This window comes from Mirounga leonina, unplaced genomic scaffold, assembly GCF_011800145.1.
Source record: "Mirounga leonina isolate KUSES-001 unplaced genomic scaffold, KU_Mleo_1.0 Mir_154, whole genome shotgun sequence".
NCBI lineage: Eukaryota > Metazoa > Chordata > Mammalia > Carnivora > Phocidae > Mirounga > Mirounga leonina.
Window position 1 is genome coordinate 53177342 of NW_023270389.1, and position 72089 is coordinate 53249430.

Here is a 72089-nt window from a genome sequence, read left to right on the forward strand (position 1 = left end):
AGGCTTTTTCTTCTAAATCCAACCAGCAGCTTTCAAAGGAGACTGAAAGCATGATAGAGCAGAACTTCTTGCCCTTCTTTCTGTTTGTTTATTTCAGTCCTCTACTTTCTCTCTTGATGAGCTACTGTGTCAGGGTTGGCCTCAAAAGCACGAGTGGTCTAAATAATTAAAAAGTGAGGAACCATGTCAAATCATTCTACTTTCCCATGTTCCCTCCATCCAATGAATCATTCATTCATTCATTCATTCATTCATTGATCAACAAATATATAAAGTGCTCCTACTATGTACCGGGCACCATTCTAGGCTTTAGAGATAAATCCATGAACAAAACAGACCTACTTCTCTGTCCTGTGTAACTTCAAGTGAAGAAAGACTGACTTTAAATAATGAACACTCAGGTAAGAAAAATATAAAATAGGTTAGAAAACAAGTTCTATGGAGAAAAAAATATAGCAAGGAATGAGGGATTGAGAATGCAGGGGTTGATAGGAAGGAGGAGGTAAGAACTGCAATTCAAAAAAATGGTGGTCAGGGAGGCATTTAGAGATGGCATTTTTGTGCCTTGAAGGAGGGGCCCACCTTACAGCAAAGTGCTTCTATTTCTACTCAAGGGAGTTCTGTAGTCAGTGCTATTCTCAACTTTGGCAGGCATTCAGAGAGTGCTCTTTGCCATGGAAGTTCCTTTCATTAAAAAGGCCAGCAGCTGGTCCAAATCAAGCCCTTCACCTTGACCCAAAAACACTCTTGTTGCTTTTAAATATTCTCTGTACCTCCTGCTATGAAGAATCTACACAGCAATCCTAGGAATATCATTCTCTCCAGACTCACTTCTTTGCATGGCTCTCCTCTTTTCTACAGTCTGTATTCACATCCAAATAGCTACAATTATCTAGAGAATCCAAGAGAACTTTGAATTTCCTAGGAAATTGAAGAAAGACGTATAAAGCTAACAGTTTTGAACATGTTCTTAGTGCTTACATGGAGCAAGACTCACAACAACCTCAAGAGGTGGGTACTGGTGTTGTTCAGTTTTACAGATAAGTAAATTAAGGCTTAAAGAAGTTAAATACCTTGTCTATGGTCATAGTATATTGCAGCCAGAATTTGACCCCGGTGGTGTACTCTAGAGCCCACACAGCATCAAGCTTTCACATCTGCCACTGCTAAGCCACGTTAAAACTTTATCCTTTTGTAAAATATTAAGTGCCTGGGTGCCTGGGTGGCTCAGATGGTTAAGTGTCTGCCTTCGGCTCAGGTCATGATCCCGGGGTCCTGGGATCAAGTCCCGCATCAGGCTCTCTGCTCCTCGGGAGACTGCTTCTCCCTCTGCCTCTCTCTCTCTCTGTCTCTCATGAATAAATAAATAAAATCTTTTAAAAAAAATATTAAGTGCCTGACTCAGAGTATCTTAAATCATGTCTTCCTATAATATGATATAATATTTGATATTACTTTTTCATCCAGTACCTCTCTCTCCCCCAAAGAAAGAAAATTTTACAATAAGTAAAAACTTGCATTCAAATAAACTTAAAACATGGTCTTACAAAAAACTAAGCCCACTTTAAAGATGGAAGGAAGGAAGGACAAATAGAGCAGCAAGGAGAATAATAGTTTCCTAGCTTCTAGAGTCCCACAGGTCATCACCACAAAAAAAGTTGCGTTCTCTTATTTCATTTATTTCCAACTTACTCATCTGTTTTTGATGACCTTTTACTAAGTGCTAGTCACTGAGTTGTGGGCACTGATATAACCCACATTTCTTTATGTCAATAGTATTAATGATGATAATAATCCAAATTTCACTAGGTTTTGATGTCATCTATTCACAGAAGTCTTCTTAACTCTTTAGTTAAACCAAAATTTATATATTTTTATTTTTTTTAAAGATTTTATTTATTTTCATGAGAGATAGAGAGAGAGAGAGGCAGAGGCAGAGGGAGAAGCAGGCTCCCGGCAGAGCGGGGAGCCCGATGTGGGACTCGATCCCAGGACCCTGGGATCATGACCTGAGCTGAAGGCAGACGCTTAACTGACTGAGCCACCCAGGCGTCCCCAAAATTTATATATTTTTAAAAAGCAAAGTTTTGAGATGTAAAACCTTTTGAGAGCAAAGGAAAGCTAAAATTGAAATTTATTTTCATGACACACGTAGTGATTTCCTTCTGGGAGCAAAATGGCATAACTTTACAGAGACCTGTGCATTTAATTTATATTGGTTATACCTTCATTGATCTGTGTATCTTCAAAATCATTTATATCAGGTGCACACCTAGTGTGAAATCAATGTTCAGAGAGACTTCCCTTGAAAAAAGTATATCCTCTCCTATTGTCTTAAGTGATTGGAGCTCCTGTTGATCCAAGTGGGAATGATACTGTGTTCTTGTTCTCTTTATCCTGGGGAATGCTTAGATTCACACATAGTTCTCTTCAATTTGTTTTTAACAATAACAATTTTTCCAATCTGCCCTGGGATTTATATAAACTGAAAGTCAACAGTTGGCTGTGATGATGCTCACAAAGCTCTCTGGAGACTTGGCCAGGGAAACTTGCCATCCTGTTTTCTGGCTCTGGCCAATTCTGGCTGCGATATACTATGACCATGTTGCAATAAAAGGACAGTCAGAGAGTCGTAAATCGTTAATTTTGAAGAAAGAAACTCCATGGGATTTAACTCGGTTGAGAAGATACTGAGATATGGTTTCACATATGCATATTTTAATTGATTTTTTAAAAGAAATCCTAATTGGGACGCCTGGGTGGCTCAGTCATTAAGCGTCTGCCTTAGGCTCAGGTCATGATCCCAGGATCCTGGGATCGAGCCCCACATTGGGCTCCCTGCTCGGGGGGAGGCCTGCATCTCCCTCTCCCTCCCGCCCCTGCTTGTGTTCCCTCTCTCGCTGTGTCTCTCTCTGTCAAATAAATAAATAAGATCTTTAAAAAAGTAAAATAAAATAAAAAGGAAACCCTAATGGATTTTCTATAATGAAGCATTTGTTTAGGCATTCCACTGGCAAGGTCAGATTCCAAAGAGCCCAAGGAAAGTGGACCCAAGAGAAATGGTTTGAATGTATGCTGTAGGAGAGTGAGAGAGCCAGTCCAGGATGTGAAAATGAATTTAGGTGCAGCTGCTTAGAGGATATGGAATGAGAGAAAGCTGTTGCTTTGAGGAAAGTAAAAGTCAGGGCAGGGAGGTTAAGCAGTTTTATACGTATTCCCTTTGCCCTGATGGTTCATATGCATCGTGTTCTTCAGATCTGCCAGGTTGTATCCCAAGAGAGGAGCACAGAGAGAACTTCACCCCAGAAAGACAGGAAACTAACCTCTAACCCAGTTCCCTAGCCTCATTATGGCTTTTAGCATTTTCCACTTTATCTAGAGCAGGCTGATCCAGTTTGAATTCCACTGAAACTGATTTTCCCCTAACTTGACACTGAGGCACATACCCTCATAGGTATTCTAAGCCTTAAAGTATTTAAACAATTTTTGTCTCTGACAGAGCCAAAGCAACTTTCCTAGCTTCACATTTCAGTTCTACAACATTCCTCAAATTCTTCGACATTCATTTAAGCAAAGGTATCTTGCATTCAGAGGCCAGCTCTACTTTAAATACATGTCTAACTCTAGTGTTATAAATTTGTAGCCAGACCCCTGCTTGACAGTTAGAACAGACTAAGGATTCTATTAAAAAGTGTTTGTTCACTGACTGTTCAGTATGTAGAAAGGAGTAAGTTTTGCTGTCCCAAATTCCATGAAAATTACTTGAGGTCTAGAACTAACTTTCCATAATGTTTTGTTCCCATTTTGCTTCCTTCTCTTTTATCCAACCTGTTTACAGTCCCAGAACTGAATAGAGGTTTATCCAGTGACATTGAACAATTCAACCTCTTTATTAATAAGCTCGTTTTCTATAAGTTTAACTTGTTTCTCTTTCCTAATCATGAACTCCTGCTACTGTCCACAGAAGCTCTTAATTCTGTACAAAGGGGTAAGCACTCAATCAATTATAGTACCTTTTACTAAGTTGATGATAATCCATTTTATTTGAATTGGCTATCCATAAAGTGGTGACATTTATTAGCCTCTGAAATAGCCTGACAATGAATCTTGAGAACCTCAGACTCTGAGGAAATATTAACAAACAAAATACATGGGATTGGCTTTAGATCAACTTATCAAAAGAAAATAACTTGTCAAAAGAGCTGTATTTCTGGGGCACTTGGGTGGCTCAGTGGGTTAAGCGTCCAACTCTTGATTTCTGCTTAGGTCATGATCTCGGGGTTGTGAGATCAAGCCTTGTGTCAGGCTCTGTGCTGAGCATGGAGCCTGCTTGAGATTCTCTCTCTCCCTCTCCCTCTGGCCCTCTTCCTACTCTCTCTCTCTATCTAAAAAATAAATAAAATAAAATAATAAAATAATTTTTTTTAAAGAGCTATATTTCCTTTCTTTACCTCAGGAAGAACAATAAAAAGCCTCTGCTTCTTTTTCATGCAGAAAAAAAAGCTACATGCAAATAAAAATGCTGATGTATGGAGTGTATGTAGAATAAATAATCTAAGTGATGGGTCACTATGTGATTTGATGGTACAGTTTCAAGCAACTTAACTGTAATGCAAAGTCACAGTGTTTACACATCTGCTGCCATACTTACTCAACCAACCCTGTATCAAGGGTCTAGGTTACCCTTGTTCCTGAACCAGGGGTTTGGGTACCATTGAAGAGAATCACCCAACCCTGTGGATTAGGGTCACTATAACATCAGTGCAAGACAGCACTAAATACTGACTTTTTTATTTGAGGCAATCAAGCATGAAATATTTAAACTTCTTGTTTCTCTATATAGATATCTACATTCATACTCCCCCACCCCTCCCCACACTTTCCTTCATTTGTAGAGCAAAATGAATTGCCATTTCTCTGGTTCAGAGCACACTCCTCTGTGCTCTGGATCCCAGCTCTTCCTGTCTCCCACAGGACCCAGCTCCATCAGTTATTGTCACTCTTTCTTCTTTCTTTAGCCTGCCCTTCTCCACTGGCTCCTTTCCATCAGTGGATACCCATGCTTATACAGCATTTCTCCCCTCTACTTACCTCAGCCATTTCTTTACCTGCCATTCAAACTTCAATTTACTAATAATCTGTTACCCCAGTAAATCCACTGAAGCAGCTCTTGTTAAGCCCATCAGCAACCAATCCTAATGGACACTTCACATTGACCTTAGTTTATTTGAACTTTGACAATTCATTACTATTTCCTAGTTTAAAATGTTCTGCCCCTGGGTTTTTATAGTAAAATTTTCTATTGACGTTCCTGTTACGTTAGTCCCAATGTTAGCCTTCTTGTCCACACATAATTCAAAAGTTGGTGTTTCCCTAGAATCCGTCATCATGCCGTTTTTCTCATTCTACATTTCTCACTGAATGTTCTCACCTACTTCTGTGGTTTTAACTGTTACTTAGAGGCTGATGTAGCCAAAGTAGTTTTCCCCCCTTTCTTTAGTCAAGTACACTGCTGGCGGTTAAAATGTCACTTGCATCTCTTCTTGGGTGCAAAGATATATAGTAGACAATTTCCTATCCTGGGAAAGAAGTCATGCCACATTTTCACTGACTTTTTGAAGCTGTACAGCCTCATGGGATGCAGAGCTCTTGGTAGAAGATAAAGCAATTTGCCTAAAGATTCCTGAGGATCCTTCCATGTGGGAAACAGTAAATTACTCCAAATCCTGTTCTTGAGATTTTGAGTTAGGAAGATCTGCTAGGGTGAGCCAGCATAGTTCCCCACGCAGGTCTTGGGACAAAGAAGGGTGATACAATCCCTAAAAAGTTGCCATGAACATAAATAGAGGATACAGTGGGCTAGCCCTGGTGCTTCATCAGCAGAGAGAAAGGGAAAAAGCAATTCTCTTGTCTTTGAAGTAGCTAATATGGAAACCCCTAGAGTGTGAGCGAAACCATTCTCTTTCACTTGTAGAGTTCTTATATCCTGTCAGTCATCAAGTCTTTCTGATTCCATTTCCAAATATCTCCTGTACGCTTCCCTGCTTTCAATTTCATTGTCATTGATTTGAGTTAGTCCCTCCTCATCTCTTGCCAGGACAATTACAACAGTCTCTTTACTGGGTTTCTACCCCAAAGTCTTACCCAGCTCTCAGAGCCAAATACCTAAAAATGCAAATGTGATCCTATCACTTGTCTGCTTGAAACCATCTGATGGTTTCCCACCAGCCATAAGCTAAACCCCGAACTCCTTTAACACGCCCCAGATGGACTCCATCTTCTGGACTCTGCCTGTCTACTCAGCTTCAGTTTTTTCATTTCCTACCTTATGTTTCAGGCTGTAGGAAAACCAAATTATTTGTGGTTAGCCCTAATCCCATGCTCTTTCCTTCTTTCCATCTCTTTGTTCATGCTGTTCACCAAGTCTTGTATGCTCCTCACCTTGCAATTTGCTCTTAGTGGTCTTTCAAGACTCAACTTGGGAATCATCAATTCTCTCACCGTCCTGAGCCATTTTCTGGGTAACTGGAATATTTATCTTTGTAGTTATTCCAGCCACCCCCGATCCCCCATCAGGCCATTCCTCCATGTTTTTCAGGAATTCTCAATGTCCTAGCTTGGAAGTCCCACCCTGACAGTTATCAAAGATGATTAGGACAAAGGAGTGGTAACACATTGTTGAGAAGATTGGGAAACAATACCTAAGAAAACACCTCAGAAACCCTGAGGAATTAGAGTAGGCCTTAGCTTAATTGTTCCCTGATCTTACTCACTTTTCTATTCACCTCTCCCTGATAAGATTTATAGCTGCAGATAATAATTTTTTCCCTGTAGATTCTCCACATGATATCAAATGGAATGTGCCTAATTATCTGCTTATGAGGTAACGTCCTCTGTTCATGCCTATTGTAATTTCTACTCCTCACAGTAATTAGAAAAGCTTCATAGGATGAGTGGGTCCAAATACCGTTTTACAGTCATTAAAAGCACCAGTTTTGGAATTAGACTAACAGACTCAACTTCAAATACTCATTCATTCTGCTGCATACTGTGTAACTCTGGTACTTAATCTAAGACTTAATTTCCCATCTTTAAAATGAAAATGATAATAATAATAATAATACATACCACAGAGGATTATTGTGGGGACTAAGTGAACTAAACATATAAAACACTTGTTTAAGTGCTCAATAAAGGTTAACTTTACAGTGTTCTTGGGAGGACCAAAATCAATGCTGGGAATACAGAGCACACTTTTGGTTGGACTGAACCTAATGATGTGCCTTTCACTGCAATTAAGTAAGCGTGCCTCTGGGTAGCAGCCACTTGGATAGAGCCTCTTCCGCTCCCTCAGGTGGGAAGGAGCGGAAATGAATCATGCAGTGTAGAGAAGATTGGAGCTGGTGTGGGAGGGGAAACTGTGTAGGAAGCTTTCTGTTTCTCTGCCTTGGTTCAGGCTCCCACTTAGATTGTAACAACAACATGATATCTGTGGGCCCTTTTTCAAGGGCTTTGGAACAGTCACAAGGCTGGCCCACTTGATAATCAATCATTTGTGGACAGAGGTAATCCTCTCAGTGTGGCTGGATTAATGACTGGTGCTGGTCAGCTGATCAGGACTCAAGAGTGAGCTGAGCAGAGAACAGGCCCAGCACACAAATGCAAAATGAGAGGAGTCTGTTTCTATTGACTTTCCTGCTTCCCAAACTTTTGGCTTGTTCCTCAGGGCCTGATCTCTTTGGTCCTAAGACTCTGCTCTACAAATTAGGCATGTTCTACGCAGCTCTGAGGAGAAGGCAGAGCATACTTGTTACTAACTCAGAAGGTGAGGAATTAAGTTCAAATATTAGTATTTTACCAAATCTCTCTCATCAAACTATGAAAGTTCACCATCCCTATGATGGGATTTCCAAAAGCCCATCTTTCAATCCCAAACATCAGGTGCTTCAACATTCTTAACTAAAAGGATTCTAACTGAAGTGCTATAGACTTCTTCAGAGATGGTCCCAGCTTGAGGGGGCATCTCTCTGTCACTTTGCCACCTCACAATGTCCACTTCTGAAGAGTGTTACCTGGACCACCATACATTCAACATCTCTCCTCTGGAAATAAGGCCCAGAAAGAGAGTTTAGAGAATGTTCCTTTAAGGATAGCATTACCTACAGTCCCCATGATTAACCTGATAAATCTTATACTTTTGGAGGGAGGGTTGTTTTAGGTTAATTTTATAATTTCCACTAAATTGGAAGTCTGTCACTCAAAATAGTCCCTGGTTCCTTTTTCACCGATGAGTCAAACATGTGAATAATTGGTCCTCCTATTCCTAGAAAGTAAGTGAAGTCATTTCAAAGCACATCTTAAGAAAATAGGGCAAGTCCTGGGTGGCTGGCTTCTGTCTTTTGCAAAACTGGAGGGTATGACAGTGTTAGCATGGATTGCTAGGAGTATGCATATCCACAACACCCATGTATCCCCTTCCTGAGATTTACCATGGTAAGTTCAAACATTTTTTTTTTTAAGAAGTAAATATTGTAGAAAGAGATGACATCTTCTGTGCAGCTCACTGCAATAGTAATCACAATCATGAGATAGGTTGATAAGATTTTATTATTTCTATGCAAAATTTTTTATATATCAACAACAATAATAGTAGCAATAGTAATAACTAGCACATGCAATGTTTACAACATGCCCAGCACTATTCTGAGCACCTTCTTTGTATTCACTCATGATCTTACAACTCCACAAGGTAGGTATCACTGTCATTCCATTTTATTGAGGAACTAGTATCATGCTGAATGCATCCTTCATAAATTGCTTTGTAACTTACTATGTTTTTGAGATGTATTTGTGTTAATATGCATAGCTCTAATTCATTCATGTAAGCTGCCACAGAGTATTACATTATATGGCTATTCTACATTATATTTACCTATTCTCCTGTTCTTGACTCTGTGGTGGTTTATGATTTTTCACTACCATAAAAATATTGTCAAGTAATATTCTGGTGTATATATATGCTCTTGCATATGTGCAAGAATTTCTCTAGAGCAATACACTCAGAATTGAAATTGCCCCATCACAAAGCATATTGTTAAATTGGTGTGTCAATTTACACTTCCACCAGCAATATATGAAAGTTATTATTTGCTTCGCACTCTTACCAATAGTTGATATATCATCAGGCTCTTAGATTTTTTTTTCCAATCTTATATAAACAAGATAATACTTTGCTGTAGTTTTAATTTGTGTTTTTCTGATTTCTGGTAAGATTGAGCATCTTACTGAGACATTCTTCTTTGTGAATTGCCTGTGCCTCACTAGCTTTTGTCACTTTTCCTTTTGAGTTTTCTCTTTTGTGCTGATCTACGGGGGTCTTTTATACCTTTGGTCCTTATTCCTCATATGCTATATAACAAACACATCTAATGGATAATGCTTGTCATACATCTTTCCATTGCTACTTGCCTTGAATCCATGGAGTTCAGTCTCATTACACTCATAGGTGTTGCTAACACAAACACCAGACTCTTAGATCACTCCACTTCTCCTGTGTTCACATCCTTATAAGGTCCCACATATATTCTACTACCCTTCCCAGTCTCAAAACACTTTCTCACAATTCATGGTCATGATCAGTAAAATTCCTTATATTCTTAACCCTTCTCTGAATTCTCCTTTTATCTTCCTATTAAGAGGACTCTGGCTTAGGACACTGCTTCCTCTGTGGCCCACTCAAGTGGTGGCTAGTTTAGGTCTTGTAGCTTTCATATCACTGGGCATGAAGGTGGGATATATGTCCTCTTGTCTCCCAATGTTGCTTTCAGATCATATTATCCCTCCGATAACATACCCTCCTCCACAACTACACACAACTCTATCTCACGTTGTGGCAGTTTTAGAATATAGTCCCAAAATTCTTTGATATTTCTCTCATTGAGAGGTTAGGTCTACATTCTTCCCATGAATCTGGTTTCTCTGAGAATGCTTGACCAATGGAATTCAGTGGATGTGATGCTGTGGCTGTTTCAAAGTCCAAGCCTCATGAAACTGGCTGTTTCCACTTATATTTTGGGATTCTGACTTTTGGAACCCAGCCACTATGCAGCCCACAGAGCAGGTCAGGTAGAAAGAAAGAGTTCTCAAAAGCCTTCAATTCCCACTGAGCTCTGAGCCAACAGCTAGCACCAACTTGTCAGCCATGTGAGTGAGCCACCTTGGAAGTGGATGCTCCAACTCCCAGCAATCAGCCTCAGCTGATGCCACATGGAACAAAGACAAGCGTTCTCCACTGCAAATTCATGAGTTATATAAATAATTGCTGTTTTAAGCCACTCGATCTGACATAATTTGTTACACATCTAAGCTTCCTTTCCCTCTAAAATTCTTCTATGAGTCTATACTTTTTTTTTTAAAGATTTTATTTATTTATTTGACAGAGAGAGAGAGACACAGCGAGAGAGGGAACACAAGCAGGGGGAGTGCGAGAGGGAGAAGCAGGCTTCCCGTGGAGCAGGGAGCCCAATGCGGGACTCGATCCCAGGACCTGGAATCATGACCTGAGCCGAAGGCAGACGCTTAACGACTGAGCCACCCAGGCGCCCAAGTCTATACTTTTTTTTAATGGTTAACTTTCTGGTTTTAAAATAAGTGCCAATCCTTATCAGCTGTTTATACATCATGGCCCAATTTCTGCCACAAATCCCTCACTGTAATAACAGCCTTCTGATAGAGCTTCCCAGATTAGATAAGTAACTCAGCACTGAATAAGACATTTCTTTCTTTTTAGGTTGCATTTAGTGTGAGACTAAGTGCATTCCCTGGAATTCAGTTGAATGAACACAACATAACCTGACTTCTTTATGTTTTCATTAGCTAAGCTGACTCATCTCTGAATGAAGTAACAAATATTCACCTCAAGAGGAGCGAAATAGGCTTGAGTGGAGGGACAGTAGGTATGTTTAAAAAAAAAGAATGGTTAATCCTCTTCTCCCCTTTTACCTACCTCTTTTCCAGAAATGAACTCAGACAATCCCTTTCCTTTATCCCCATATTTGGATAAAAAGAGGAGGAAAAATGGATAAAATAAGGCGAGAGGACAGGGAGTAGTATTAGAGGGTACCCTAGAGGGCATATGTATATTTTTATAGCACTGTTAACTTAAAAAAATTACATTTCTTATGAAGAAGATAGTAGATTTCTCATGTATGGACCTGTGAGAATTAGTGATTTGTAAGACATCACGTACTTTGTGGCATAAACAGCCTGGAATCTGAGTAAGTCAAGGGCTTATTTTATTAATTCTGATATCATACCCTTTACAATGAGAAGGATGACAGAAGCCTGCCACCAAAAAAGATGTCTAAGGATGGAGAGGCTGACCTTCCAACACCCAGGCCTGCCATCTTGGAAAGGCCTCATCTTACACACCCATTTCCTCTTCCTTCTCTCTTCCAGATCATACTTCAATCTCCTGCCTTAATATTTCTGGAGGTTTAGGAATGGCGTTTAAAGAGGAACTCATGGACTCCCTTGATTCTTTCATGGAGGTGAGGATGGGGGAAAAGAGAGGGATGTTTTGTCAGGAAACATTGTTATCTTTTCTCTTTATGTTCATTTGTTTTGTTTTGTTGCTTAATGGAGGAGTAGAGGGATGACCACTTTGAGGTACAGAGCTCTCCTTTACTTCCTCTGTTTGCATATCCTCATGAAGGCAGAAGAACAAAGTGAAGTCATTTAGTACATGACCATGCCCTAGTCCATATTCCTTTCCTTTTATTCACATTAGACAAGCAGAATGAAATTACATTTCCTTGTTAAAAAAAGCGGAGATAGGGGTGAAACTTTTTTTCCTCATAGAATGTCTGAGCTGGAAATCACCTTGGAGATGTGGAGGCCTGTAATTTCAGACTCTGTTATATGGTGCTCTCAGGCTCTGTGGAGGAGAAGGTGAATAGACTTCTCTGCCCACTTCAAACATGGCTCTGCTTTGATTCTTTTATGTACCTTGGTTTTGTATAAGATTTATTGATAAAAGACTACCACCAATTTTTAAAAAGCATAAAAATCCACTCATCTTCTTTAATTACCTTCTTTTGCTGATGACAAAAAGATGCAGTGAAATAAATGCATTGTCCGGGAACTTCAGTGCACATCAAAAGCAGAATGAGAATCTGGGCCTTTTAACCTCCTGTCTAGTGTTCTAATCTTTTCCCTACTCATGCTGTGCATGCTATGTGATTTACTAGCCAAGAGGAAGTGGGGTCAGGGGTGTTGGGATAAAGGAAGCTGACTCACCCTGGATCTTACCCTCCCAATGAGGAAGTCATCTTAGAGCCTTTAGCACCTCTGTCATTGCTTCTGCTTCACACCAGGAAGCTGAAGCACATGATTCCCTACTGATGATGCTTTGTGCAGCCCCATGTGAGCCACACTGAGCCACACCAGCCAGCTCAGACTCTCAGCTTGCAGGCCTGAGAAAGTAGACTCACCATGCAGAGAACATCCTCCTCCAGGTCCTTCAAGCCCCCCAACTTCAAGGAAACATATCTTTTAAGATGTTAACAAAAGTCTATTTCTTCTGTCTCATTGTTAGTGTATAGAAATGCAACTGATTTCTGTGAATTGATTGTATATCCTGACACTTTACTGAATTCCTGTATGAGATCCAGCAATTTTGGGGTAGAGTCTTTTGGGTTTTCCACATAGAGGATCATGTCATCTGCAAAGAGTGAGAGTTTGACTTCTTCTTTGCCAGTTTGAATGCCTTTTATTTCTTTTTGTTGTCTAATTGCTGAAGCTAGGACTTCTAGTACTATGTTGAATAACAGTGGTGATAGTGGACATCCCTGCCATGTTCCTGACTTTAGGGGAAAAGATCTCAGTTTTTCCCCATTGAGAATGATATTCACTATGGGTTTTTCATAGATGGCTTTTATGATATTGAGGTATGTGCCCTCTATCCCTATATTGTGAAGAGTTTTAATCAAGAAAGGATACTGTACTTTGTCAAATGCTTTTTCTGCATCTATTGAGAGGATCATATGGTTCTTGTCCCTTCTTTTATTTATGTAGTGTATCACATTGATTGATTTGTGGATGTTGAACCAATTTCCAGCTCAGGAATAAATCGCACTTGGTCGTGGTGAATAATCCTTTTAATGTACTGTTGGATCCTATTGGCTAGTATTTTGGTGAGAATTTTTGCATCCATGTTCATCAGGGATATTGGTCTGTAATTCTCCTTTTTGATGGGGTCTTTGTCTGGTTTTGGGATCAAGGTAATGCTGGACTCATAAAAAGAGTTTGGAAGTTTTCCTTCCATTTTGATTTTTTGAAACAGCTTCAGAATAGGTAGTAATTCTTCTTTAAATGTTGGTAGAATTCCCCTGGGAAGCCATCCGTTGGGAGATTTCTGATTGCCACTTCAATTTCCTTGCTGGTTATGGGTTTGTTCAGGTTTTCAATTTCTTCCTGGTTCAGTTTTGGTAGTTTATAGGTCTCTAGGAATGCATCCATTTCTTCCAGATTGTCTAATTTGTCAACATATAGTTGCTCATAATATGTTCTTATAATTGTTTGTATTTCTTTGGTGTTGTTTGTGATCTCTCCTCTTTCACTCATGATTTTATTTATTTGGGTCATTTCTCTTCTTTTTGATAAGTCTGGCCAGGGTTTTATCAATCTTATTAATTCTTTCAAAGAACCAGCTCCTAGTTTCATTGATCTGTTCTACTGTTCTTTTGGTTTCTATTTCATTGATTTCTGCTCTAATCTTTATTATTTCTCTTCCCCTGAAATTGGTATGGAACCAGAAAATACCCTAAATAGCCAAAGTAATGTTGAAAAAGAAAACCAATCTGGTGGCATCGCAATAGCCTCTAAGCTCTATTACAAAGCTGCAGTCATCAAGACAATATGGTACTAGCACAAAAACAGACACATAGATTAATGGAACAGAATAGAGAGCCCAGAAATGGACCCTCAACTCTATGGTCAACTAATCTTCAACAAATCAGGAAAGAATATCCAATAGAAAAAAGACAGTCTCTTCAACAAATGGTGTTGGGAAAATTGGACAGCCACACGCAGAAGAGTGAAACTGGACCATTTCCTTACACCACACACAAAAATAGACTCCAAATGGTTGAAAGACCTTAATGTGAGACAGGAGTCCATCAAAATCCTAAAGGAGAACACAGGCAGCAACCTCTATGACCTCAGCTGCAGCAACTTCTTGCTAGATCCATCTCCAAAGGCAAGGGAAACAACGGCAAAAATGAACTATTGGGACTTCATCAAGATAAAAAGCTTTTGCACAGCAAAGAACACAGTCAACAAAACCAAAAGACAACTGACAGAATGGGAGAAGATATTTGCAAATGACATATCAGATAAAGGGCTAGTATCCAAAATCTATAAAGAACTCATGAAACTCAACACCCAAAGAACACATAATCCAATCAAGAAATGGGCAGAAGACATGAACAGACATTTCTGCAAAGAAGACATCCAAATGGACAACAGACACATGAAAAACTGCTCAACATCACTCGGCATCAGGGAAATCCAAATCAAAACCACAATGAGATACCACCTCACACTATGACAGATGTTGACAGGATGTGAAGAAAGGGGAACCCTTCAACACTGTTGGTGGGAATGCAAGCTGGTGCAGCCACTCTGGAAAACAGTATAGAGGTTCTTCAAAAAGTTGAAAATAGAGATACCCTATGACCCAGCAGTTGCACTACTGGGTATTTACCCCAAAGATACAAATGTAGTGATCCAAAGGGGCACGTGCACCCCAATGTTTATAGCAGCAATGTCTACAATAGCCAAACTGTGGAAAGAGCCTAGATGTCCATCAACAGATGAATGGATAAAGAATAAGTGGTATATATATATAATGGAATATTACACAGCCATCAAAAAATGAAATCTTGCCATTGCAATGACATGGATGGAATTAGAGGGTATTATGCTAAGTGAAATAAGTCAATCAGAGAAAGACAATTATCATATGATCTCACTGACATGAGGAATTTGAGAAACAAGGCAGAGGATCATAGGGGAAGAGAGAAAAAAATGAAACAAGAAGAAACAAGAGGGAGACAAACCATAAGAGAATCTTAATCTTAGGAAACAAATTGAGGGTTGCTGGAGGGGAGGGAGGTGGGGGATGGGGTGGCTGGGTGATGGACACTGGGGAGGGTATGTGTTGTGGTGAGCACTGGGTTATGTAAGACTGATGAATCACAGACCTGTACCCCTGAAACAAATAATACCTTGTATATTAATTAATTGAATTTAAATAAAATAAATAAATAAATGTATGTTCAAGTGAAAATGAAAAAAATAAAAATAAAAAAGATGTTAACAAGTTTATAACTTCAAAAATGTGAATGGATAGAATACTCTGCTAAGGCCATGACTTGTGATATCACTTCAAAGAGATTTCTGTACCTTCCTGACACTAAATAGCTCTGAAATGACACAGTACTCTTATCTTTATTAATCAGCCTGACACCCTCTATTTACAATCTTCTACTTTTTGTTTTGTGGTTTTGCATAGAACCATAAAATGGACAGTTCCTTAAAAGTTGGGATCAGAGTCTGACAACCTTATTCTCCAAACCTCAAAGTGGTACATATAAACAAGAATATGCATATAAGCTTAGACAAAATATTAGATTCATAGGCTATCCTGGAAAATGCAGTATTTGTAGTAACTGGTAAATATACACAGGAGAATGCTATGTTCTTAATAGGTTCTTATATCTCTGAGGAAGAAATAAATTAGGCCCTGGCTCCACACACCCCATGACAAAAATATAAATGATTTAGAGGAAGTATATGGTGGCCAAAGATAAAAATGAAATAAATGATGAGCTTGTTGATGATAGGCAGAGTGAAAGATAACAACGCATCTGGAGGTAATGGGATGATGACATCCTTTTCAATACAATCCAGAACACACTGTTGACCACTGTCTGTAAGTAAGGACCAGGCATCATAGGAATGCCTATTCAAAGGGAACACTCTATTTTCCAAGGTAATGGTGCAAGGCAGTCCCAGATGGAAGTGGAATAGGACCAGATTCAGGTCCAGAGTGAACAAGTTGTTTATAGTCTGGGAAAGGGCATGGAAATGGAGGGGAGCTTCTGGATGACCATTTTAGCTCACTCCAGGGTCTGGTCACAGTGTTGGGAAGAGGAAACAGCATTGGCTGCAGTGTCAGCAATGATTTGGAGAAGGTTTTTGCTGAAGGTAAGCAGCAGTGAAAAGACTTAAGTTTCAACTTAGGTCTTTTGTTTGCCCAATGTGTTGTGTTTTCCAACATTGTCATTTGGCAGTAATGGCAATGCTGATCTTAGTTGTTGCAGGAAAACTCATAATTCTCCTGGTCCAGTGGAAGATAAGGAAAATAGCCAGGAAGAGCCTGCTACTCCCCTCGGGGAGTAGCAGTAGGTTTTTACCTCTTTTTTTTTTTTCTTTCAAAGTAGAACTAGCTAAATGGATAGAAAACTCACAATGGAATGTCTAAGAGGTACCCAGGAAGTCTACTGCTGAAAAATCAAGAATGTAGAGGGAGATGCCTGAACCAGAAAACTGGTGGAAAATAAACAAAACAAAACAGTTTTTTGGAAAACAAAACAAAACAAAACAACCATCTGCCTCTTTGGCTTTTTTTTCTTTCTTCCTGAGAATAATAATGTTTTACAAAGGTAGTGAGTATAAGGGCTAACTGAGTAGACAGAGAGTATCTATTTACTATAAAGAGTTCAAAGGGGGCAGAGATTACAGTAGGTTGGAGCAGTTGAAGAAATGGTGCCTGGACCTTGATCTTCAAGGATGGGTACAATTCACATTAAGTGGAAAGAAAACAGAAAGAAGGGGCTTGATGGGTAGAGGGAGATGTCATGTACAAAGGAAGCAGGAAGCACAAGGCCACTATTATTCCTGGTTTAACAGATGAGAAAACTGAGGCTCAGACTAAGTCACTTATCTAAGATACACAGCTCATACACCACTATACTGGGAAATAAAGTAAAGCTACTTGATGCCAAAATCTGCATTCCTTCCCCCAGAACCCAAGTTCACAAGGCTGACAGACACATAAGCAACTATAACAGATGATCATGAATTGAAAGCTGTCTCATTGCTTTTCATTTTCATTTAGTTATACTTTTCATGACATGATCAAAAAGAAAGCAACATTGTTTTCTGGAAAAATATTTATTTCCTGAACTGATGTCACCTAATTAATTCACAGGGGAGGGTCCTCCAAATGGAGAAATAGGGGAAACATAACATGGCTCAAAACTTAAGCTGGCAAATTTCTGAGGATGAGGTGACACTGAAATGGGGCAGTGGGAGAGAATAGAAAAGTAGTAAGAAAGTGGAGGCAGAATCATTTAGCTCTAAAATGTTCTGAATTAAGCTGATGATCCTTTTCTGTTTAGACACATTTCAGATTTTCAGAAATTAAAGTTTCTGTCCAAAGCAGTATAACATCCTTGGTGTTTGCAAGGTATGTGTTCTTTTCAAAGGTTTCAAATCAAGGCAAATGGATGACCCAGGAAGGATTACCAGTAACCTTGGTGAGTCCAGGATCTAACTCTCACCTGCCTCCAATCCTTTGTGGAATAAAGTGGTAAATCAAGTGATGTGTAATAGCGATTAATCTTTTCTTTTAGAGCTACAATTCCAGTGTCTGGGTGTCTCTGGCTCCTGCTAGCTTGCTGGGCCTAGCCTCACAAGTGACTAGGTAATGGATTGATGAACTACTCAATGACCCATGATTAACTCAATCCCTTGCATCTGAAGTTCAAAATTAAACAGATGAAGATGTTAGGTAGTTGGTAAGGATAAAATATCTTTAGGATGGCTGTGACTGCCTGAGCAAAAGAGTACCAAAACCCTTCTAGTAGTTGGAGATAGAATAACAAGCTCTTTGACATTTCTGTTATCTTTGAGGTAGGTACAGCTTCAGCTTCTCAATGATCCCCTAAAACTCCTTGCCTACTTCTACTAGAGCCCATGTCACATTGTAACTGTCTATGCACAGGTATCCCATTCTCAGTAGACTGAATGCTTGGAGGCAGTCACAGTATTCTATCCTTATTTGTATTCCCACTTCCTTGCATACAGTAGATGCCCATCAAATGTTGAATGGTTGAGTGGGGAGACGGATGGAGAAAATCATCACCCTCACCATGGTTAAGCAACTCAAAACTGGTGATGGAATGCTTAACATTAACTTGGCAGTGGAGGAAATAATCCTGAGAAGAGTTCATTTCCATAAAGACATCTCAGATAAACCAACTAAGGAATGTGTATAGGCAATCAAATGAATAATCTGTTGAAAAAGCACCCATAAGTTTCAGAAATTTGTTTTCAAGGAAGGCAAGTCATGAATGAGGGTATTTACAGCCTTGCAACTTTTAATTGTAACAATGTTGTAGAATGAGCAGATACCAGAAAAGGCCAGTTAGGATCATCACCCAGATGTTTGGCAAATCTACCCTTTGACTAGTTAATTATTCAAACCATCTGGAGTGATTTTTAAATACTACATTCCAGAACAGTGGTTCTCCACTCCTTTTCTTATGTTCTACAAGTCTTCTGTTTCTCCTCTTGCTCCCCCCATCTCTTCCTCACTCCTCTGAACCCTCTTCACCCAGTTACTGTATTTTTCACCTTGGTGGAGGAATGGCACAGTGTGAGAAACTCAAAATCTCTTAAGAGCCACTTCTTTGCTGTGATTCTAAAATTCTCAGAACTGTGGGTGTACAAAACTGTTGCAGATGCATCTAAAATGTATGAAAAGCAATACCAGAGGAGAACATTCCCTCTATAACTAAAAAAAGTTTCTCAGGCTGGGAAGATGTAGAGAAAGAGCAGATATGATGAAGGCAAAGAAGTAGGTGGACTTCACAGATAAGCTGATATCCTGTTTTCTGGGAAGAGTCCCAGAGAGGTGGCAAGATCCTGAGAGATTTATGGGAATAGAACCTACACCCAAAAGACAGAACCAGAGAGAAGGACTGGCTGTAGGCAGATCAAGATGAGAGAGAGACACAGACAATCAACAAGATCACCATGTCCAGGATGATCTGGCAGCAGGAAGATGGTCCCCATGATTCATCACAGGACCCAGAATCTGTGAGGAGATTCTCCAGCCTTTAAGTAACAGAAAGTGGCAGTTCAGCAGCAACCTGAATGGACTACTAACTGAGGACCACGCTGAACCACAGAGTCTCAGTAAAAACCTGTGGTGATGAATGGTGTGCTCCTGCAACCCCATGTCTTATTCTGTATAAGGTCCTCACAACTGAGCCACAGCACTGCAGAAAAGGGGAAGAGACCTTAAAATGAGCTTAAAATTTCCTTTCTATGCTGTAATCGTGAGCTCAACATAGTAATTAGAGATATAGAAGTATAAACAATTTGTATATTCTCTATGTCTAAGTGGGACTGAAACGCACTTTTGCTATTTATCTACCTTTCTATCCACCCATCCATCCATCATTTTCCACCCTCCATCTCTTTCCAGAAAGAACCTAAGGCAGCTTATAAGTATATATGACCATTTAAAGAATCTTGGTGCTACCATAGTAGATACATGAGTTGGACCAGACATTGCAACTCAGAAACCAAGAGGGACCATGTAGCCAACACAAATAAATAAAGCATGTCAAAGTAAGCCAAATCCTTTGCCTAAACTGTGTCCACTTTTGCTGACCTACAGCATGTTCCATGATGTTGAACATCCGAATTTAAGATTACGGATGTGTGTGTGTATATGTGTATATGTGCATATGTATGTATGTTTATGCATGTATGAAATTTTTAATTATTGCATTTTAAATTTTGTAACTGAGTTCTTTGATTAGGAACCAGAAACCTGACAATGTCAGATCTTGCACTTTGTGTTATGCATTACAGGCATTGTGCTTTGCAGATATTATGTTTTTTACAAATCGAAGGTTCAAGACTTCAGTGGAGTACAAAAAACAAAAACAAAAAACTTCAGTTGGAAGAAGTTGACTGCAGATGTGGTGGGAATAGCAAGAGAACTAGAATGACAAGTGGAGCCTGATGATGGGACTGAATTGCTGGAATCTCATGATCAAACTTTAGGGTTTCTTCTTCTTCTTCTTTTTTTTTTTTATTCTTATGTTAATCCCCATACATTACATCATTAGTTTTAGATGAAGTGTTCCATGATTCATTGTTTGTGCACAACACCCAGTGCTCCATGCAGAATGTGCCCTCCTCAATACCCACCACCAGGCTAACCCATCCTCCCACCCCCCTCCCCTCTAGAACCCTCAGTTTGTTTTTCAGAGTCTATCGTCTCTCATGGTTCGTGTATAGGGTTTCTTCTTATGGATGAGCAAAGAAAGTAATTTTTTGAGATGGAATCTACTCCTGGTGTAGATGCTGTGAAGACTGTTGAAATGACAATAAAGGATTTAGAACCTTACATAAACTTCATTGATAAGGCAGTGGTGGCATTGGAGAGGATTGACTCCAATCTTGAAAGAAGTTCCTATGTGAGTAAAATGCTATTAAGCAGCATCACAAGCTACAGAGAAACTGTCATGAAAGGAAGAGTCAATCGATGTGGCAAACTTCATCATTGTCTTATTTTAAGAAACTGCCACAGACACCTCAACCTTCAGCAACCACCACCCTGACCAGTCAAGCAGCCATCAACATGAAAGCCAGATCCTCCATCAGCAAAAAGATTATGACTCTCTGAAAACTCAGGGGATGGTTGGCATTTTTTAGCAATAAAATATTTTTAAATTAAAGTATTTTTAGGCATAATGCTATTGTGTACTTAATAGACTACAATATAGTGTAAACATAACTTTTATGTGCACTGGGAAACCAAAAAATTCCTTTGACTCTCTTTATTATATTTGTTTTATTGCAGCAGGCTGGAATGGAATACACAATATTTCCAAGTTATGCCTGTATATAGAATTCAGCCTCATGTATTTTAACTGGTAATGATGTTTAATTTTATTCATCATAATAATAGCTGAGTACAAACATAGGTTCTTCCAAACAGAGAGAGTTTTCACACTGATTTTTATATTCAGGGCACTGTTCCTCAGTTCTGCACTCATACCAATAATATTAATTGTGAATAACAACTTGGACAATCAGTTCATTTTCAAAAAGTCTGATATCAGAAAACCATTTTTGAAAAATAGTGTTCTAATCCCCAATTTTGAAACAGAAGGTTTGGCAACTGCTTTTAGTTACAGGAGGCAGAAACCAATTTCAGTATATGGAAGTGGACCATATTATTCCTTGACAAATGAGTTTCCCAGAGGCATAGTTTTGTTAGGAAAGAGCAAATGAAGTCATGTATTTGCATACCATCAATAAATGCCCCTATAGGTAAATATTTAAAATATTTACATGGTTTGTAATAACAATCAAAAGGGCCAAGTTTTGATCTAACCTCTCTCATAAGTTATGTCTAGAATTTCCCTTTGATTAACATGAACAAATCAGTTTTTTTTCTCCAACAAATCAAAAAAGGTCTTCAGCACCGTGTAGTGAATGACCAGGCCATGTGATTTGTATGTTCTACAGCAGATTAGGTGTTGACCTTTTTGTTGATCTAAGTAACATATTGCACTGTCTGTGGTTCTAGTACAGCAGCATGTCCGGGTTATGGAGGTAATAATCACATCCACAGTGGGTAAGATTTAAAATTTTCTAACCCAAAATGATTTCTCTGAGCAATGCAGTCAGGAGATTTTAGAGTTCCTGGTCCTTGTAAAACAATATCACTCTGGATTTGTTTCACTATGATCTAAAGTTACCACCAAGAACCAACTGTACTCACAAGAGTACCATCTCAAATCACACTTAGTCTTTTTGAGTAGTCTGCATTAAGTCTTTCAGGACTAATTCTGAACACATTAAAAAAAAAATCATTCCCAGGGATGGTGTCTCTCCTGGGCCTCTGTCTCTTCCAAATGTTATTTAGTAATGGTAAAACATTCATCAACACCACAAAAATAAGATGGTATTGACTAAATCGGTATTTCTATTAGTTGCAAGAAGAAATACTCCAGATGATTTTAATTTTTTGTAAAACTTGTCCTGTAGTTTTTCTGCTATGTCTTCAAAATGATAAGCAACATCACGTCTGGTTAGACTTCCATTTCCAAATGGTTATTCCTGATCAGGAAACACCATTTCTGTTTGGACAACTGGCACACATTTATAAAAACTGTCATCAGTAAGCACTTCCAATTCCAGGAAAAATTTTCTTAATACGTAGCTGCATTTCACAACAGCATATCCTGTATCATAATTAAGTCTTGATGACAAGTTATGCCATTTCATAGTTGACCAAGTACTTAACCTACATAATTCCCATATTCATATTGCTGCCTCAAGTTGTATTCTCTTGTCTCAGACACACATTTTTTTGCATATTAATTATATAAACATCTCTGATTAAAAAAAAAAAGACAGGGTTAAGATTTATTTTGTTTGGTCTCTAATTCAAATTAACCCTGAACAAAGCTTATATTACAAAAAAAAAATGTAATGAACAAGGAGTTATATGTAGGGAAGCTGAATTTGGGAAAGGCAAACATCCTCATCTCAGTGACATCCTAGGTTTTGAGCAATTCTGTAAGAAGGTTAGAACTTCAGTTTTTATTTATTATTTACACACATTTTTATTTCTTTCAAAGTGTATGTACAACAAATGAATCATGCCAGTGTCTCTCTTAGTGAGGATATGCTCTGTAGCTGCTACAAGAACACCCAGCTTTATAGCTGAAGTGGTGTTTTAAGCATGACATGCAATGAATTAAAACACTAAAACAGGCCTAGTATTATGAGACATTTCAGGGTTTTTTTCTTTTCTTTTTTTTTGAATTCAAGTATAATTAATATACAGTATTATATTAGTTTTAGATGTACAACATAGTGATTCAACAATTTTATACATTACTCAGTGCTCTTAAATCCCTTCAACTATTTCACCAATCCCCCCACTGACCTCTTCTCTGGCAACCACCAGTTTGTTCTCTATATTTAAGAGTCTGGTTTTTTGTCTCTTTTTTTTCCTTTGTTCATTTGTTTTGTTTCTTAAATTCTACACGAGTGAAATAATATGGCATTTGTCTTTCTCTGACTTATTTCACTTAGCATTATACCCTCCAGATCCATCCATGCTGTTGCAAATGACAAGATTTCTTTTTTATGGCTGAGTAATATTCCATTGTATTCATATACTACCTCTTCTTTATCCATTCATCTATGGATGGACATTTGAGTTGCTTCCATATCTTGGCTATTGTAAATAATGCTACTATAAACATAGGAGGGCAGGGGCACCTGGGTGGCTCAGTCGGTTAAGCGTCTACCTTCAGTTCAGGTCATGATCCCAGGGTCCTGGGATCAAGCCCCACATCAGGCTCCCTGCTCAGTGGAGAGTCTGCTTCTCCCTCTCCCTCTGCTGCTCCCCCTGCTTATGCTCTCCCTCTCTCTCTCTCTGTCAAATAAATAAGTAAAATCTTTTTAAAAAGTAAAAAATAACCATAGGAGGGCATATATCTTTTCAAATTAGTGTTTTTGCTTTCTTTAGGTAAATACTCAGTTGTGGAATTATGGTAATTCTATTTTTAGTTTTTTGAGGAACCTCAATACTGTTTTCTGCAGTGGCTACCCCAGCTTGCATTCCCATCACGGATAGTTCAGGATTTTAACATACATCAGGCATGGCAATTCTAATGTCAACTTGCCAGTCTCTCTTTTTTTTTTTTTTAAGAGAGAGAGAGCCCACATGAAAGGCAGGGGGTGGGGCAGAGGGAGAGGGAGAGAGAATCTTAAGCAGGCTCCACACTCAGGGTGGACCCCAATGTGGGGTTTGAACTCACCACCCTGAGATCATGACATGAGCCCAAATCAAGAGTCGGATGCATAACTGGCTGAGACACCCCAGGGGCCCGTTGCCAGTCTTTTAATAGTGACTAATCCCCCAAAATTTTTTCACACACTGTGGGCAATGTTTTGTGGGCAAATAAATCTGCTTCTGGACCTTGAGCCAACATTTTGCAACTTTCAGGTGGCTGGAGATCTTTGCTTTGAGAGAGGAGTGCTTTTATTTACTTATTTTTAATTGAGATGTAATTGACATATAACATTGCATTAGTTTTAGGTGTACAACATAATGATTTAATATATGTATATATTGCAAAATGATTACCATAATATGTTTAATTAACACCCATCACCACAGTTACAATTTTTTTCTGTGATGAGACCTTTTAAGATTTACTCTCTTAGCAACTTCCAAATACAAAATAAAGTATTATTAACCATGATATACATTACATTCCCAGGACTTACTTATAAGTGAAGTTTGTACTTTTTTTAGCTATATATATGTATTTTATTATTATTAACATATAAGTTTGTACTTTTTGACCACCTTTACCCATTTTTCCCCCTTCTCATCACTCACCTCTGGCAACTACCAGTCTGCTTTCTGTATCTATGAGTTTTGGGTATTTTGGGGGGGGGGTTAGATTCCACATATAAATAAGATCATATGATATTTGTCTTTCACTGACTTATTTCACTTAGCATAATGCCCCCAAGGTCCATCCATACTGTTGCCAGATTTCCTTCATTTTTATGGTTAATGTTCCATTGTTTGTTTGTATATTATATATATTCAGTTCCTCTGTCCATTTTTAATCAGATTGTCTGTTTTTATGCTATTAAGTTGCATGAGTTCTTTGTGATAGATATACATATATGTCATATATATCACATTTTCTTTATCCATTAATCTGTCCGTGGACACTTAATTTGTATCCATACCTTGGCTATTGTAAATAATGCTGCAATGAACATGGGGGTACAAAAATCATTTTGAGATAGTGATTTTGTATCTTTTGGATAAATATCCAGAAGTGGAATTTTTGAATCATACAGTAGTTCCATTTTAAAATTCTTGAGCAACCTCCATACAGTTTTCTTTTTTTTCCCATTTGATTTATTTTTTAACATATAGTATATTATTAGTTTCAGAGGTAGAGTTCAGTCATTCATCAGTCTCATAAAATACCCAGTGCTCATTACATCCTCTGCCCTCCTTAATGTGCATCATCCAGTTACCCCATCCCCCACTCCCCTCCCCTCCAGCAACCCTTAGTTTGTTTTCTATGATTAAGAGTCTCCTATGGTCCATACAGTTTTCTATAGTGGTTGCACCAGTTTACTTTCCTACAAAGAGTGCACAAGAGTTCCCTTTTCTTCACATCCTCACCAACACTTGTTATTTCTTGTCTTCTTGATAACAGCCATTCTAACAGGTGTGAGGCAGTTTTTCACTGTGGTTTTATTTTTTAAAGGTTATTTTTTTTTTTCAGATTTTATTTTTTCTTTGAGAGAGAATGAGAGAGAGAGGAGCAGGGGGAGGGGCAGAGGCAGAGGGAAAAGCAGGCTCCCCCTGAGCAGGGAGCCCAACATGGGGCTCCATCCTAGGACTCTGGGATCATGACCTGAGCCAAAGGCAGATGCTTAACAGACTGAGCCACCCAGGTACCCCTCATTGTGGTTTTAATTTGCATTTCTCTGATGATGAGTGATGTTGAGCACATTTTCATGTACCTGTTGTCTATCTGTATGTCTTCTTTGGAGAAATGTCTATTCAGTTCCTCTGCCCATATTCTTTATATATTTTGAATACTAATCCCTTATCGGATATCTGATTTGCAAATACTTTCTCCTATTCCGCAGGCTGCCTTTCATTTTGTTGATGGTTTCCTTTGGTGTATAGAAGATTCTTAGTTTAATGTACCCCACTTGTTTATTTTTGCTTTTGTTGTATTTGTTTTTGATGTCAAATCCAAAAAAATCACTGCCAAAATTGTTGCCAAGGGGTTTATCCTCTATATTTTCTTCTAGGAGTTTTATGGTTTCAGGTCTTATGTTCAAATCTTTAATCCATTTTGAGTTGATTTTTTGTGTGTGTAATGGGAGATAGTGAGGACTGCTTTTCTTTTAGCTTTATTCTCTAGCTATTCAGTTTACTGCCATGGTCTAGCCCTCCCCAAGAATGTCAGGTTGCCAGAGATCTTACTTCTGAAAATTTTCACCATAGTCTTTCTTGTCTGCTTACAATAATCACAAGCTCAGCTTGAGCTGAACTGAGTCTGATGGTATGACATGTTATGTCATGCCAAGCTCTAGGAGCTGGAGTGTTAGGAGTGCTCCATTTTACTGAGGTTATCCTGGTTACATCAGGAACCATGTGATGGGCCCTGGCCATCTGGAAGTGCTTAGGGATGCCAAGACAACTTTATATCATCTTCATGGGCACAATCATGCAGGAGGTCAGGAGGCACTGCCACTTAGCAGGCCCTAGTTGAGCATGAGGCTGAGGCCATGTTACTGCTACTCTTGTACCTTCCTGAAAATGTGCTCACCTTCTTCCTTTTTTTGATTTTTCAGTGGCTTCCCATCACTCTCATGCTATAAGCCTAGATTCCTAGCATGACATATAAGACCCACTGCCCATCTGAACAGTCTGTTGATTCACCTCTGATATGTCATCTCTTCCCTTCTCATCCTTAAATTTAGGTACCACTCAAATGAGTATCTCTCTGAACTATCACTGTTCAATTAACCCCATGACTGTATATTCTGTTTCTTCTGCTTTCAGATCCTTTCTTTCCTTCCACCATGCCCACTAACAGGCTAACTAGAGATTATCATTCAAAACTCTGTTCTGGTATTACTTCCACTCAATAAATTTATCCTGATTAATCGGAAGCCCCTTGGGTACCTGGGTGGCTCAGTTGATTAAGCGTCTGCCTTCAGCTAGGGTCATGATCCCAGATCCTGGGATCGAGCCCTGCATCCGGCTCTCTGCTCAATGGGGAGCCTGTTTCTCCCTCTCCCTCTGCTTGCCACTCCCCCTGCTTGTGCTCTCTCTCTCTCTGTCAAATAACTAAATAAAATCTTTGAAAAAAATTAGAAACCCCTCTCTGCCTGCTATTTCCTGGACTTTCTGAACCAACTTTTATGAAAATAATATGCTGCTCATATGAGTGAGAAATGAATGATCATAAGTGGAAAATGCAGATTTATAGGTTTAAAGTTGAATGCTATCTAGGGAAACCAGTCTTGGCAGGGATAGGGAGTGATTAAGGAAAATATGTTTTATATACAACTAATTCTTCCTGTGGTTTTTTGGAAATCAGCCTGGATTAAAGCTTTGGAAATTTTTTTTAGTATTTATTTATTTATTTATTTATTTATTTATTTATTTATTTATTTGAGAAAGAGAGAGAGAAAGAGAGCAGGGGAGGGGCAGAGAGGAAGGGAAAGGCAGAGAATCTCAAGCAGACTTTGTGCTGAGTGCAGCCCACCATGGGGCTCAATCTCATGACCCTTAGATTACGACCTGAGCTGAAACCAAGTCAGATGCTTAACCAACTGAGCCACCCAGGCTCCCCAAAGCTCTGGGAATTCTTAAATGTACATCACAAATTACTAGCAAATCAAAAGATTCCAACTTCCTAACAATTTAGAAAAATATTTATTTATATATTTTTTAAGATTTTATTTATTTATTTGAGAGAGTGAGAGAGAGAGCATAAGAGAGAGAGATCCAGGAAACAAACTGAGGGTTGCTGGAGTGGTGGGGGGTGGGAGGGATGGGGTGGCTGGGTGATAGACATTGGGGAGGGTATGTGCTATGGTGAGCGCTGTGAATTGTGCAAGACTGTTGAATCACAGATCTGTACCTCTGAAGCAAATAATACATTATATGTTAAAAAAAATAAAGAAGAAGATAGCAGGAAGGGAAGAATGAAGGGGGGAAATCGGAGGGGGACACAAACCCTGAGAGACTATGGACTCTGAAATACAAACTGAGGGTTCTAGAGGGGAGGGGGGTGGGGATGGGTTAGCCTGGTGATGGGTATTAAAGAGGGCACACTCTGCATGGAGCACTGGGTGTTATACGCAAACAATGAATCATGGAACACTACATCAAAAAAAAAAAAAAAAGACAAACTGCTAGTTACCAGAGGGGTGGGGTGCAGGGATGGGGAAAATAGGGGGTGGGAACTAAAGCGTACACTTATCATGGTGAGAAAAATATTTACAAGACAAGAAAATAAAGTGGTTAGTTAAAAAAAAAAAAGAGAGAGCGAGAGAGAGATCATGAGCAGGGAGAGGGGTAGAGGGAGAAGCAGATTCCCTGCTAAGGACCCTGGGATGATGACCTGAGCTGAAGGCAGATGCTTAACCAACTGAGCCACTCAGTTACCCTAGAAAAATATTTATTCAAAGTGTTACTTTAATTCTTTAAATGAAAGCAAGAAAACTGACCTGATTTTTTTTTTTCTTTAACTCTTAAGATGGGGTGAAAAAAGAAAGACACTACTATAGTGGATGTTGTTCCTACCTTGCCCAGATCCTTTTCATTGAGTAGGCACACCCATCACCACCAAAGGCACACAGCTGCCCCTTCTCCAGAGAACTGCCATCTAAGAGAAGCCACCTGCCCTCAAGCAGTCAGCCACCAATGACTGGCAGACAGTGAATATACAGTACTGGCTCCCTTTCTCAAAGTGGGACTCCCTGTGGTATAATTCATGCTCCAGAACTCCCTGTGGGACACAGGCAGAAGCTAGTTCCAGCTGAGATCATATCCTTACCTCCTTTCCCTATCTTATTCCACTCCCTTCCCTTCCCTTCCCTCGAGAGCATTTCTTCAATAAACTGCCTTCATGAAAATCTATCTCAGGGTCCTCATCTAGGGAACTTGATCTAAGACACTTATCACCTTAGTAGATCCATCTGGTTCCCACTACAAGGACTAAGTGGTTTCAAATACTCTGCTGTTGTTTGAAGAAGGCAGGGCTCTTTGTATAGCTTAATACCCCTACATTAGAGCCCCATTCAAGGCCACCTTCTGACATTCATCCCCCATTAGGAGTTTGTTCTGCTGTGGACTTGCCAGATATACCCTCAGATCAAGATACAGCAACCCCAGAAAGCCCAAAGATCCATTGACTGATGAATATATAAAGAAGATGTGGTATGTATCTACAATGGAATATTACTCAGCCATCAAAAAGAATGAAATCTTGCCATTTGCAATGATGTGGATGGAACTAGAGGGTATTAAGCTAAGTGAATTAAGTCAGAGATATACAAATACCATATGATTTCACTCATATGTGGTGACAGAAAACAGATGAACAAAGGGGACAGGAAGGAAAAATAAAACAAGATAAAAACAGAGAGGGAGGCAACCATAAAAGACTCTTAACTAAAGAGAACAAACAGGGTTGCTGGAGGGGAAGTGGGTGGGGGAATGGGGTAAATGGGTGATGAGCATTAAGGAGGGCACCTGTTGTGATGAACACTGGGTGTTATATATAAGTGATAAATTACTATATTTTACTCCTGAAACCAATACTACATTATATGTTATCTAACTTGAATTTAAATAATAGATAAATAAATTAATTAAAAGATACAGCAACCCCATTCAGGTAAACAAGTACATACTGCTACTCCCACCCCCCCAAATATAGACTTCCCTATAGATTCCTAGTAGAAATAACTTAATAAGTCCAATTCTTATTTCTAGATCAAATAAGGAAAACAGAGCAAGACAGGAAAATATTTCAATGCAAGTAATGTCAAAATAATCAGAAATTCCTGTAATCGTTAATAAAAGAAGAGCTGACCTTATAAATATTTACTTCATCTGAAACATTAGCAATCCCATTTATTACCTATGATTAAGAGTCTAATTAATAATTCATTGTTGACATGTATTTTTATTGCTTACTAAAAGTTAGCCATCACTTCATTATGCAGAATGGTGAGAAACCATCTTTGGTTGAGATTCCAAAGCTGTGGATTCCAATAGTGTTGCAATACACTAAGGCATTTTCAGATATTAAAAATGGGGGCAGGTTACCACCAAGTTTTCAAAGATTTAATTTTTGGATAAAGCTTAAATTAATTTTGCATATGAAGATTCAGGGCACTGCAAAATAAAAGCAGCAATAATAATAGGAAATGATGGCACCTTCAAAGTTGGGAATTTCCATCTGGAAAACTAGATCCTGAAAAAAAGCACCAAGTTGTAAAATGAAGGACCTAATAGTTGTGAGAGACCAACCAATAGTAGGCAGGATAGGTAGGAAAGGACAAAACACTGTTAACAGACAAATAGGATTCTATCCCAGTTTTTAGTTTTCTGGTGCTTGATATTTACTGAGTTAGTTTTTTCCTGAGAAGCAACTAAACCTAAATGGAGAATCCTTAGAACTTTAATGGATTCTCAGAAACCTGAGTTTTGTCTGGGTACCATGGGAATTCTGTACAACTTACTTGGAGACTGTCTAATGTAGCTTGGCTGAAGGAGTGTATATTGTGGAACATATGGAACAGTAGAGAAAGGAACTGTTTTAGAATTTTATATAAATTATATAATTTGCACCTAACAGAAATCCAATTAGTGGTAGGCACTGAGCCTGGCCTATGGATTAGAAAACTGAGGCCCAGGGACACCTGGGTGGTTTAGTAGGTTGAGTGTCCAACTCGGTTTTGGCTCAGGTCACGATCCCAGGGTCATGGGATTGAGGCCCCTGTCTGGCTCTGAGCTTGGTGGGGAGTCTGCTTGAAGGAGAGCATTTATTGTGATGAGCACTGGGTGCCTATTCCCTCTGTCCCTCCCCCTGCTCATGCTCTCTTTCTCTTATTGTTTTAATTTTAATTCCAGTATAGTTAACATACAGTGTTATATTAGTTTCAGGTGTACAGTATAGTGATTCAAAACTTCCATAGAACACCCAGTGCTCCTCACAAGTTCACTCCTTAATCCTCACCACCTATTTCACCCATCGCCCTGCCCACCTCCCCTCTGATAACCATCAGTTTCTTTTCTACTTCTAAGAGTCTATTTCTTGGTTTCTCTCTTTTTCTGTCTCTTTTTCTTTGATCACTTGCTTTGTTTCTTAAATTCCATGTATGAATGAGATCATAATATTTGTCTTTCTCTGACTGACTTATTTTGCTTAGCATTATACTCTCTACTTCCATCCATGTTATTGCAAATGGCAAGGTTTCATTCTATTTTATGGCTGAATAATACATACATATATTTATATAAAATATCTTTATTCATCTATCAATGGACACTTGGGCTGATTCCATAATTTGGCTATGGTAAATAATGCTGTTATAAGCACAGGAGGGCATACATCCCTTTGAATTAGTGTTTTTGTATTTTGGGGGTAAATATGCAGTGGTTTGATTACTGGATCATAGGGTAGTTCTATTTTTAACTTTTTGAGGAACTCCATAGTGTTTTCCACAGTGACTGCACCAGTTACATCCCACCAACAGCGTCCAAGGATTCCTTTTTCCCCATATCCTTGCCAACAGGATGTCGTTTCTTCTTTTTTTTCTGTTTTTTCTTCTGTTTTTTATTTTAGCCACTCTGACAGGTATGAGGTGATATCTCATTGTAGTTTTGATTTGCATTTTCCCTGATGATAAGCGGTGTTGAGCATCTTTCATGTGTCTGTTGGCCAGGAGATTGCCATCTCTGTTGGTATCTCTCATCCAATTGGAGGCCTGAATACAAGGGATAGGCTGACCCTCCCATGAGTAGGAGGGAACTCCTCCTGCCTGACTGCTTTGAACTGGGACAGTGACCTTTACCACCTTTTGGACCCCAACTGAAATATCAATCTTCTCAAGTTTTGAGGCTGCCAGTTTTTGGACTGAAACTTTTACCATTGGCTCTCCTGGGTCTCCAGCTTGTCAGCTGTAGTTCCTTGGGACTTCTCAGCCTCTATAATCGTGTGAAGGAGTTTCTTATTTTATATACACATGCACATGCACACACAAGCACACATCTTTTTTTTTTTTTTAAAGATTTTATTTATTTATTTGACAGAGAGAGACACAGTGAGAGCAGGATCACAAGCAGGGGGAGAGGGAGAGGGAGAGACAGGCTTCCTGCGGAGCAGGGAGCCCGATGCGGGGCTCGATCCCAGGACCCTGGGATCATGACCTGAGCCGAAGGCAGACGCTTAACAACTGAGCCACCCAGGCGCCCCAGCACACATCTTCTATTGGTTCTGTTTCTCTCTAGAGAATGCTAATACAGTCTCAAAACTTAGGTTGATATCTTTTTAAAATCTGTTCATTTTAAGTAAATATGGGAAAGAGTATGTTCATTCTTTTCTGCAGAGTTCCCAGCCTTGTATTTGAAAAGAGACTAAAGCACAATGGGAAAAAAATACCTTCTTGCTAGGCTGTGATATGGTGTGAGTGTGTGTGTGTGTGTGTGCATGCCTACACATGTGTGTGTTTGAGTAGGAGAAACACCTATAATACGATTTGGTTTCTAAGGACTAAGAGAGAGAAAATAATGATAATTATTAAAACAGAGCAGTGTTACTTTATGCTATTTCATACATTATTTAGATGTTGCATTACTTATTCCAGAGCCTAACTGGATGAAATGTGAAAATATGATTCATGCTAAATGCTCTTCAGGAGAAATAGTCTCTAGCTGGGTGGGGGCAGGGCTTTTTCTTTAGGAAGATTTCCTCTGGTTATAGAAAATTTTTAAAAAGTGCTGTCATTTCCCTCTAGTGGCAGGAAGGAAATAACACCCATTGAGGAGAACAATGTAAGATTAGAATGCTTTTATCCAGCAAAGAGATGAGCCTTCTTTTCTTCCTTCTTTTTGAATATAATGATCAATTGACAATCATAAACTAAGGATTGCTACAGATAGGAAATGCCCTGCATCAGAGAATTTGTAACTGCATTGGGAAAGATGTGGTCAAAGTAAAAGAGAAACCTGACCACTGAATGGGCCAGGACAACTTTGCAAAGTAGGTGACAAAATGATGGATGAGTCTCCTTTTCTCTATTACCAAGACTTCACCAGATATCCAATGATAATAGAATCTACCTCCCCCTAAATTCTACCTCAAAGAATATTCTGGTCCTTTCTTGCTTGCTTCTATTCCCTTAATCTACATTAAAAGTTACCTTTCCATCTCCTATTGCCTCATAGTTCTGTTTTTCTCCTGCCTTTCATCAGTGATCCACAACACCTTGTACTATTATTGACTTCACTACATTATTTTTTATTTGAAAATATTCTCTAGAGTTATTTTAATTCCAGTATAGTTAACACACAGTGTTAAATTAAAAGCCTTTGTGCTACCAATATTACTATCAATATAGTGATTCAAGAATTCTATATACTACTCAGATTACATTGTTTTAAAATTGCATGTTTTGGTGTCTATTCCTTCCTATCCCCACTAAGTTTTGAACTCCTTAAAGTATAATCTAAATTTTACTCATCTTTGAGTCACAGGTGTCTAGCTTAGTGTCTGGAACTCAATAAACATTTGTTGAAATAAAGCATGCATGTGTCAATTAATGAACAAATGAATTTGGAAATAATTTAATAATAACAAGTCCATTGATTAAATATATTATTCATATTTGATATTATTAGGGAAATTGTGGGATAAGCACCTGAACTCCAAAGTGAAGCTCAAATAAAAATTATAGTAGAAAATAACCAGAAGGGGTGCCTGGGTAGCTCAGTCGATTAAACATCTGACTTTTGATTTCATCTCAGGTCATGATCTTGGGACATGAGATTGAGCCCCATGTTGGGCTCCATGCTCATTGTGGAGTCTGCTGGAGATTCTCTCTCTCCCTCTGCCCTCCCTAAATAAATAAATAAATAAATAAATAAATAAATAAATAAATAAATCTTTAAGAAAAAAAAATAACTGAGAGATTGTTTTTTGTGAGGTTTTCCAGAATTCAGCCTTCTTAAAAATATGTTTGAGGGTGATCAGATGGATAGAAGCACTCACTGATACCAAACATACTTTACACTCTCTACACATTAAAGGGAAACATGCAAAGTTTGCTGTTTAATTATGATTCTCTCATGGGGGAAAAACGGAAGGAAACCTAGGGAATGATAAATCTTATATTCAAAATTAAAATGACATTCAAAGCCTGAAACTAGTTACTTTTCCCCTTTCAAAAATTAATTTTTTCTAGCTTCTTTTTCCTACTGAGAAAAAATAGATCATTTCAGATAGCCAAAAGAATATAAATTTTATGACCCAAAGAACACAAAAGTGAGGTATGATTAATCATATGTTTTTAAGTGAAGAGAGGAGGTATCAGTCATGTCTATATCTCTCAGAAAAAAAAAAAACACACTAAGATAAAAGCTTATAAAAGGAAAATAAAGAAAAGACATTTTCCATATCCTAGATGAATACATGTGACTTAAACATAGGACATATTTATATTTTAAATGCAAACTTTCCTAGACCATAGGTCATTGCACATGAGAGCTACCAATTCATCCCCCAAAATGAGCTGAGAACTTTTACTTCCAAGAAGGACACAGTAGGTCAAGACAGGATAAAACTCTGCTTGTAACAATTAGGAAATATTGGATACATTACAAAAAAAATCATCTTAAAAGTATCAGAGAGATGTGGAAGCAAAGAGGGGAGCAGAGTTAGTAAAATTCTAGCTGCCTTTTTTTGCATAAATTGAAAAGATGATCCTAAAATTTATATGGAAATGCAAAGGGCCCAGATATAAGTCTATATATTTATGGTCTATTGGTTTTCAACAAGTATTTGGATGACAACTGAGTGGGGAGATAATAGTCTTTCTGACAGATGGTGCTGGGACAAGTAGATATTCACATGCAAAAGAATGAAGTTGAACCTCTAATTTACACTATACATTAAAAATTAATTCAAAGTGGATCATAGAGTCACACACAAGGGGTAAAATGGTAAAATTCTTAGAAGAAAAGCAATTTCTTACATATAACATTAAAATCACAAGTGACACAGGAAAAAATGAACTACAGCAAAAGTAAAAAAGCCTTTGTGCTACCAATATTACTATCAAGACATTGAAAGTACAACCCACAAAATGAGGGGAAATATTTGCAAATAACATATGATAAGGGACCTGTATTCAGGATACATAAAGAATACCTACAACAATAAAAGACAACCCAACTTTAAAATGGACAAGGAATTTGAATAGACATTTGTCTAAAGAAGATATATACAAATGGCCAATGAGCTCAACATCATTTGTCATTAGAGAAATGCAAGTCAAAACCATAATTAGCTTCTAGTTCACATCCATTAGGATGGCCATAATTTAAAAGACAGACAATGGCAAATGTTTGCAAGAACGTGGAAAAACTTTAAGTTTCACAGATTGCTGGTAAAATGTAGAAGGTGCAGCCACTTTGGAAAATAGTCTGTCAGTTCCTCAAAAGTTTCAACATAGAATAACCATATGAACCTGCAATTCCACTTGTAGTATATACCCAAGAGAAATGAAAACATATATCCACACAAAAATGTGTGCACAAATATTCATAGCAACATGATTCACGATAGATAGAAGTGGAAAGAAGCCATATGCCCATCAACTGATGGATGAATAAATAAAATGTAGTATATCCCTAGAGTCAAATATTAGCCATAAAAAGGAATGAAGTATTGATATATCCTGCAATATTGATGACCCTGGAAAACATGCTAAGTGAAAGACGCCAGTTATAAGAGGCCACATATGTATAGTTCTATTTATATGACATTTCCACTAATTTCCACTTATTTCCAATAAGCAAATCCATAAAGACATAATGTAGATTTGTGGTTTCAGGGATTGGAGGAAGGAGAGAATTCTGGAACGACTGCTAATGTGTAGGGGATTTCTTTAAAGGGTAATAAAAATATTCTGGAATTATACTACTTCTGGGTATTCATAAAAAGAAAACAAAAATACCAATTTGAAGAAATAGAAGTATCCTTATGCTTATTGCAGAATTATTTACAATAGCTAAGATATGGAAGCAACCTAAGTGTCCATCAATAGATGAATGAATAAAGAAGATGTAGTACATACACACAATGGAATATTACTCAGCCATAAAAAAGAACAAGATCTTGCCACTTGTGACAACATAGATGGACCTAGAGGGTGTAATGCTAAGTAAAATAAGTCAGACAAAGACAAATACCATATGATTTCACTTATATGCATAATCTAAAAACAAAACAAATAAAAAAGACAAAATAGAAACAGACTCATAGATATAGGAAACAAGCTATTGGTTACCAGAGGGGAGGGTTTGAGAGTTAGATGAAACAAGTGAAGAGCATTAGGAGGTACAACCTTCCAGTTATAAAATAAATGAGACATGGAGATGTAATGTACAGCATAGAGGATACAATCAATAATATTGTAATAACTTTCTATGGTGACAGATGGCAACTAGACTTGTCATGGAAATTATTTCATAATTTATAAAAATATTGAATCACTATGATGTACACCTGAAACTAATAGGATATTATACATTAATTATACTTCAATTAAAAATATTCTGAAATTATAATGCTGATATTTACACAACTTTGTTAATATACTAAACACTATTTGTACACTTTAAAACTGATTTTTATGGTATATGATTCTCATTTAAAAAATCAAGAGCATTCTAAATCATCTAGTTTTTCCACAATAGAACACTACATGGGATGTATGTCTGAGACATGTTGGACAGAGACATATCAGTGATTTGAAGCCTCATGGCATGCTAATCTGTGGGTCTCAGAATCCTTATGTTCTCCATTTACCTTAAGATTATTCTTCTGTGGGGTGCCTGGGTGGCTCAGTTGGTTAAGTGTCTGCCTTTGGCTTGGGTCATGATCCCAGGGTCCTGGGATCAAGCCCCGCATTGGGTTCCCTGCTCAGTGTGGCATCTGCCTCTCTTTCTCCCTTTGCCACCCCCCCCCCCACCGCTCATGCTCTCTCTCTCAAATAAATAAATAAAATCTTTAAAAAAAAATAATTCTGTTGATCTCAGTGTGCCCCTTCTCTCCTCTTTTCTTCCTATCCACAACTTTGTCCTCTACCAAATATACAAGTCATTCCTACTGTAAATTTTAGCTCTTCTTTTCTATATTCTAGACATTATGATTTGCAGTATGTTCAATGACTAAGTCCAGAAGTGAACATTATCCAAGGCAATGTTTTTCAAAGTGTATCAAAATTTTGGGGGGGGAGAGTCTAGTCTACTGTTGACCATCTGCATACTTCAATACCAGGGCAAGTGCACAAAGAAGTCTTCCCCATTCCAAATACTGCAGGTGGAAGGCTTGGCAATTCTCTCCACTTAGGGGAAATTTTTCTTGTGTCAAATTCACCCATTAAGTTACAGATTCACTCAAGGACCCTGAAGTCTATCTTTCCTTCTATATTTGAATGAACAGAGCAAGAGCATTCTGACAGGGGTCAAAGGATACAACATCTATGGAGTTATTTTCAATACAACTGGGAAAAATCAAAGGAAAAAAAATATTATCTGTGTCCCTCAGAGGCAAACAGGAAATCCTTCTGATGGTTATCTGGCTAACATGTCTTAGCATGGCTATGACTCACCCTCTATTCCCTGGTGTATTTCTAGCAAGTACCCTAACCATAGCGTGAGCCCAGGAGAACTGCAGGTCTTCACAATTCCCCTTGTCCCCTACCCTCCATGTCTCAGGCAGCCTGAGATCTGATAAGGATGGGTAACAATATATAAATGTTCCAAATGGGTGGCTGGAAAAAGTGATGTCACAGGGGAAACAACAATCAAATGCATAGGCCAGACCTGCTTCTGTATTACAATAAGGTAAGAATCAATCTGAAAATAAGGCCTCTGAAAGCAACTGAAACTTTTTTCTTAAAACAATCCCCATCAAGACCAAAAACTAATTACCTTTAAAAGAATCACAAGCTATTATCATTTTTACAAAATAATAAGGATTTCATTAAATTTTTAATTTGCAAAGTTAAAAAGAGTGATCTCCCTTCCCTAATATTAAAAAAAAAAAAAATCTCACTTTCTAGAACCACTAACTGGGAGCCACTTTTGGTCCAGCTCAGTTTATTTTCCTGGTTGTTTTTTCTGTTCTCAGACTGACAACAATGAATACCAATAGCAGTCCTGAGAAGTCCACCTTTGTCCCTTCTACTCAGCCCACCATGCTCCACATTGGAAAATGAAGAATTGGCCTCAGGGTAAAGAAAGTTAGTGATTACATCCAGAATGAAGCAGAAGCTAGAACATTGGTTAGACAATGACCTGGAAAGCACTTAAACATTGTGATGCCCAGCTATATCTCTGAACAATTAAATCAGAAATTTCTGGGCATGGGACCCAAGAATCAGTATTTTTAAAAACTCCTTGAGTGGTTCCAATGAATAGCCAAGATTGAGAAATACTGGACTAGAGGAAAGAGAAAGATGCTCCTAACATCTGAAACTCAAAATCACATGAGGTTTGATCCCATGCAGTTATCCTAGAACCCCAAAGCTTCCAGCCCTGCCACCATCACCAAGCAGAAGGTAGTATTGCCTTTTCTTATTTTCCATTCTTTCAGCTGTAATTCCTCCTTTTGACTTTTTCTCCATTTAAGATGCCTTGAAGTTCAAGTTAACTTAGTTTTATCTGGTTATACCTATTGCATGAGTGCAGCAGGCAGGTGCTTGCTTTAATCACTACCATCTCCTCTCTCATTCCTCATGTGTCACTCAATTTCTATAGGTCAGTGAGTCTCTAAGTATTGTTCCCACACCCAAGGCATTGGCATCACCTGGGAATACACGTAAATGATTCATGAGTTCCACTTGCAAAATGAGAAACTCTGGGGAAGGAGTCCATCAATCTGTGTTTTTTGTTTTGTTTTTAAGATTTTATTTATTTATTTATTTATTTGAGAGAGAGCGAGAATGAGAGACAGAGAGCACGAGAGGGAAGAGGGCAGAGGGGGAAGAGGGCAGAGGGGGAAGCAGACCCCCCGCTGAGCAGGGAGCCCAATGTGGGACTCGATCCCGGGACTCCGGGATCATGACCTGAGCCGAAGGCAGTCGCTTAACCAACTGAGCCACCCAGGCGCCCCAATCAATCTGTGTTTTTACAGGCCTTCAGATGATTCTGATGAATGCTAAAGACAGAACCACTGCTCTGGGCATCCATGAGATAGCAGTTGAGGCCCCTGCTATGCAGCTCAAAGCCAACCAGATAGTACAGAGCCTTTAGAAGGGGTGCAGAGGAGTGGAGGCAATGCTGGGACAAAACACAGAAGCCACCTTTAGATTAAATAACTATACCAATATAAGCAGCATTAGTAGCAGGGGACTTAAGAGACCATCACCCTTGAATCTCTTTCTGCTGTATTTCCTACCAACCCCTTCTGTCTCCTCTGTGTCTGTGGATTTTCTTTTAGTTGAACAGCAATCTATTGAGGATACACATATCCCTATTTTGAACATTACATCTCTCACCAGTGATTCTCCCTCTGAGTTTTCCAAAATATGAATGTATACAGAGTGCTTGCCATTCATTTCATTGTTCAAGAGCCGAATAAGAAGAATACAGTTTGGGGGTGGGGAGGAACAAGGAACTTGGCTTCAGTGCCAGACCCTTAATTCATCAGCAAGTATTTATTTATTCTATGAGTAGAGTGTTATGGTAGATATTATTAACAACTGACCCCTTCTGATTTCGCCCTCTTCATTTTTTCCTTCCTACTATCTTCTCTTTTTTATTCTTTTTTTTTAACATAGAATATATCATTTCAGAGGTACAGGTCTGTGATTCATCAGTCTTACACAATTCACAGCACTCACCATAGCACATACCCTCCCCAATGTCTGTCACCCAGCCTCCGCATCCCTCCCACCCCCCACCACTCCAGCAACCCTCAATTTGTTTCCTGAGACTAAGAATTCCTCATATCAGTGAGATCATATGATACATGTCATTCTCTGATTGACTTATTTCACTTAACATAATACAATACCCTCCATCCATGTTGTTGCAAATGGCAAGATTTTGCGGGTTTTGATGGCTGCATAATATTTCATTGTGTGTGTGTATATATATATATATACCACATCTTCTTTATCCATTCATCTGTTCATGGACATCTTGGCTCTTTCCATAGTTTGGCTATTGTGGACATCGCTGCTATAAATATTGGGGTGCACTTACCTCTTTGGATCACTACATTTGTATCTTTGGGGTAAATACCCAGTAGTGCAATTGCTGGGTCATATGGTAGCTCTATTTTCAACTTTTTGAGGAACCTTCAGATTGTTTTCCAGAGTGGCTGCACCAGCTTGCATTCCCACCAACAGTGTAGGAGGGTTCCCCTTTCTCTGCATCCCTGCCAACGTCTATCATTTTCTGACTTGTTAATTTTAGCCATTCTGACTGCTGTGAGGTGGTATCTCATTGAGGTTTTGATTTGGATTTCCCTGATGCTGAGTGATGTTGAGCACTTTTTATGTGTCTGTTGGCCATTTGGGATGTCTTCTTTGGAAAACTGTCTGTTCATATCTTCTGCCCTTTCCTTGATTGGATTTTTCATTCTTTGGGTGTTGAGTTTGATAAGTTCTTTATAGATTTTGGATACTAGCCCCTTATCTGATATGTCATTTGCAAATATCTTCTCCAATTCTGTTGGTTGTCTTTCGGTTTTGTTGACTGTGTTCTTTGCTGTGCAAAAGCTTTTTGTCTTGATGAAGTCTCAATAGTTCATTTTTGCCCTTGCTTCCCTTGCCTTTGGAGATGTTTCTAGGAAGAAGTTGCTGCGGCTGAGGTCAAAGAGGTTGCTGCCTGTGTTCTTCTCTAAGATTTTGATGGATTCCTGTCTCACACTAGGTCTTTCATCCATCTTGAGTTTATCTTTGTGTATGGTATAAGGCATTGGTCCAGTTTCCTTCTTCTGCATGTGGCTGTCCAATTTTCCCAACACCATTTGTTGAAGAGACTGTCTTTTTTCCATTGGACGTTCTTTCCTGCTTTGTCAAAGATGAGTTGACCATAGAGTTGAGGGTCCATTTCTGGGCTCTCTATTCTGTTCCATTGATCAATGTGTCTGTTTTTGTGCCAGTACCATACTGTCTTGATGATGACAGCTTTGTAATAGAGCTTGAAGTCTGGAATTGTGATGCCACCAGCTTTGCTTTTCTTTTTCAACATTCCTCTGGCTATGCGGGGTCTTTTCTGGTTCCATACAAATTTTAGGATTATTTGTTCCATTTCTTTGAAAAAAGTGGATGGTATTTTGATGGGAATTGCATTAAATGTGTATATTGCTCTAGGTAGCATTGACATCTTCACAATATTTGTTCTTCCAATCCATGAGCATGGAATGTGTTTCCATTTCTTTGTGTCTTCCTCAATTTCATGAGTATTTTATAGTTTTCTGAGTACAGATTCTTTGCCTCTTTGGTTAGATTTATTCCTAGGTATCTTACGGGTCTGGGTGCAATTGTAAATGGGATCGACTCCTTAATTTCTCTTTCTTCTGTCTTGTTGTTGGTGTATAGGAATGCCACTGACTTCTGTGCATTGATTTTATATCCTGCCACTTTACTGAATTCCTGTATGAGTTCTAGCAGTTTTGGGGTGGAGTCTTTGGGGTTTTCCACATAAAGTATCATATCATCTCAAAGAGTGAGAGTTTGACTTCTTCTTTGCTGATTCGGATGCCTTTATTTCTTTTTGTTGTCTGACTGCTGTGGCTAGGACTTCTAGTACTAAGTTGAATAGCAGTGGTGATAGTGGACATCCCTGCTGTGTTCCTGACCTTAGGAGGAAAGCTTTCAGTTTTTTTCCATTGAGAATGATCTCTGTGGGTTTTTCATAGATGGCTTTTATGATATTGAGGTATGTGCCCTCTATCCCTACACTTTGAAGAGTCTTAATCAAGAAAGGCTGCTGCTGTACTTTGTCAAATGCTTTTTCTGCATCTATTGAGAGGATCATATGGTTCTTGTTCTTTCTTTTATTAATGTATTGTATCAAACTGATTTGATTTGCAGATGTTGAACCAACCTTGCAGCCCAGGAATAAATCCCACTTGGTCATGGTGAATAATCCTTTTAATGTACTGTTGGATCCTATTGGCTAGTATTTTGGTGAGAACTTTTGCACCCATATTCATCAGGAATATTGGTCTGTAATTCTCCTTTTTTGATGGGGGCTTTGATTTTGGGATCAAGGTAATGGTGGCCTCATAAAACGAGTTTGGAAGTTTTCCTTCCATTTCTGTTTTTTGGAACAGTTTCAGAAGAATAGGTATTAATTCTTCTTGAAATGCTTGGTAGAATTCCCCTGGGAAGTCATCTAGCCCTGGGCTCTTGTTTGTTGGGAGATTTTTGATGACTGCTTCAATTTCCTTAGTGGTTATAGGTCTGTTCAGGTTTTCTATTTCTTCCTGGTTCAGTTTTGGTAGTTGATACATCTCTAGGAATGCATCCATTTCTTCCAGGTTATCTAATTTGCTGGCATAGAGTTGCTCATAATATGTTCTTATAATTGTTTATATTTCTTTGGTGTTGGTTGTGATCTCTCCTCTTTCATTCATGATTTTATTTATTTGGGTCATTTCTCTTTTCTTTTTGGTAAGTCTGGCCAGAGGTTTATCAATCTTATTAATTCTTTCAAAGAACCAGCACCTAGTTTCGTTGATCTGTTCTACTGTTCTTTTGGTTTCTATTTCATTGATTTCTGCTCTGATCTTTATTATTTCTCTTCTCCTGCTGGGTTTAGGCTTGATTTGCTGTTCTTTCTCCAGCTCCTTTAGGTGTAGGGTTAGGTATATATGAGACCTTTCTTGCTTCTTGAGAAAGGCTTGTATTGCTATATACATTCCTCTTAGGACGCCTTTGCTGCATCCCAAAGATTTGGAACAGTTGTGTTTTCATTTTCATTGGTTTCCATGAATTTTTTAAATTCTTCTTTAATTTCCTGGTTGACCCATTCATTCTTTAGTAGGATGCTCTTTAGCCTCCATGTATTTGAGTAATTTCCAACTTTCCTCTCGTGATTGAGTTCTAGTTTCAAAGCATTATGGTCCAAAAATATGCAGGGAATGATCCCAATCTTTTGGTACCTGTTGAGGCCTGATTTGTGACCCAGGATGTGCTCTATTCTGGAGAATGTTCCATGGGCATTAGAGAACAATGTGTATTCTGTTGCTTAGGGATGTAATGTTCTGAATATATCTGTGAAGTCCTTTTGGTCCAGTGTGTCATTTAAAGTCTTTATTTCCTTGTTGATTTTTTGCTTAGATGATCTGTCCATTTCAGTGAGGGGGGTGTTAAAGTCCTCTACTATTATTGTATTCTTGTCAATGTGTTTCTTTGATTTTGTTATTAATTGGTTTATATAATTGGTTGCTCCCATGTTAGGGGCATAGATATTTACAATTGCTAGATCTTCTTGTTGGATAGACCCTTTAAGGAGGATATAGTGCTCTTCCTCATCTCTTATTATAGTCTTTGGTTTAAAGTCTAATTTGTCACTCTTTTTCGTGGTGCCTCAGAGGCGGGAGGCTGCTTCAGGATGAAGCTGAACATCTCTTTCCCAGCTACTGACTGCCAGAAACTCATTGAAGTGGATGATGAACGCAAACTTCGTACCTTTTATGAGAGGCGTATGGCCACAGAAGTTGCTGCTGATGTTCTGGGTGAAGAATGGAATGGTTATGTGGTCTGAATCAGTGGTGGCAATGACAAACAAGGCTTCCCTATGAAGCAGGGTGTCTTGACCCATGGCCGTGTCTGCCTGCTGCTGAGTAAGGAGCATTCCTGTTATAGACCAAGGAGGACTGGAAAAAGAAAGTGCAAATCTGATCGGGGTTGCATTGTGGATGCCAATCTCAGTGTTCTCAACTTGGCCATTGTACAAAAAGGGGAGAAGGCTATTCCTGGACTCACTGATACTACTGGGCCTCATCGCCTGGGGCCCAAAATAGCCAGCAGAATCCGCAAACTTTTCAATCTCCCTAAAGAAGATGATGTCCGCCAGTATGTTGTGAGAAAGCCCCTAAACAAAGAAGGTAAGAAACCTAGAACCAAAGCACCTAAGATTCAGTGTCTTGTTACTCCACGTGTCCTCCAGCACAAACACTGGCTTATTGCTTTGAAGAAGCAGTGCACTAAGAAAAATAAGGAAGAGGGTGCAGAATATGCTAAACTTTTGGCCAAGAGAATGAAGGAGGCCAAAGAAAAATGCCAGGAACAGATTACCAAGAGACAGAGGCTGTCCTCTCTGAGAACTTCTCCTCTAAGTTTGAATCCAGTCAAAAATGAGATTTTCTAAGAATGACAAATAAATAAGATCAGACATCAAATAAAAATAAATAAATAAATAAATAAAATCTAATTTGACTGATATAAGGATTCCACCCCAGCTTTCTTTTGGTGTCCATTAGCATGGTAAGTGGTTTTCCACCCCCTCACTTTCAATTTGGAGCTGTCTTTGGGTCTAAAATGAGTCTCTTGCAGACAGCATATAGATGGATCTTGTTGTTGTTTTTTTTTTTTTTTTCCCAATCTGATACCCTGTGTCTTTTGACTGGGGCATTTAGCCCATTTACATTCAGGGTAACTACTGAAAGGTATGAATTTAGTGCCATTGTATTGCCTGTATAGTGACTGTTACTGTATATTGTCTCTGTTCCTTTCTAGTCTGTTACTTTGAGGCTCTCTCTTTGCTTAGAGGACCCCTTTCAATATTTCTTGTAGGGCTGGTTTCATGTTTGCAAATTCTTTTAGTTTTTGTTTGTCCTGGAAGCTTTTTATTTCTCCTTCTATTTTCAATGACAGCCTAGCTGGATATAGTATTCTTGGCTGCATATTTTTCTCATTTAGTGCTCTGAATATATCATGCCAGTCCTTTCTGGCCTGCCAAGTCTCTGTGGATAGGTCTGTTGCCAATCTAATGTTTCTACTATTGTAGGTTACAGACCTCTTGTCCTGAGCCACTTTCAAGATTTTCTCTTTGTCTATGAGACTTGTAAGTTTTACTATTAAATGTTGGGGTATTGACCTATTTTTATTGATTTTGAGGGGGGTTCTCTGTGCCTCCTGGATTTTGATGCCTGTTTTCTTCCCCAAATTAGGGAAGTTCTCTGCTATAATTTGCTCCAATATACCTTCTGCCCCTCTCTCTCTCTTTCTTCTTCTTCTGGGATCCCAGTTATTCTAATATGTTTCATCTTACGATATCACTTTTCTCTCAGATTCTGCCCTCGTGATCCAGTAGTTGTTTGTCTCTCTTTTTCTCAGCTTCTTTATTCTCCATCATTTGGTCTTCTATATCACTAATTCTCTCTTCTACCTCATTTATCCTAGCAGTTAGAGTCTCCATTTTTGATTGCACCTCATTAATAGCCTTTTTGATTTCGACTTGGTTAGATTTTAGTTCTTTTCTTTCTCCAGAAATGGTTTCTCTAATATCTTCCATGCTTTTTTCAAGCCCAGTTAGTATCTTTATAATTGTAATTCTGAACTCTAGTTCCAACATTTTACTAATGTCTGTATTGATTAGGTCCCTGGCAGTCGGTACTGCCTCTTGTTCTTTTTTTTGAGGTGAATTTTTCCATCTTGTCATTTTGTCCAGAGGAGAACAGATGAATGAAAGAACAAAATGCTAACAGGGTAACAACAACCCCAGAAAAATACACACTAAATAAATCAGAAGAGACCTGAAACCAGGGGAGAAGGGAAAGAAAGAAAAAAAAAAAGAATATGATCAAATATGATTAGGCTGGTGAACAGAGCAGTGCCACACACTAAATTTTGGGCATATTTTGGTCTGGTAGAAGAAACTGCCTCCCAAAATTTTAAAGAAAGAAAAACTTATATATGTACAAAAATAAGGGTAAATATGATGAAGGGATAGGATATGACTGTAAAGATGAAAATTATAAAAGATTTTATAAAAGGAATTGATAAGTTAGTTGAAAAAAGAAAGAAGAGAAATTTAAAAAAAAAAAGGGAGAGAATGTGATCAGGCAGGCAACTAGAACAAAGTCATACACTAGAGATTTAGGGTATATTTTGGTCTGTTAGAAGAAACTGCATCCCAAAAGAGAGAGAGAACAACTTCTATATATATGCCAGAAATAAGGTTAACTACAATGAAGGGACAGAATATGACTTTAAAAATGAAAAATAAAAAGGATTTTTAAAAAAGGGATTGATAAGATGTTGGTTGAAAAAGGAAAAAAATTTCAAAAAAAATAGAAAAAGAAAAAAAAGAAAATTAAAAAAATTAACTTTGAAAGACTAAAGAATCAGGGGGGAAAAAGCCATGAATTCTATGTGCTGTATTCCCCTAGCGCTGGAGTTCTGCAATTCTCATTGATCAGTAAACTTGGTCTTGGCTGGCTGTTCTTGCTGATCTTCTGGGGGAGGGGCCTGTTGCTGTGGTTCCCAAATGTCTTTGCTAGAGGCAGAATTGCCCCGCCCTTGCAGGGGGGGGCGCTGTGCTACAATCTGCTCCGGTTTCCTCTCTGGAGCTTTTGTTCCCGGCAAGCTCTCCATACAGCTTTGGAGGATGAGAGTGAAAATGGCGGCCTCCCAATCTCTGCCCCAGAGGAGCCGAGAACTCACGCCCCACACCTCAGTGCGTCCCCAGAGAAAAGCAGTCAGTCACTTCCGACTCCCCGGTCTCCAGCCACACTCTGTGCTCACCCGGCCTGTGACTGAGCATTTCTATCTCTGGCACCTGACCCCGTGTGGAGTCTCCAAACCCAGCAGATCCCTGTGGTACGCTCCCACGCTGCTCCTCCCAGGGGAGGAAGGGGAGTCTCCCCGGATCTGCTGCCTGTTGGGTCCCTGCTGGAAGAGCAGTGGCCTGTCTGTGCCACAGATCATGGTTTATGGCAACCCCGAGCTGAGAGCCCATGCCTTGGCTCCGTCTCTGCAGCCGGCTTCCCTGCCACACTCAGGCACCCCGGTCTTTCTGTGGCCTCGAGGGTCCTGAGACCACACTGTCCCAGAGAGGGTTCCACGCCCCCGCTTAGCCACTGGAGTGACATCTCTCAGTGGAGCAGATTCTAAAAGTTCCAATTTTGTGCTCCACTGCTCTATCACTTGCCAGTAGTGGCTAACGGAGGCCTCCTCCCCCCGCAGTCTATCTTCCCGAATATCACCTTGGATTCACTTCTCTGCACGTCCTACCTTCCAGAAAGTGGTCACTTTTCTGTTCAGAGAGTTGCTGTATCTTTTCTTCAATCTCCTGTTGAGTTTGTATGTGTTCAGAATGGTTTGATCCCTATCTAGCTGAATTCCTGGGACCAGACGAAATTTAGGTCTCCTACTCCTCCACCATCTTGCTCCTCCTCCCTCTCATAATTTCTTATATATATTTTTATTTATTTTTATTTTTATATGTCCGTGTCCAGCAATTGCCTACAACCCTTTTCCTGGCTTTATCTGCCTCCTTCCAATCCATTTGTTACACAGAAGCCAAAAGATTCTTTCAAAGGGACAATCCCACTGTATTACTTCCTTCCTTAAAACTCTCCAATGACTTCAAATGCACTGGACACAAAACAAATTTATTTTTATAGCTACCAGAGTCTTCATGATCTGGCTCCCACACACTTCCCTACTTCCTCCCCACTACATTCCCCTTCCACAATCATTAGGCTCTGGTCCCCAGTCTTACTGCTCCTCAATGAGTGATTTCACTTGCTGTTCTCTTGCCTAGAAAGGTCCTCTCCCTATTTTCTCATAGCTGACCCCCTTTCTGACCATTCAGGTTGCAAGTCAAATCTTACCCTCTCCAGGAAATAGGAACACCTACTTTACAATAGCAATCCTTACATAGTTGCAATCTCACTGTCTTTTATACAGTACTATCCAGGAGCTAAGTAGTTTAAGGGAAAAGTTCCCAGAATTTGAGAGCCAGAACTGTATAAATCATGCAGCCCAAATTTGTACTCAATGCAGAAGTCCTACCCCCTATAACATCCATGACAGCTATTCCTTGATCATTTCCAGTCCATTACCTAAGACAACACATTCTACAACTGAAAAGTTTGAATTATTACTCTTTCCAATCATGTGTTTAAATTTGCCTCTCTAAAACTTCCACCATACATTTGCCCTATAGACCAACACAAAATGAGTCTGTTCCTTTTCTCACATGATATTTCTTCAAACATAGAATCACATCAATTCTTCCTTTTTCTCCTTTGAGGCCAAGAGTTTTCATTGTCTTTCATTGTTTCCTTTATAAATTGTTTCCCAAGTCCCTGATCATTCTGGTTATTTTCCTTTGTATATGCTTGAATTTATCAGTGGTAAACACAAACAAACAAATAGTAAATTCATCTGTTTCATGGAACATTACACTGACCTTCCCCCATTTTGGCTCTGTGGCCAGACTAAGATGGAGTAAGTGTTTATCACAGTTGACTCATATTTAGAAGATATGGATTAAGATTTTGTCACTTTAGTGATGTTCCAAATCCTCTGCCAGATATTATTTGAGGATATGCAACAGCAAGAGGAGAATTATGCTGTTCAACTTCAGATTTCCTGGGCTTTTAATGTTTTCAGTATGGTTGGCTTAAAGGCAAGAATTCCCTCTTATTTGAATAGGTCGTATTTAAGAAACAAAACAAATGAACAAAGAAGAAAAGAGACAAATCAAAAAACAGACTCTCACCTATAGAGAACAAACTGATGGCTACCAGAAGGGAGGTGGGTGGCGGGATGGGCGAAATAGGTAAAGGGGATTAAGAGTACACTTATGATGAGCACTGAGTAATGTATAGAATTGTTGAATCACTATATTGTATACCCGAAACTAATATAGCACTGTATGTTAACTATAGTGGAATTAAAAGAAAAAAAAAAAAAAGAAATGGTTGTGCCTACCTGTAAACAAACAAACAAACATACATACAAAAAGAATTCCTTCTTATTTGACACTTTCCAGGTGGGTTAAAGGATTTACTTTAAAATTTAAACCTCAACCTGGTTTTCTGACCCCGTTTGATGGTTCTTTCTCAGCAAACCTGCTTATAATGTTCTGGCTCTCAGAAAAAGGTTTTCAGGAGCAAAGGGCAGTGAACCTGAGAGCAGCTTCTCAGATCTTTGTTTCTTTCCAGGCACAATCTCAGATGCTAACTCACAGGTTTCCTTAGTTCAGGTGCTAATTATTCTGCTTATCCTTTCTTTTCCTTCTAAATAATATCCGTACTTTAAAACAGATTGAAATACAATGCTGCAAGCACCAGAATTATAGTTCCAGATGGCCAAATGTATTTTCTGCCAAGACCTTGGGAATTTCCTTCTGCTCTTGTTCAAACAAGTACTGACTTTCTGACCTCCAAGACATGCACTGAGGTTCATGTTTTTCAATTCTCATCCCAAAGCAGTAGGTGATCTAAACTATCTAGGTCCTTCCTGCCTTACATTAAACCTGCTATTGGCAAGTAGAATGGAAAATAGTGTGAAACTAAGACTGAAACATTCCTGACTCGGCAATGTGCTGAGATTATCATAATTTATGCTCTAAGGCATTTGTAACCCTGATCATTTCTGTATGTCTTTAGCATGCTACTGTCCATCCATGGAGGATGCAATCAATAAGCATGTGTCCAAAGAGAGAAGTGACTGGCATTATAGGTGTTCCTCTAGGTCTCCCATATGCACAAAGATGCATAGGGTACTTAACATCTACCACAACCAAATGAACCAATTCTTTGCTTTGCCCACCAAATTCCTGGAAGGGCCAGAGAGCCATCACAATAAAGTCATATCTTTTTTCTCTTTGAAATCTGCCTTCCCTGTTTCTGAGCCCTGGTCTTCCCTTCCTGAGACTCAATGCCTTCAGTCATTGTGCTTTCATTTGACCACAGCCCTTGCTGCAAGACCCTACTCAGACTTGCATTCTATAGCATTTACTTATACTTCCCTCCAACAAACTAACAAATAAAAAACCCAAACCCACATCTGTACTGTGCCTCTTACTCTCAGGGCCCCAAAATATGTCTAGAAACTAACTTAAGATAGAAATAATAATGATAGCTTGTTAACCTAGTGGTTAAACATATGAGTTTTTGGAGCCAATTGCCTGGGTTTGATGGCCAGCTCTACCACCTACTGGTAGTGAAGCCATGGACAAGTTACTCAAGCTTTCTGTGCCTAAGGTTTCTCACCTGTAAAACAGGGCTAATAAAGCTATTTAATACAGTTGTTAGTAGTATTAAATTGAGGTAAAATTCTTTAAAAAGTATTTGGCACATTATACATGTTCAGTAAACACTAGATATTGCTCCTTCCAGTTAATACGACCAATTAAGCACTTTAGAGGCCTTGACGCAGATGAGCCAAGGTAACAACTCCATCCAACTACTCACCAAGACCTAATAATTCATCCCCCTTAACACCTACTTAAAGATTCCCATTTTCATTCCCTCAGCCATTGCTTAAGTTTAAGACTTCATCTCTTTCTCTTTCTGGACTTCCTAAATAGTTTCCTTACCAGAGAGAACTGTCTAAAATGTAAACTTTAGTGCTTAAAAAACTTCACAAAATCTCCTTACTGCATGCAGGATAAAGTCTAAACTCTTTAGCACAACATTTAACATCCTCCAAGATTGGGCCCCTGTCCACCTTTCCAGTTTCTTTCCTCTTTTTTCTTCTCTCTCACATCAATCCTCTAGCTACACTAAAATGTTTGTGTCCCCCAGTGAGCTAGAGACTAAACTTTGTACTGAAAAAAACAGGGGAGACCTAGAACTTAAAGACATGTGGGTGATGTATATAGAACCTAATGACACGTGTTTTCTGGGAATTTTTATTTTATTGTATTTATTGTATTTATTTATTTATTTATTTATTTATTTATTTTTAAGATTTTTTTTTTTTAAGTAATCCCTATACCCAACATGGGGCTCAAACTCACAACCCTGAGATCAAGAGTCACATGCTCTACCAAATCAGCCAGCCAGGCACCCCTTTCCAAGAATTTTTAATGGGAAGGTTAACAGTATTTCAAAAAAACAATGAGACTCAAGGACACAACATCTCACCTCCAGTACAACTGTACAAGGGTTGTGAGAGAAAAAAATTGCCTTCACTTGAACAGGTTGTGGGAGAAGTGGTGTCTACAAAGGTGATCTGGATTTTGTTAGGACAAGCTAATGAAGAGAGTAATGGGGAAAGAGGTTGTGTATCTAGGAGACTTTCCTGAGGCTTGGCTGTGAGGACAAAGACTGCGAGAAGAAGGGTTTAGGGGATCTGATTGGGAAATGATGTGTGATGGAGTACAACTAAGGAATATATGGAACAGTGTGAGGTGAAGAGAGGTGGGATACCATGAGGGTAAGCTCAGTTCTGACCACAGTGCCTCCCTGCATTTAGTCCTCAGGCAGTTTAAAGTTGTGAGATAAAGAGGAATATTGAGCACAGAGCTTGGGGGCCTGGAGAAGGTCCCAATCCAAGTGTGCAGAGCTCTGTGGGCCTCCCTTTAATCTTGACATGGAGCAACTATAGAGGTTCAAAAGAAACTCTATGAGCTTTCTTTCAATTGAGTAGATGCTAACCAATCATTGGTTTTATTCATTTATCAATTATTTATGGGTGCCTACAATGTACAGCACAGTGTTCTAGACTCTAGGTAAACAAATATGGCCTCTGTTCTTCTGGAATTTATAGTTTAGTGGAAGACAGACAGTTCCTAGGCCCAAAAGGAGAACTAGGAATTAAAACTGGAGATGTATACTAAGGTTTGTTTATTTTCTGAATTAACTTATGAGACTAATGGATGTGAGACTGAAATCATGAGGTTGATGCCCAAAAGCCACCCAAGAAATTACTCATTGCTTCATAATCATAATCTTTCTGTATATGTCATTTTCTTGCTGGTATGCTGTCCTTTTCTTGAGTTAACTTCAATCTGTAATTTACCATGTTCCACCATTTAAATATGAGAAAATGTTGCATGGAAGTAAATTTGGAAGAGATAGCAGGTATGAATAAATGGGAAAGACCCAAGCTCCACTTCATTTTTCTTGGTGGAGGTGGTGCAAAGTTGCCCATAATGGAATGCAGAAGTACCTTCAGCTGGAATGTGCCTTGAGCCCCTTTAGTCACACTGAAAAATATAAATCCAGGTATTTAAGACCATATGCTCAACTTCAGGTCTGTATATTCCCTCTATACTGTGTTGGGTCCCTATGACTCACCAGCAGAACATAACTGAAAGAATGCCAAACTCATACAGGAAGAATGCAACCCCTGGGAAGAGCATGGCTGACAGGAGAGTACTTGCCAATGAGAAAATACCAGATTTTTTTATCCCATTCAGGATTTTTTTTTTAGGTAATGCAAGAGCTAAAGGAATGTTGCATACCAATCTCCATCACAAGAGTGTGATGCCACTTTCAGTGAATTCATTGTCCCAAGAGATAGGAGCCTTATAACATTTCATGGTAAGGCCAGGAATGCCAGGAGTGACGCTTGGATAAGTTTTTAAAATTTCCCAGCCAACTTGCCAATTGAAAAATAGGGCAAATTGCAGTCTCAAGGGTGAGAAACTAAATGCATCAATGATGTCCCTTTCCCTGTTCAGCTTGGGGACTTTACAGTCAGTATTCCCTGGGAGTCTTCTGGCCTGGAGAAAATTATAAATAAATAAATAAATACATACATACATACATACATACATACATACATAAATAAATAAATACAGTTAACACCACCTCACAGCAAGATTAGAGACCTCTAACATAACTGTTTTGAGAAAAAGCTAAGAAGCCACCCAAAAGGTGAAAGGGGCAAGGCAGATTCTGTTCACCCAGAATTCTTTAAGTTTCTCTTTAGACCAGTCCATCTATCTATCTGTTTGTCCATTTAGTTATTTATTTAGCAACCACTGACTGAGCAGTTATCAGGTATCTAACTGGGGTTTACAGGTCAATAAGATACAGTTCCTCTTCTTGAGGAGCTAATTCATATTGTAGTAACAAGCCACCAGACAACTACATAGGCAATTCCCATGCTATATGGCAGCTGTTATAATAGAATTACCACAGGTACTATGAGTATACATGATGGGGTGGGTGACCTCACTCAGTGTGGGTAATCAGTGAAAGAGTCTTTGAGGAGGTGATATACATGCTCAAATGTAAAAGGAGTAAAAGACAGGCAAAGGAGAGAGGAAAAGGAAGAACGCCGGTAGAAAACAAGATGTGCTATTCATTCCTGTGTAAAATCCACAACTACTGGGCTTGTCACTCAGCTCAGGTTCCAGTGGGTTCTGCAGAAGCAAGGGACCTCTTGCAGCTCTAACATCCACTAAAACCCAAAGCAGTGAGGCTAGTGATCTACTGGAAGGTAGGGTGATATAAATGTTTTCAGAAGATAATCTGAAATGAAAGTTTAGTGATAAAAGCTGGAACCATATGGTAAAATTCTTCCCTTGAAAAGTGACATCTAGGCCGGGACCTAAAAGAAGAGTAAAATTAGTAAAAGAATAGACACGAACATTCCAAGTACAGCAAATACTGCATGTCAAGGCAAACAGCGTGTTATAGTACAGAACACAGGGGAAGAACTTGGCAAGAAGAAGCAAGAAATTAAGTGGGTGAAGACTAATAAAACTTACTAAGCTGGTTAAAATTTCTGAAATAATATTTTGAGTATCTTCAAAGGTGGCAAATCTTTGGCCTATGAAGGTAATACTGACAGCAGCTAAAAGTCATTTGGAACCCAAACTGATCAACAAAGTGGGTGAATAGTCTAGAAGAGTCTTTTTTTAATAAAAAACAAGGTTGAATTATGAAATAATAAGATAAACATTCTTTTATTATAAGCTGTCTCTGAAGACCATCTGGAAAAAAAAAAGACTCCTAATATGCTCTCAGAAACATTATCTTTTTAAAATAAGTACATGACCTCCAAAAAGTGACTTCTTTAAAGTAATAGCACTCAATTAGATGCTTGTTACCTTAGCTGAATTCCTTTTTCTTTTCTTTTTTTTTTAAGAATTGGCTTAGTGATACTTGGCCACCCAGGTGTTTTCCCTAACAGTCGATTAGATATTGATGAAGATGGCATTAACATTGTAAAGCACACTCCAGATTCTGGAGCAATGAAATGATTAAGTCTTTGTGAAGGCTGTAACTGGGCCCTTCACTTTCTTCAGTTCTCAATCTAAGCAATGTCCTTATTTTTTCTAAGATTCCCCCTGAGTTTCTTACACAGAGGGAGTAGGGACAATGTTGATTTTGCATCATTAAGCCACAAAACCTTTCAGGAAGTTCTCTCTTGGTTTTACACAAGAGGTTTGACAAATAGCAAACTACAGCATAGATGTGATGGGCCATGCCATCTGAGGCTTCCCAGAAGATCTTTATTACACAGTAAGGGTGGGACAGGGAAAGCATTTTGATCAAGGAAATTTTAATCATAAATGAACTATAGTTGGCTATTTAATTGGAGCATGGATCAAGGTGTGGGGCTTAAAAGTCTTGGTTGAGTGCTCCAGGCTCTTTTCCTGATTTCAAAGAATCATGATTTGTTTTGTTTTGTTTTAAAAAAGGAAACAGAGAGGAAACATGACATCTGATCAACAAACATTTGAAGAGTTAATCTGTTAGAGACTTAACATATTTGTTGTTTGTTGATCTATAATGCAGAACTAAAGCCAATTAAGAAGAGTCAAGAAGAGGTAGATTTCAATTTAGTACATGGAAGAATTTTTGTAATAATTAAAATTGTTTGAAAAAGAGATTCCTTTATTAGGCAACAGACCCCCAGCCCCACCCCCACAATCCTCCCCATTACTAGAAGCATTTCAGAAGAGCTGGGCTAGATATACAGGAAGGCTTTCTAGTTTGGGCAGGGCAGGGGAGTGCTGGTTTAGCACAGATTCTGAAATCAGGGGAGCACTCTAGCAATACAGACCTATTGAATTAGGATCTAGGGTACGACTAGGGGAGCCTAGTAATCTGGGCTTTTAACAAGCTGTCCAAGTGATCTGACTGATATGCAGCTACCCAGGCACCTGAAGTATGTGAACCTCTGGTCTAAAGAAGTTTATTTTCTGACCACTTGGTGAATTCTCATCATCTCTTGCCCTCTCCCGCAAAACCTTTCTTCTCTATGTGTTAGGGTCAATGATAAAAATCCATCATTTTACCATTCTGGTTGGGAATTACTGACTTAGATGACATTTGAGAGTAAGTATCTTCTTATGCTAAGATTTTATGATTTAAGATTAATTTAGCTCTCACTTGTACCACTGAGATTAAAAAAAAAAAAAAACACAGACTTGGATTGAAGGCACTTGAATTGACTGGGAAGCAGTTTCCTGACCTGGACAATGTTGGACTCTGAAATAGATGGTAGGACATCTCTTCCTCAGGTCTTGGCAAACAGGATACAATTGGGGAAGAATTCAGGAAGGGCTACTGTGAAATGAGGGAATGTCTGAAAATAAAAATACCCTGGAAGTCTTTTCTATTCCTATGATTCTGTTTTTAAACCTGGCTAACATAAGAACAGCATTATTTAGACTAAAACCTGATTCTCACTTCCTGATGGAACTACAGAAATAGATGCTCCCCAAGTGGGGAATAAACACATGTCTGGAGAAGAGCCAAGTTTGCACTCAGAGCTCTCCTTCTCCACTTCTTAATACCTCAATTTTTGTTTCACTATAATAAACCATGTCTTCTCATTTCTTGGTAAACCCAGCATGACATAAAGGAAGCCCTTTCCTATCATAAAATCACTTTCATGGGGAGGGATGGTAAACTATTTGCTTAGGAAGCCTTGTTCTTTAGAAACCAAACCCCAATGAGAAGGGAAATTGCTTCTCTAAAACGGGCAAGTAAGAGGAGAGCTCCACTATTCAAATAAACCCATCTCCCCAGCCCAACTCCTCACTAATCCACATTTTTCACAGCTTAGTTATATTTTCTGCTCTGCAGCAGAAAACCTCAACTGACGAAACATTGGTAGAAAAATTCTCTTTTCTTTTTTCCTGTTTCTGCTTAGATATGATAGGATCTAAAATAATCCAAGCTGGCTCTCTTCTACAACTTTTATCTTTGATTATGAATTCCTGAAAATAAGTCAGTTAATTAAATGCCCAAGGGTTCAAATGATCTCACAAACTACATCTTTCATTTAAAATTCAGAGGACTACAGTAGGAATTTCCAAATAGTCTGTGTATAAATGTAAGGACAATTCTATATTAATTTGCATTAAAGTAACACTGATTTGCAAGAGATACATCAATGAGTCGGGAAAATAACACTGAACAGGATTCTATATTTGAAAGCTATATCTTTGCCTCCATGGGCAGTTTATAGAAGCAATGCTTTTATGTGATCAGGATAATTTCTATACAAATAACCTATCAAGATATCAGTGAAAACTTTTTAGTGTTCCCAGGAAGGAAGGAGCATGAGTTGGTATGAAATTCCTCCTTCCTCTGAGCAGATTTCTTTTTCTCTGATGACTCCCACTTATGAGTTGGAAATTTACCTCTGTTTCATCATTAAGCCCTGAGACGTGTGGCTGTGATAGCGGTGGTATAATTTTAAAGTGTTAACAGACTTTATTTGCTAGAATTATGGCAGGAACTACATCTCTTAAAAAACTCAGTCTTTTCCAAAGGTAGTAGCAAACAGGCTTTTGGGAGAAGGCAGCAGAGGGGCTGCTGGGTCAGGCTGGTGAGGAGGAACCAAGTGGAAAATAGCCCTGCCCTGAAGACACTGGAGAGAATGGGCTTTGGGGAGAGGGACTGACCTTTAATAACCACCATGAGTGATTTGGGGGAACAGAAAGAGATGACCAAAGATTTTCAGGAGTTTGCTGTAAGGTGTCCTGCATAGAGCTCTCTGCTCCTGCCTCTTAGACCTCAGTAAAGATGAGGTTTTCATTGTTGGGGCACCAGGTGAGAATTCTTTGTAAGTGACCCCTATAGTGATGGTCTGGTAAAAGCTGGTCTGCTTTTACACTGATTAAATAATCATTCAAAACAAGTTTATTTTGGGGGTAAGCTCAAGGAAGGTAAACATGTATTTGAAATGCTTTTGCTTAGCTGTTGAGTCTTAGTGATAGGGGAGTCAAATCTGAGCCAGATGTTCTGTAGAATTCTAGTGAGATATTTTAAACTTGCAAGCTTATAAATGTCACATCTTTCATACTGTGCCTTTTAATTTTTAATTTTATTGCTAGTTTAAAAAGATATATACACACACATAGTTTTGTTTGTTTGCTTGTTTTTCATTTAGACAAAGGAAGAGGGAGAGATAATTGGAATCCGTGGCCAACACTCTGGACTGTTTTTGAAAAACCCAAAGTAAGAGTAGTGGTAATCATCTACCTGATTTACTTCCTCATGATTTAACCTAAAATATATTTTAAATGAAAGGGGACAAGATGGTTTACACAAGAAATCTATGAATATACTCTATTATAGTCATAGTCAAGAAGGGCAATAATTAAATCAACTATGTGGTGATAAAATTCAAAATAAAAATTGATAGATTTGTTCCTTGTTGTGAAAAAAAGTTTTATGGCTCAAATCAAAACTCACTGTCATGGTGAGGCACCAAAAAGCGTCCCCTTATAATCAGACACTGAATTAAAATAACTGTTATCAACATCATTTCTCAAGATTATTCTAGAATTACTAATTCATGTGATTAGGCAAGAGAAAGAAAATCAAAAGCATAAAAGATGAGGTAAATTACATTTTTTTCAGATAATAGATAGATATGTATACCTAGGTATGAAAGCCTTAAGGTCAATTAAAAAACTATTACCAACAACAAGATGAATCAGCATAATGACTAGCTAAAAATTAATTCAACGATCAGTAGGTCTCTAATATAAAGGTAAGTGACAAAATATAGTGGGGAAAAGATACCATCTATGATTTAAAAAAAAATACCTAAAAACAAACAATAAAAAATATGCAGAACTATCTAACATAGAGAAGAATACCAGTTACACAGGAGGCCCTCAATAAATATGTAGGACAAAGGCTAAACATGTCAGACAAAAGCATAAAAGAATGCAATGTAAGCCAGAATGATGAAAACTACTTGGCTCTGCTAGAGAGAGAAATCCATGGACTCGTAAGGAGAATCTAGAGACAAACCCAAATCTACATGGGAAATTAACATAAAATAAAGGTGGTGCTTGAATCAGTAAAGAAAGATGGATTATGTGATAAATGATGCTCAGATAATTAGCTAGCCATTTAGAGAAACAAAAAAAGCAAATGAAACTAGATTACTACCTCACCCTTTATATTAAAATAGATTCCCGATGCAGAAGAAAATAAAAAGTTAATTTTATCATATGGGCAGGCCTTCCTTTCTAAACAAAATCCAATCCAAAAACCTAAAGAAAAAAAAACTAAAAAGTTTACATTAAAATTAAGATGTTTAAAAATTCAACAACATCAAGAAACAAATAAGTCACCATAAACTAAGTAAAGGGATGATAAAACTTGGAAGATAAATTGGATTTGCATTAATTTATAACAGAAACCGAGGGAAGGAGGCAGTCAGGGAAGCAAGAAAAACAGCAGAAACAGTGCCAAGAAAATGAATTAAATGATTGAGTATAAGATATTAAGGGCAAGAGAGGAGAAACAAAAGTGTGCCTTGGGAAACAAGTGGAAAGCATTAGTCATTAACTGGTTCACTTTTGTTTTGATTGAGGCTCAGAAGCACATCTTCTCCTTGCTAGCATAACAAATGGTGATCCTGGTCTTTGGATGATGCAGCAGAGTAGGTACACATCCAGATAAGAATTGACAATATGTGGCCTCCATTATGCAAATGATTTGGCTAGACTTCACACCAATGTACTAAAAATAGCAATAGGTGTACTTTATGAACACTGTCAGTGGCAGCAGGCTTCTCCAAGCATAGCTCAGAGGCCAGGCTGATGATAACCTGGGGTGACAGCAGATGCAGGACTCAGTCTCAGAGGAATAGGCATGCTTCTTGGTGTTTTCCAATGGAAACTACTGCTGCACTCCCACCAGCTGGTCAGCTCATTACCCTTTGCACAGATGTAGGTGGAATATCCTGGAGCCACATTATAAAACAGGCAGCTTTGGAATAAACATTCCCTCTGGTACTGAATGAGAACTTAGTCACCTAGGAAAATATGAAATGAGTGGGGAACTGTTTCTGTCCTTTCCCTCTTAAATAAAGTTTTTCAACATAAGGATGAGTAAAACAAGGACTAAGATTGATGAGAGGGAGTTTCCATGGAAGTTCAGGATGGGAGATGCTGCATTTGAGGTTTTAGCATAAACCATGCAACCTTGCTTGTATCTCTGGCAAATGCACTCAGTTGTGGATGTTTTGAATATTTCTCTAGGCTCCTGGGGCAGAGGCCATGGTTAGTTACTACCTACAACTTCAAAGGGCCAGAGGGACACATGCTCATTTTTATCTCACACTTTTCCTTTTCTTTGAATGTGTACACAGACATTTGGACCTATTCTGGATGAAAATAGTCAAGTCTGGGCTCCTGAGTCTTGACCATTCCAACACCACTAGATCAAGTCAGAACAAATTTGTTTTTATGAGGAACCACTCCTGGTCTCAATTAAAATTAAATTAAGTTAAAATGAAGATTTAGCTTCAAGACTTTTGTTGTCAATGAAACCTCTTTCTTGGTACCACTAGTAATAAAATCCATGAAATTCACATTCCAACTGAGGTGATGAAGCAAGAATATCAGTGCCCTTTTCTATTTGCCATACCCTCTCACCCCTGCACTGGCACCCCCACCATTTCCCAGCTCTACATACACTTTTGAAATCTAGATTTGAGATGAAAGCCATAATCTTGTAGCAATCAATTCCCACCAGATGAAAGCCAGAAGAAAAACTCCATAGGAAAATCCTGGAAATCTGCTGAGCCACAACAGACACATTTTTCTAAGTACCAAAGGAAAATGACTATGGCAAAAAACAAAAACAAAACAAAACAAAACAAAAAAACAAACAACAACAAAAAAACAGTTAAGAAATCTGAAGACTTATTAAGGGCAAGCAATTTACCTAGTTCCTTATCCTTCCATCAAAAGGTATGGCCAACTTCTTCCAGAAATTTTTCCAGTGCAAATCAAGGGAAAAAAAAATTGGAGGCAGGTTCTCAGCAAGTTTTCAGACACACACATGAGAGCAGGATGTATGATGAATACATGGTAAGGAAGCAATAGTTTCCAAAGTGATTACTAGGCTTTGCAGGCAGAAAAGGAAATGACAATTTCAGAATGCAGGTATCAAAAAAATAAACATTGGCCTTGGCAGATATTAAGTCATCCTAAGGCAGAAGACAGAGTCAACAATGCTTTTTCCACATGGGTGGGCACTGGTGGCGTGGGGCTCTGAGATCAGCAGGGATTTCAGAGCTAAGACAGGGTGAACTCAGCACACTTGGTGGGCATAATGTTCACGCATCTCATTTGAGCCATACAGCTACAGCTAGCTTGCTCACCAGAGCCTTGAGGATTCAAGAGTGTGCAACTATGTAAAAGTGTTTTTCCATTGCCATGGTGTCTAGTTCATGTAAATGGAGATGCCATTGCACAGAATGCCCTAGTGATTCACTCATTGCTGAATTTGCCACCCTCCATCACTATCTACCAATCTATATGTCTTGACCTGTTTTAACATGTCAAAAATAGTCCCCTGTAAAAATGTCATTCATGAAAACAGTCCTTTACCTAGTTTTAGCATTTCCTTTACTTCTGGTTTATGTCTTAATCAATGTAAATTTATAAAACACAATTTATTTGATGGTAATTAAGATACCTGAGCTAAGACAAATATTACCAAGGTTTTAGATTCCTTTGTTTGCAACTGTCCCATCCCCTCCCAACACTTCCTCTAATTAGCTACCTTTCCAGAAAGCTATCGCCTACCTGTACCCCGACACTTAATATTTTCCTGCAAGATTCCTCTAAGATCTCTATTTCCTAGGCTTTGGGACTATTTGTATTATTGTTCAAATACCATAATTATGTCTGTGTGCTTTTCTCCTTGCCAAATATAAAATTCTAAAGGGCTAATCCAATAAATCAGGCACAGGCCCATTAAATACTCCTGAATTTTTCAACCTCTCTTTCTCAAGACCCAAACAGTGTTTCCTCATGGGCCATTCAAATTGCTTGATAGCTTCATAGGTATTGAATGAGGCAGACAGGGTGAGGCAAGAGGCCATTTAGTAGGGCCATTTAATTTAGTTCATTGTTTTTGAAGCTGGCTCTTTTCTGGTTTTTCTTTTTTTTTTATATTTCTCACCAGTGGGGATCATCTGCCAGGCACCTCCAGCTTATCTTTGATGAACAGCGTTGGAATCAGTAATGTTCCAGGATGGATAAGTAGACTTACATGTCTTTGGTGAATAATGGTAGTTGGATCCAAAATTATACAGTACACAATTGAGCACAGAAATAGTCATTTATCTTGATAGAGATGAGGTTTCAGGTTTAGGCTCTATAGCAGATACTGCTGTAATCTTCCCAGATCCCCTCTAATCTTTTCTCATGTTTCTATATACCCTCACCAGCTTCTATGTGCTTTTTCTTCTAGTGCCCTCAAATGAGACCCCCCTCACCCCCCAACACTCTCCTAGCTACTAGAGCTGTTTTTCCTACAAGGGTAGGATGCCAAAGAAGTCTTGGAAAGATTACTCTGCCCATGTTAGCCAATGACTAACCAGTGCAGAAACATGAAAGTCCAGCTCTCTTATGTAATTCATTCCCTGGAGTTTCCTTTGGGATCATACTGAAGCTATTCTCTAGGTCACTTTGTCTGAAATTTAACCTTTCTTGACTCCCTCCCCTCTCTCTATCCTATCTTCCCCAGTCTCTTACTGAGATCTGAGAATTCCGATCTAAGATAGCTTTTAACATGACTAGAAGTAAGGATAACCAGAAATGGAGAAGTTAAGTGCAGACACCCATGCAAGAAAACATTAAAAAAGGATATCGATGATAGTTTGCTGTAAGCAAAGCTATATGGGGTTTAAAAGGTTAAAATGGTATTTAAGCTATACTGAATTTAGCAGTGAGTAGGTCACCCAATACACATGAAATGTGGTTTTCATAGATTAGAACAAATCCATACTGGAATATGGAGAGATCTGTAGAAAATTAGTCATTAGAAATTCATAGTTTACAATCAGGAAAACAGATTAATTTCTGGGGGAAAGTATTCCATTCCCATACTTGTTCTTATATTTTAGTCACAAATATGCATTAAATATCTACAGTACATGCAAAGCACTCTGCTAGGCACTTGGAAATGTTTGCAGTTAGTAAAACAGATAGAGCTTAGAGTTTAGTGAAGGAGACACACCAAAAACCAATCAAATGACCAAAAATGGGTAAATACTGCTTGCAGTAAGTGCCTTGAATGATGTTGGCAAAGATTTATGAGAGCACATAACGAGAATCCAGACTTAGGCTGAGGGGTCATGGGTTGGCATACTCAAGGCAGGAGTGTGTAAGCTGAATCTGTAGTATCAGAAAAGTTAATTGGGCAATGGAGGTGAAAGAACATTCTACAACAACAGATCAGCATATCCAAAGCCCTTGAGGCAGTAGGAAAACATTCTCCAATTTAAGAGAGATAACTAGTTTTTACCAGCTATTAAGAAAATCTCTCAAAAAGACTCAACTTTTGTTGTTCTTTTTTTTTAAAGATTTATTTATATATTTTAGAGAGAGAGCAAGCACGCAAGAGAGTGGGGGGAGGGGCAGAGGGAGAGAGAATCTTCAAGCAGACTCCCTGCTGAGGGTGGAGCCTGACACAGGGTTTGATCCCAAGACCCTAAGTTCATGACTTGAGTTGAAACCAAGAGTCTGATGCTCAACCAATTGAGCTACTCAGGTGCCCCCTATCTTTAAGAATTCCAAATTCTTTGACTCAAAACTTCCCTAAAATATACAACAATCAACAATCTATCATCTGGAGTAATTCAGACATTAGGTTTGTGCAGGTCAGCCATTTAGATAAATAACCTTGAGCATTTATCTTTTAATTACAACTCAAACTATTTTTGCATTATTTAGAAACACTGTGATTAGAAATTCCTTTGAATGGAGCCGAAGTCCACCTCCTCTTGATCTCAGGGATGCTCTGAAATACTAGGTTGGTCTCTCAGCTCTGAAAACTTAAGGACTGGAAGAGCATCACCGTTAGTGTGGATCGCAGTGAAGATATGGGGAAAAAAACCTACTTTCAGTTCATGAAGATTGAGTAACACTTTACTGTCTCACTTGTTATGTGCTCAACATTTGAGAAAGAAAAGGAATAATTATGCTTTAAGATAAGGATATATAGCCAGTAGTCCATTTGGAAAGACTAAAAGTGGACTAACATTTTAAAAGAAGAAAACCCAGACTACTAATGCTGAATGGAGACATGCTACTGGACTGGGTAAAAACTTCTAAAGAGCAGTGATGGAATTCCCATGGGTTAAGAGTTATGACTTGACTAGCCTAAAAATTAATGGTAAATTTCCCTCCAGATTTTTCTCCATCAGAAGACTCACTTGTTGTGACTAAACTTCTTACTCCCCATTTCAGTTTTAATAAACAAATTTTCCCTAACTGAAGATTAAGGTATACAAATGAAAAGGATTGGGAAAGGAAGGTAATGATCCTCAAGGATTCTTTGTTGTTTTTTTAAAGATTTTATTTATTCATTTGAGACACAGAGATACAGAGAGAGAGCAAGCATGAGCAGGGGGAGAGGCAGAGGGAGAGGGAGAAGCAGCCTCCCTGGTTAGCAGGGAGCTCGACGTGGGGCTCAATCCCAGGACCCTGGGATCATGACGCTTAACCATCTGAGCCACCCAGATGCCCCATATCCTCAAAGATTCTTAATGAAACACACAAAAATAAACTTAAAGTACTTCATGAAAGGAAACAGTATGTTCATTTCACAATGGCCATGAAAGAATGCATTCCTTTCTAATTAGACAGTTATATACTTTGACCTACCCTTAACTCTTACTTCTTAGGAATACATGAAGAAATCTTCAGAAGTTTAATTAAAAGTCTTAAAGACTCACTAAAACAATCATATCAGCCCATAAAAATATTACTTCATTATATATTCTCTGGCTCAAGCTACTTACTACCAGCCTCATGTCACAGTTGGGTCAAAAGGTAATTGCCACCCTCTCCCAGTGGGAACATATTATAAACATATGTGATATTACACATGCTTGTACCACATAGTGCATTTACAAAACTATAAATCAACTTTTCAATTCTATTCCAAATATTGCTGTACCAACCAGCAATTTTTAATTTGGGCTAACTTCATTTAGGTTCTGAGCTAGTGAAGTTGTGTTAACTTCAAAACTCAGATATTGTCATATGATCCTCAGAAGACTTGAGTATCTTTAAAAGTATCTTTAGACATTTTTGTCTTCAATGAATCCCATGAAATTTTTAGATATCTAGTTATTTTCTATGGTAGCTACTATCTCATTGGTAATGAAATATAATTCATAAAAAAAAAAAAAAACCTGCTGCATTATCTAATAAAAACCAAGCTTGCACAGTTAGAAAATGACCTGGTATTTGCACTGGTTCAGTCTGCTGAATAATTAGGAGAATCATACAAAACATTAAATCGTGAAAAAGCTTTGTGTTACATACTGCTATTGCCACATTTGGTTTTACAAAAATTCTACAGCTGCTCTTCATTGACACATTCAAACACTCAATGACTAACAATGTCACTGGTAGACATAAATTAATAACAGTTTTAGTCACTGAATCTTAAAACTGGCTAATGTACATTCTGAAACCCATTTGAAACAAGAGAAGTTTATTTAATTTTACCACAGGGATAGTATTTTCAAGTCTTTGGTAAGGTCAATGCTGCACCTTGTTTTCGTCATGACATTTAATCTTAATAGAAGAGAAACTAAATGACCTGATTTTGAGCTCAACATCCTGGTAGCAGATTATGGTTTGCCCAGAAATTATTTTTTTCCTAGGCTGAAGAATGTCAAACATATATTTTAGAGAAGGCATCAGTTATCTACATTATAATCCTACAAAACAAGTTCAAAATTTCAAGGCATTGTGAAAATACTTATTTGTATTTTAAAAGTCATTTGAAATAACTTTCACTAATTTGAGATATCCATACCTTATAATACACACATACAGACACATGCGCACACACACGTGGATGAACAAAACCAAGTTGACATAGTCAATCCCAGACCTAGAAGTTGATTCTCATTGAAAATAAAACCCTCTTTTCAAGAGGGCATGTACTGCCTGGAGCACTGGGTGTTATATGCAAACAATGAATCATGGAACACTACATCAAAAACTAATGATGTAATGTATGGTGATTAACATAACATAATTAAAAAAACCCTCTTTTTACTATGTTCTTTGCCCCAATTTTATTGTGATCTAAGGTAAAGCAATAGTGTAGAATACTGTTACATGATTCAACAGAAAATTCAAAGTCAAAAGCACTGAATTTTATTCTGATTCCATAATTAATTCATTTATTGTTAAACATTCAGAGTTTTGGGGTTTTAGGATTTTTTTTTTTACATTGGAAATAAACTTTTAGAAAAATTCAGCACCACTATAACTTTAGTGCTTTGCTTTATCTATGCAGACTATATACCAACGTAAAAAGTTCAGAATCACAACCGTCAACTCTAAGTCATTGACACTAATAGTAAATGAATATATATAATTAGCATCTACTTAAAATCCTAAGTCCTTTGCTTTATTACACCCTCCTCTCAACAATGAGTTTCAATCAGAACATCTAATAAGTAACAAAATTGACTAAGTTTCATCTCTTCTATTCATTTTGCACTTTACTTTCTAGGGTTTTCATGATCAAGGATACAATTCTAAAAGTGTCCAAACCAGGAAGAGAAAAGCAAAGATTCTAAAAGCTTTTCAACAGAAACAATTCAAAAGAGTTAGCTCTTGATTATCTACTTTGTGGTGTGCATTGTTCTCTTGCATTTCTTTCCTTTTTTAAGTGACTGGGAAAATTCTGATGGAAGAGAAGACTGATAAATAGTCACAATAAGAATCAAAGATGATTTCAGACTTTTACTTACTCATATTAAAGCATCCTTATTTTACAACTTGCAGACATTATAGTGTCAATGGATTCTCCACTAATTCCAGAGGTCTAAAAAAATATTCTGAAAGGTAATAATTCTAATAAAAGCAAGTGTCACCTGTACATTAGTAACTCATTTACAAGTGGAAGGGAATAACTCTTCTTGTTTATTTAAAAATCCCTTCAAATACATAGTAACTGAGCATCATTTAGGTCATGTTGTGGAAAAGTATAAGTTGGGAGTAGGAGTAGAGAGATCTAAGGTGAAGAGAGGCAGGACTCAGAGGTCACCTACAAATCTGTGAAAGATCCAGGGATGCCTTGATGAGAATGGTCCAAAGGGGAAGTAGAGAGCCACATCAAGTAGAAAGATGTTCTAGAGGTAAAACTGAGAGGACCTGACCAACTTATTTCATGGGGTGAAGGAAGAGGCGGAGTTAGATGATTCCAGAGTTTCCAACTCAACTAATAGAGGAAATAAGGGGATTAGTAACAGGGAAAGACAATGCAAGAAGAACAGGACATTTTAGGTTTCATTGGGGTGGTGTGATGCAGAGAAAAAGAGATAATAAATTCTAAGTTAGACCTGAAATATATCTGCAGGAGGAAGACAATGGAAGAGACTTCTAGGAAGCAGTTAAAAGAAATGTGAATCTCTAGTTCAAAAGAAGTCCAGGGTAAGGTTAAGACATGTTTTAGGGCATACTGGTTAGAGCTGAAGAGATAATTGTTGGAAAGACTCTGAGCAAGAGTGAAGGGCAAGAAGAGAACAGAATCTGGAATTCTGATAAACAACAATGAAGAGATAGAAGAAGAGATCAAAAGAGTAGGAAGAGAATAAGAAGAAACAGAATCTATCTTGAAATTGAAGGACAGACTTTCAAGAAAGAAGAAGTGGTCAGTAATGTTAAATACCACAGCAAGATTCAAAGAATGAGGACAGCAGAGAAGCCACTGGATTTGGGAAATAGGATTTTTTTCACTAGTGACCTTTGAGAAGGTCAGATCAGAAGGAGCAGAAGTCAAAATTTAGTGAGTAATAATGTATGGAATGTAAAAAGGTAGAGATGGCAAATAAGTCCTATATAATAAATTGGGTAGGAAAGAAAATAAAATGTGAAAAGAAGTCCAGGGTAAGGTAAAATGAAGGAGAAAGTTGGGTGGTGTAGGGTTTTTTAGAAAGGGGAGATAACAAAAATGTCTGTAGGTTGAGTGTTTGAAACTTATGCAGAGAGAGAGAGAAAGAGAGAAAGAAGTGGAGATGCAAAGAAGCTGATTGATGAGACAAAACCCCTGAGGATGGGAGAGGAAATGGGACCAAAAATATAAGTGGAAGAATTAACCTAGCAATTCAGAAGTATTTCCTCCACTTCAATAAGAGGAAAATGTGGGTGAAAAAATAGGTATGATATAAGAACATTTTTACTTGATAGTGTTTCTTTTCTCGATGAAGCAGGAACCTGGGTCATTAGCTAAGGCTCTGAGCAGAGTGAAGAAGTTTAGTGTATTTTCTGTGGGGTGCAGGGACAGAAGCTACTGGGCACAAAAAAAGGAACCATTGAGCAAGGTTGACTGAGATTAGAGATGAAATATCTGTAATGAAATGAATCATGTACTTTTTCTTCAGGAGGTTACAGCAAACCTAAATCAGAACCAGAATAATCACAACATTAAGTCACAAACTGGATGTTTGCACTTAGCAGCATAATGGGGAGATGATAAAAGCTATGGGATGTGGAAATGATGTACTTGGGAGGAAAGTGAAAGCAGTAAGGGACATGGGGAAATTAATGTAATAAGTCAGATCAAGGGAGCTAGAATTCAAATTTATTTCAATGATGAGTTTTACTGAGCATGAGGGAAAGAAATATAGAAGGATAAGAGGTTGTGGTCAAAAGGGAAATTTCATAATTCAAGAATTCAAAGGTCACACTCTTCCAGGTGCTGACCCAGTCCAAGGCATATCCATATAAGTGTGTTGCTGAGTAGAAAGGAAGGGATAATTGGAGAAGAAAGATAAAGTAACTATGAGGATGTTAGATAAACCATCAGGATAAAGAATAGAATGGGATGTTGAAGACCAACTGTGAGCCAGTTATTAAATTCTGTGTCAGTTCTAGGGAGTAACCTTCTGTTGGACAAATGACTACAAAGAGAGTGACAAAAGGGGGAAAATGCAATTGCAATTATTAATATGTTACTTAAAATCAAACAGGGTATGAAAGTGCTGCAGCATGAATCTGGTGAGAAAGAGTGGAGTAGAGTTAGATGGCATGACTTTCGGTAGAACAGAGGCTCTTGCGCCAAGGGCACAATCAGGAAGAATTTGTAGGTAAGCAATAAAGCAGACCCAACCTCCCAGGCTCAAGAGAAGGGACTGCGAGAGAATCAGTGCTTCTACCTAAGGAGGTTTCAAAGGAAGTGGTGTCACTGAGGAAAGAGGGAATAAAGAATCCAGATAAAAGGTGGGAAAGAGGGAAATTTAAGTGTAGGTGTTATTGAAGGGATAAAAACAGACTTATCGAGAGCTTGGTGCCTGCACATAAAATGAAAACATAATACAAAAACAGCCTTCCCACATAATTTAAGCAGAGGACTAGAAGATAAAAAAATACATTGCTTCTTAAAATTATGTCATCTTCAAAGCCTAGAGCATTATAAGTACTCCAAAAGTATTTCATAAGTGAATGAATAAGTAATTGAAATATTCTGTCCATTCATAATGAATAAGAGGCTTGGGTTCATTTGCCTACTACTGGTTTGTACTGAGTCAACTGCACCCTCTTGTTCTATTGCCCTTGACTCAAAGCCTGAGTTTAAGGATACAGCCTGTGACTATAGATGTAAATAAAGTTAGTTAGATATAAGGGGCTTGCATACATTGCTCAGACCTTTTCTTGAGCCAACCTAGCTTTATAAAAATAGACATAAGTGTTTATTTCTAAAATTCCATGGTTTGGGGGGTGCCTGGGTGGCTCAGCCAGTTAAGCATCTGCCTTCAGCTCTGATCATGATCTTGGGGTCCTGGGATTTAGCTCTGCATCAGGCTCCCTGCTCAGTGGGGAGCCTGCTTCTCCCCCTACTTCTGCCCCTCCTCCCAGCTTGTGCTCTCCCTCTCTCAAATAAATAAATAAAATCTTTAAAAAATAAAATGAAATAAAATTCCATGGTTTTTGAAATATGTTCTAGAAGAGGTAAAACCATTGGAGGTAATTTAGGAACAAACCATCATAAAAGCCAAGATAAGACTAAGGAGATATAATTTCATGCTCCATGCTCTACTATCTAGTTTCAACAGAGCATATTGCTTTTATCTATTTTATATTTGGTATTTCCACATTAAGATTTACTCTTTCTTTTCTTTTTTTCTTTTCTTCTCTCTTTCATTTGAAGGTTGTGTTGTGGAGAAATATTATTTCTCTGGAAAGTACACAGATTTTCAAATCTAACTAATAGTCCAAGGTTCACCAAGGGCCTAGTGCCTGTAAACCCCCTGATTTGAAGGAGTACTCTGGCAGTATGGTTAGGTGGAGGTAGACCTGTCCTTACAGAGCATGCAGCCCAGATTCAAATCAGATCAGTGCCTGATAGATTTCAGTGGATCCAGGTTGCAAGTTCTACAGGGTCTGAAAGAAGCAAATTTCTCTGGAGAATGATGACATTATCCTAGGTCTCAAATACTGTTTCAAACACTGAAATTTTTCAAATACGAAATCTAGTAGATAATAATCATACACATAGGGAGGCAAGGTAACACAGGTGAGAACCAGCAGAAACAACAGATAGGTAAAAAGACCTACAAGAGCGCCAAATACTATGGTTATCAGGCACAACTTTAGAATAATTCTACTTGGGGCGCCTGGGTGGCTCAGTTGGTTAAACGACTGCCTTCAGCTTAGGTCATGATCCCGGAGTCCCGGGGTCGAGTACCACATCAGGCTCCTTGCTCGGCAGGGAGTCTGCTTCTTCCTCTGACCCTACCCCCTCTTGTGCTCTCTCTCTCTCAAATAAATAAAATAAAAATCTTTAAAAAAAAAAGAATAATTCTACTTGTTATTTTCAAGGAGATAAAAGATAATATGGAGATTTCAGCAGGGACTGGGAATTGCCTTTTTTAAAGTAGCAAATTTGAAAAGAGCTATATAAAATCCTAGAACACTGAGGACAACCAGCAAACTGGACTCACTCTCCTCCCTCATAAAGTAAATCTCCTTCATGGTATCAGAGAGCTAACAAGGCAGTAAAGAATTATGGGGAAAGAGATGTATAGATGGACACTTGATTTACGCCAAGTGTGGGAAAATATACTATTTTCAATAAATACTGTTGAGCAACTAAATATCTATATGAAAAATGTGAAAATTGACCCTACCTCACACTGTACAGAAAAAAAATCAATTCCATATATATTCATGACTTTGGGGTAAAGAAAAATTATTAATGAGGTGACTAAAAGCACTAATCATAAAGAAAAAGAATACTAGCAGCAAACAACATGGAGAGAAGGAAAAGTTGAAGATGAAGAGAAAAATTGGTGGTATAAGTTCCCTGAAGAGTCAGCAATATAATAGGATGAAGAACAAAGGTGGAGATGCTGCCTACACATATTTTATTCACTTGTATTTGCTTGACTACTACACCAAGTGTTCATTACCCTCATAAGTATTTTAAGTAGAAAAAAATGATAAATTTAAAAGTTTATGATGAGTACATTCCCATTACCAAAAGTTTTATTTTATGGAAACCTTAATCATTAGCATTCAAATGAATAAAAATAGAAAGAAAAGACCCAAATAAGGCAATTTTGTCAATATCATAGCATTATTAAAGGAAACCAGACCAAGAAATAACTTCACTGAATGATCCACAAAATTGTTTTGCAGTTTCACAGCTCACAGATTGTTTTTCAGTGGATATATCTAGACTTCTAATGCTGAGTTTCACTTTCAAATGTCAAAGGCACCCTTCAGGAAATGCACATGCTCAGCCCATTACCTTTGCTTATAAAAAAAAATCTACTGCCTTTTCAGTTAACACTGACAGATGAAAGGACATTCTCTGATCTTTTGGCCAAGAACCAGTCATATAAAACCTCCCATGGGCTCTAATTTAGTAATATGAAATGTACAGTACTAGTCACAAGTTTTTTATGACTCAGAATTTGCAAAGAATTTGACCAGGTGTCCTTTCCTAGTTTTGGTGTTATCGAGCCTGGGGAAACTAATAGCATAATGATCTATAAAAACGCCTCAGACCTCTGTCTCTGTCTCTTTCTTTAAAGTGAGTATCTTTGCACTTCTGTCTCCACCAAGGGAATCTGGGATAAATATCATATGATCGTGTTTATGATACACCCAGTTCTGTTCTGCAGCTTGTACAGACCCTAATTTGTTCACTAAAGTGCTTTATTATGACTTACCTTACTACTTTCCTCCAGGGAGCAATGAACCGACTATAGTATCAAAAGCTTTTGTACTAAAGCATGTAAGAGGGTCACCCTTGGCATTGTCTGTCATGTTGAAGAACTTCCCTTTGAGCAATATCTTTCTACCACATCAACACCCATATCTCAGGCCCTCTCTGCCCAGCAGCCAAGTAATCATATACTATGATACTCTACATGCTACCCTAAAACACAGGGACATCCAAAGGCACAGTACACCAGAAAAGAGAGTGAGGACTCCCATCCACCAGTCAGTCATCACCCTCAAGGTCTTTACTTCTAGATTTCACTGTCATTTTGGAAATCATGCACCTGAAAGTCACTTGATCTTGTATCAACTTCTGGTAAAATGAGTGACAGCCCTGTATAGATTTTATGACTAAAATTTCTCCATCTGCATGAATCGTTCTAAAACAATTTGGTTAAAATCACAAAATAGCTGAAAATAAAAATCTTTCCCATCACTGCTTTTAAACTATATGTAACATATAATTAATATCATATTATTAATTTCTGTATTATGTTAA

The 72089-nt window shown here is 38.3% G+C and overlaps 1 long non-coding RNA gene and 1 pseudogene across 2 annotated transcripts; both read left to right on the forward strand.

Moving 5' to 3' along the window:
- Positions 1 to 577: 577 nt before the first annotated feature.
- On the forward strand, positions 578 to 13930 carry LOC118013726. Of its 2 annotated transcripts, XR_004680105.1 has the most exons (4): positions 578 to 1011; positions 10876 to 10955; positions 11458 to 11549; positions 13815 to 13930. It is a non-coding gene; the product is annotated as an uncharacterized LOC118013726 (long non-coding RNA). The 2 variants fall into 2 exon arrangements; XR_004680104.1 differs by lacking the exon at positions 13815 to 13930 and having other exon boundaries at positions 761 to 1011; positions 11458 to 11561.
- Positions 13931 to 43525: 29595 nt separating this feature from the next.
- On the forward strand, positions 43526 to 44296 carry LOC118014537 (annotated as a pseudogene).
- Positions 44297 to 72089: the final 27793 nt, after the last annotated feature.